The sequence below is a fragment of the Puma concolor genome, chromosome B2 (assembly GCF_028749965.1).
Source record: "Puma concolor isolate L17-30 chromosome B2, mPumCon1.1.hap2, whole genome shotgun sequence".
Lineage (NCBI taxonomy): Eukaryota > Metazoa > Chordata > Mammalia > Carnivora > Felidae > Puma > Puma concolor.
Genome location: NC_141671.1, coordinates 94,428,638 through 94,500,726, shown reverse-complemented (window position 1 = coordinate 94,500,726; position 72,089 = coordinate 94,428,638). Strand labels below are relative to the sequence as shown.

General features: G+C 35.2%; 1 pseudogene; it reads right to left on the bottom strand.

Moving 5' to 3' along the window:
- Positions 1-25,313: 25,313 nt before the first annotated feature.
- On the bottom strand, positions 25,314-56,014 carry LOC112862695 (endophilin-A1 pseudogene; annotated as a pseudogene).
- Between the last annotated feature and the right edge of the window lie 16,075 nt (positions 56,015-72,089).

The window sequence follows — 72,089 nt, the reverse complement described above, 5'->3', positions numbered from 1 at the left end:
ACCATTTTACATTCTTCCCAACAGAGCCCAAGGGTTCCAATTTCTCTACATCCTCACCAACACTTGTTATTTTCTGATTTTTGTAATTTGAGTCTTCCTTTTTTGGTAGACTGTGTAGCTAAAAGGTTGCCAAACTTTTCAAAGAGCCAAATTTTGGTCTAATTATTTTTCTCTATTACTTATATATTTTCTATTTTGGTTATCTCTGCTCTCATGTTAATTATTTATTTTCTTCTATTGGCTTTAGCTTTAGTACTTTTCTTTTCCTTTTTCAAATTAGGTTGTTGTTTGAAACCTTTTATGTCTTTTTATTTTTTTTTATTTTTTTTTTTTAAATTTTTTTTTTTCAACGTTTATTTATTTTTGGGACAGAGAGAGACAGAGCATGAACGGGCGAGGGGCAGAGAGAGAGGGAGACACAGAATCGGAAACAGGCTCCAGGCTCCGAGCCATCAGCCCAGAGCCCGACGCGGGGCTCGAACTCACGGACCGCGAGATCGTGACCTGGCTGAGGTCGGACGCTTAACCGACTGCGCCACCCAGGCGCCCCTTTTATGTCTTTTTTAAATAAGTGTCTATGATTATTAATCCTCCCCTTAACTCTAGTTTTGCTGTTTTGCAGTTTTTGGAATGTTCTTATTTTTGTTTCCATTCATTTCTAAATATTTTCTAATTTCCCATGTGATGTCTTCTTTGATCCATTCGTTGTTAAAAAGTGTGCTATTTAATTTCCAGCAATTTGTGTATTTTCCAGTTTCACTTCTGTCATTGATTTCTAACTTCATTCTGTTGTGATCAGAAAATATTCTTTGTATGATATCTAACTTTTTAAATCCACTGACACTAATCTATACAGGAAAATACTCCACGTGCACTTGAGAAGAATGTATATGCTACTGTTTGGGGGTAAATTGTTCTATATATGTCTGCTAGGTAATTTATTGTCTGGTTGTTCTATCCATTTTTGACAGGGGTATTGAAGTCTCCAACTATTATTTTATTTTTAAGTTTATTTATTTATTTATTTATTTATTTATTTATTTATTTATTTTGAGAGGGAGAGAGAGAGACACCAGCAGGGGAGTGGCAGAGAGACAGAGAGAGAGAGAGAGAGAATTCCAAGCAGGCTTTGCACTGCCACAGAGCCTGAGGCAGGCAGGGCTTGATCTCACAAACCAGGAGAACATGTCCTATGCTGCAATCAAGAATCAGATGTTTAAGAGACTGAGCCTCCCAGGCACCCCTCCAAATATTTTCAAAAACTTTTAAGTTTATTTATTTATTTTGAGACAGAGAAAAAGAGAGAGCAGGGAAAGGGCAGAGAAAGAGGGAGGGAGAAAATCCCAAGCAGGCTCCGCACTGCTAGCACAGATGCTGATGTGGGGTTTGAACTCAAGAAACTATGAGATCATGACCTGAGCTGAAATCAAGAGTCTGACACTTAACTGACTGAGCCTCCCAGCTTCTCTCATTTAAAAAAAAAAAAATTAAACATTTATTTATTATTGAGAGACAGAGAGACACAAAGCATAAGCAGGGGAGGGGTAGAGAGAGGGGGAGACACAGAATCTGAAGTAAGCTCCAGGCTCCGAGCTGTCAGCACAGAGCCTGATGTGGGGCTCGAAGTCACAAACTGAGATAATGACCTGAGCCGAAATGGGTTACTTAACTGACTGAGCCACCCAGGTGCCCCATCATTTTTACTTCATACATTTTAATCATTTGCCACTAAGTACGTGGATGTTCATAATAGTTATATCTTCTTGGTGTGTTGACAGATTTTCTTGCCCCTCCCTGGTGGCTGCAGAGCTGGCCTTTCTTTTGTGGCAGAAACCCAAGCTCAAGAATATTCCAGGTCTCTCCAAAAGAGGCTGATGACTTGTTTCTACTCCTTTACCCAAAGTAGCAGTGTATCTTTGGATACTGAGGACAGCAGAGTTTCATACTCTACTTCTTGATTCCAATAGGATTTTTAAAAATTTTCCTACCTTGACCTTAATCTTTCTCTTAGAAGTATCTTGTGGAGACCCATTGGAAAAAGCTTGAAATTGAGTGCAAATTCCTTTTGTGTGGGTGGCTCCAGCTATTCAAAATTGACATGCTTATCCATACTCAGTCCTGAAGAATTCATTAAAAACTTAGCTTCTTTATTCTTACATGTTTTTTATGGTAGCCAGCACTTTCTCTCATGCCATGCCCAAAGTAAAAGTTTATATGTCCTGGCAGTCCTTGAAGGAGCTTGTCATTCTTGAGACATTAAGGTTGCCTCATAACCTGCATAACCTGAATTTGTGATGGGCTCAAGAGACATTTTGTTTTTTTTAGAGCATTAGGTTTTACCTGTTATTTCACTGGGAACAGAGTTCTTACATGGCTTTGTATACCTGAAGAAAAAGCAGAAATACTTGTGTGTTTTTTTTCTAATTAAATGAATAACAAAGGTGATTGACTAGTGTAAAAGACTTCCACTGCAAGACGAATAGTTATGAATAAGAAGGAGCTGGAAGTTACAATGTGTTATCCCACATTGGCTTCTTTAGGGTCCATGGACACTGAGTGCAAAATAGACATGACTTTCTTTATACTCTTCAGTTTACCTTTTAACAACACTAAAGACATACATAAGAAGCAAAGGCAAAAAGGACTTTCTCCTCCCACAGCTTCAGGGAGAATCAATTTCAATAAGGGATGGGAAAATGTAGCATTTGATTTGATTTAAAGCAGAGCCTAAGGGTCTAACTTCAAGCCTAGTTTGAAGCCTCAAGTGATAAAGATTTATAGGAAAGCCATGAAGGTTATGAATACGCATCCATGCTATGAGAAAGTGAGATTATTTTAAAATTTTTGGCCAGTGTCAGGATGATATTGGTCCAATGTTCTATAGAAGCACAGCAGGAGATTAGATAGTACATATGCATGAGACATATCTCAAATCTGAAAAGGATCAAGTTTTTATTAATTTGCTTTGGAAGATGATCCAAAACTTGCTTTAATTTAATGGGATTAATAAAATGAGCCAGTGCTTAGAGGTAGAGGCAGAGATATGTCAAATATTTCTGTCTAGCATTTCTGGTACTATGAGCCTTGTTATTACATATAATATATATATATATATATATATATATATATATATATATATATATATATATATGTGTGTGTGTGTGTGTGTGTGTGTGTGTCTATGTAAATATATGTGTGTATATATATGCATATATGTAAATATATGGGTGTGTGTGTGTATATATATATATATATATATATATGTATATATGTAACATAATGTTATTGATTTAGAAATACATTTGCTAGGGGCGCCTGGGTGGCGCAGTCGGTTGGGCGTCCGACTTCAGCCAGGTCACGATCTCGCGGTCTGGGAGTTCGAGCCCCGCGTCAGGCTCTGGGCTGATGGCTCGGAGCCTGGAGCCTGTTTCCGATTCTGTGTCTCCCTCTCTCTCTGCCCCTCCCCCGTTCATGCTCTGTCTCTCTCTGTCCCAAAAATAAATAAAAACGTTGAAAAAAAAAAAAAGAAATACATTTGCTAAGTTAGCAACTTTAGTAAAGAGAAGAGTTTCTATAGAAATATTTTTCTGGCTTCCCCTATACTCAATATGCATCCAGGACAGGAAACAATGACCACAAGGCTTCAGTACAGTAAATGCTTTACCCTACTTCATGTTATAAAGCGCTGATGGAACTTTCATGGTAAGAAGTTAGGCTTACCCAATATCCTCTGTGTGAGCCATGCGAAATGTTAGGATGGAAAGGAGGACAGCTAGAGTAGCTACTCTGCCAAGCCGGTGGTGGCAGTTCAGTGAAGAATAGCCAATAAGGTGACAATAAAGCACTGAACCCAGGACTAGTGGGAGGGCTTAGAATCAACCTATTACACCACTGATAGGGCTTTCAGGAGCCTGGATATTAGTGGGGGCCAGACCCTGACCCAGGCTTCATGGTATGTTCCACTATGGACTGGTGCCTGTGGCATGACAGAACCTCATCACATCCTGGTTCACCTCCATGCTCAGGAATTCTTTTGGTTGTACTACATAGCAATTTTAGTAGGGCATGGGGATGTCAAATCTTAGATTTTAAAAGATATCCTTTAGAACCCTCTGGAAATATAATTATACTTTGTCTTTAAAAAATTACTAAGGAAAGATGATTATGGAGATGGAAGGAGAAATCAGTAAGTGAAGGAGACAATAAAAATAATTAGGTTGTAAGAATTCTGGGAAAGTTGGATAGCAACTATGTCCTAAATGTAGTGACTTTTGTACATATTTAGAAACTTGTGTGCCATATACATGTTTCTGATGAGGTAAAAAAAAAATCTATCTTGTTTTTATTGTTGTGATTTCTAAAGCAGACTCAAAAAATGCATAAAAAGACTAAATCAGTAGCAGAAACAGTAATTTTTGGCATCACAATCAAAACCACCTTGTCACCACAAGAACATATATAAGTATTCAACAAGTAAGCTGTTGGTTAGTTAAGAATGTGTTCCAATTCCTGAGTAAACCCAGTGTGAGAGAATGGATGGTAATAGACGAGCAAACATGAGGCAGCAAAGGAAGTTGAGGAACTGATTGATATTAACATCCTGATTTTCAAAAATAAGAACATAAAGTGGGAATTAGATAGAATGCTTTAGATTTTTAAAAGTAATATATATGACAAGGCATCGAGATAGTAACAGGAAATTCTCTCTTAGAAGAAACAAGAAGGTGAATTTATTTATTTATTTTTTATTGTTCCACAATGACACACAATTAAAAAATAATTGTTGCTGGAATCAAATGAAGAAGGCAAAATCATGTTGACACAGAATAAGTGCATTTCTTGCAGTCCCTGTGGGACATCTATGATACTACTGCCTTGACTCTACCTACATACATGTTGAAGATATGTAATTTATTGGCAAAGATCACCCATATGCCAATGCCAATGCAAAACACCACAGCTGTGCTCTGGAAGAAGTACATAAGACACAGTATACCAAGCATTCACCAGTTATAGGATATGGCAAAGAAAGCATTCAGCAAGCCTTATTAAAACAACTAGAGTATCTAGTTGATGTTCCAAGAAAGAATCATCTTCAACAACATTTGAGACGTAGTTCATACTGACCCAACAAACATCATGTCTTTGCATCTGGTGTTTTCAATACTTAGATTCTTTACCAAGAGGTAAAACAAAAAGAACCTCAAATTTGGAGAGTCCTATCAATTCTTCAGAAAAGCCAAAGGTGCTGAGGCTGGGGAAAGCTAGTAAAAGTAATGTTCTATTGAACATGATGGCAGTGAAGAAGAAGCATAACCATTGCATTACATAGAAGCCAGAATGTACTGAATTTGGCATGGTTTGTGGAGCATTGCTTTTGGTGGTACTTTTGCATAGCCTGACTGTGAAAACTTGAATGTGTTCTAGCTGAAACAAGTAGTGTTGTTGTTCTTCAGTATTAAGCCTAGTTCAGAATGGATGAGTATGAAATAAATGTTAATGAGGATGTTTAGAAGTCATTAGCCATTGGAACCAGACACAAAAGCAGATCCAAGAGAGGTTTGGTTCTTAAGGTAAAAACTGTTAGGAGAAAAAAAGTGTGAATTCTCTGATTCTAATGTTGAAGGCATAGAGGTTATAAGAAGAAAAAAATGTAGTAGGAGAGAAAGAACCAGCCATCTTCAAAACTCCTCCAAAAGTAAATATCACTCTTGAGTTCAAGAGGAAGTAAGTTAGCCAAACAGCTCCTTCAAACAGACACTGTCGCACTTCTAACCTTATACATGGATTTTCCTTGTGTGCAATATCGTATTATCTCTACAATATAATATTAAAGGTATTGGATCTCCCTTGAACCACAAACCATGGTCAGAAGCCAGGGATTAGAATCATGCATAGTAGGCTAATCCTAGGTTAGACTGTACATATTACTTTAGCATCATATAGATATATTCAGGTGATATCATGTGAACATTAATGTACAATGTCCAAACGTAAAATGTACATTATTTTACTTCAGTTCTTTCAAGCTTTTTATTTTGAAATTGTTTTAGACTTTTAAAGCTAGTTTTTTTAAAGATTTTTTTAAAGTTTATTTATTTTGAGAAAGACAGAGAATAAGTGGGGGAGGGGCAGAGAGAGCGGGAGACAGGAACTGCAGCAGACTCTGTGCTGAAAGCAGAGAGCCTGATGAAGGGCTCAAACTCGTGAACCCTGAGATCATGACCTGAGCCAAAGTCAGATGCTTAACCGACTGAGCCACCTGGCACCCCTAAAGCTGGGTTTTAATAAGATTCTTAGAATTTTTTTAAACGATGAAGATATTGCAATTACCCAGAAATCTTACTATTATGTCATTTTAGATGTAAGAAACTTATTTTATAATAAACAAACTATTAAGATAATGTACCTTTTGTAAAAAGCATTTTCCAAGTCTACGTACAATGGATCTCATATGTATAATAAACCTGTCTCACCTTTAGAAATTAAAAACATGTTTTCTTCCTTGGATTTCGGTCTTTTCCTTACATACCCATTTTTTAAGAGCAAGAAAATATTAAACTAAGAACCTATGTATTTATATATGTATGTATATATTTATTTATATTAATGTGATTTCTTCAAATGACTCTACAATCTCAGATTTTTCTGTGCATTTAGTTACATAATTGGCCGAAAAAGGAGAACAGATCCTTGGATAGAGGTACCAAAGAAGATTTTGTTCTAATTAGTTTTATACGCTGTTGGGAAAAGATAAGCTCTTGCTACTATTATTTTTCTTAAGGCAGAGAGATTAGGACACTAAACTAAAGCATCTTGTATGGTGCTATGCATCCAGTCAAACTGGTTAAACGGTGATTGGATTACACTGAAAAAAAAAATGAACTTTTCACACCTGTTTTCTTTTTTTCTCCTACTTTTTCCTACATATTCATTTCTTCAAGAACTCAGAGAGCTTGCTCAAAACTTCAAGCAATTTTATTAAATTTTATATGTGACAACAATGTATAATATAACCTATCACTAGTTTTAGAGAACTGGGATCTGTTAGCAACACAACTGGAACAGTTGAGGTTTTTCAGATGTGATACAGTGATGATATGTCATGATTACATATTCTTAAATATGTATGAGATGACAAACTCGTACTAAATTTGTTTTCTGCACCATAGTTAAATATATTTTACACATCAGACACATTTTACATAGGATTTGGAGGTTAATTTATTTAAATAGGTTTACTCCTGAAACACAGTAGCATTTTAAAATGTCAAATGTGATATGAAAAACAGCTTAGCAGTTTTCAGTGCAACATTTGCAATTTTTCTCTGAAGGAGTTATAGGTCATTAAACAGGCTTTCAGGGCCAACTGTTATTATCATTGAAAAAAAGGCATAAAATACACAGGGTAGTACATCTCACGGTGTTAGAAATGAGGGTAATGCTACATTACTTGAGTAGACATATTTAAACAAACGTCAATCTCCATAAAACCTTATGTTCAAAGCCTCACTGGGAAAAGCATTAAGGAAGAAAACATAAGTCTTAGCATTTTACCTGTTCTGTAGTGTTAGTGATTTGATTAGTATTAAAAGTCATGCAAAAGATAAAATAATTGGATTTTTTTCTTTTTCAGAAGCACGTAAGACAGCGAGTATAGGTGTGGTCTGGGCATGAGAGGAACTCTAAAGTTTAGGATTCATTGGCAATAAATCTGCCATTAGCTGTATTTACCCCTCACCCAAATCCTCTTTATATCAGCCCAGGAAAGTGGACAGCTTTCATCCAGCTGACCAGCCATTGACTTTTACCAAGCCATTGGTAATATCTTTGGCCTCTGCTCTACCCTTCAAATTCCTTCAATACAGTTCACCTCTGTTCCCTAATTTAAATACTGTTTTAACTTCACTTTTGTGGCTTTACACTTTCAAGGTATTTTTATTTCGACCTCAGTGACTAATCTTTGTCAGACACTTTGGATGATTTCTTCTCTATCTGAACTACAAATATAAGGGTCTTGGGGATTTATCCAGTACCATTCTTCCTTCTCCATCTTTATTTTCTCCCTTACTGATCCAGGCCCTTCACATGGTGTAAATAAAATTTATATGTGGATGATTCTTGAACTTTCATCTTCAGTCTCTAAATTCCAGGTTGATACATCTGTGTTCTTACCTGGTATCCCTAAGATTCATCTCAAACTTACTTTGTCTCTGGGTGACTTCTTGATAGCCTCACTCAAACATTTTTTTTTTTTTTCCATTAGATTTGCTCTCTCATTAAATGGTTTGTTCACCTGTGAAATGAACAAACTAAATATCTAAGAGTAATCTGTCTTCTTCCTATAATCAGTTCATCAATAATTTCTGTTTTGCCCCTTCCAAAATATTTTCCGATACTGCCCACTTTTCTCCACCTTCACTGTCATCCTCCCTTCTCCCAAATTCATCTTTCTTCCTTCAGGACTATTGTAACAGTGTTCTAATTGAGAACACTGTTTCTTTCTTCTTCTTTTTTTAATGTTCATTTATTTATTTTTGAAAGAGAGAGAGAGAGAGAGAGAAAGAGAGAGAAAGAACTGGGTAAGGGCAGAGAGAGAGGGAGAACCCCAAGCAGGCTCTGTGTTGTTTGTGCAGAGCCTAGAGCAGGGCTTGATCTCACGAACTGTGAGATCATGATCTGAGTCAAAATCAAGAGACGAATGGATGTTTAATGGACTCAGCTACCCAGGTGCCCCTAATTGAGACCCCTGTTTCATTCTTGACTGTCCTTTCCAATCCAAAATATTCTCTAAATTGAATATATCTTCTTAAGATACTCTATCAAGTGAACAAATAAACTGCATAAAACTCTTGCTTGGAAAAACACAAAGATGTCAGATATCTCAGGAAAGACAGTGCAGTGTATCCATTAGGTGAGAAACTCTAAATGGCAAAGCTGGCTGAAGACCAAGGGAAAGTGGAATGGTTAGTGAAAGCTGCAGCATTAATCTCTACTATCGCTTTATGAATGGTTACAGAAACTAGGGCTATGATATCTACCTGTATGTCTAGATTGCTGGGTCACATTTAATTATATGTTTTAACTAGCTTTTTAAAATTTTTCTTGTTTCTTTAAATTCTAAAGAGTTCATTAATATTGGTAAAGTAACAATTTATTTGATAGGTTATCATAGAACGACATGTAATTTTGATAAAATATGAAGAGACAGTAAAATAAAAATCTTAAAGCCAGATACAATAACACACTTTGCTTTATGTTATTTTCCTTTGGTCAGAGGGAATCATCTTTTTTTTGAATAATATATAATTACTGTATTGATCTGTTAGGAGGAAACAGTATCCACACTCTGTTCCAGGAGTGCTTTAAAAAAGGGACTGTTTGTCAAAGAAATGACAAATTGTAGGGAACTCACAAGTAATAGTACTGTTAAGTATTTTGGGGCTACAACACCACCAGAGACAAAGGAAAGGGGGGAAAAAGGCAGCAATGACTGGAATACAGAAGGAAACAATTGAGTTAAATTAGAGTTTCAAATGCAGAGTCAACTTTCAAATGAGAGATGGATCCAGCCTGGGGCCACCCCACAGGGAGGAGCAAGGAGAAGAAACATCTACTACCTCAGGCTCCTTCCCTTTGGCCTCCTGCCAGGACTCCCTGTTCAAGCAAACCTGAAATCAGACCAGGGAGCTGTTGTGGTCCCTGTAGGTCAGTCACTTGGACCAGAAGGCAGGATGCAGAGAACTGGAGAGCAGAATGGAAGGTTTCTGGAATGTGACATCATGTGAGCCTGGGACATTTTGTGCTGTCAGAAAGTTAAATATTAAAGAACGTGTTGGGCGTGGGGGAGGACTATATGGGCCAGTGAACAGTTGGGATCAAATGCTTGTATTGTGTGTGGACACCAGAGTCACTTTAACATCGTTCCTATTTAGGAGGAAATTCTCCATACTGAATTCTGCCTGGCCAAGGGGAAAGCCACAAACTTGATTTCTCATCCTCACATACCACTGAGGCACAGTCATGTGAAATAAGCATTGCTAGACAGATCACCCCATGTTCAACGTGGACTGTAGCAAAAACTGAAAAAGGCAGTTCCTTGTGGAAGCAATTTCCTGTCAAACTCTTTTGGCAAAGACATCTGGCTTTTAGGGTTAGCAGAGTTAATAGAGTGTCTGATGTCAGCTGCTGGGTTTGTGCCCATGGTCACAGGAGTGGGGTCTTCCCAGAGAATTTACCATTTTTCATTGCTTCCGGCTGCATGGCCTCCTATGCTGACTTTTTCCCGCTGCTAGAGATTCTGGATCTCTTCTCTGATTACACTACTTACTGTGTTACCATACTTATTATTTGCAGTTAAAATTCAGACTGATATATCGTGATATCCTTTAAACACCTGCACATGAACAATACTAATTTAAAAACAAATTTCTGTTGATGGTCAATCAGGTAATTAAATGGTGCTACTACCATCTTTACCTATGAATTAAATTATTATGGAGTATTTATGAATTATGTATCTTTCAAGTAGAACAGATATAGTGTGGCAATAGATAATCAAGTTATAGAAAAATAACAAAAGGAAAATAACTAATACAATAATATTTGCATATATTTATGCATATGTATCAAAATAACTTTTTAATTAAAAGGTTAATAATATTTGTTATTGATTGGGAGAGTTCAATTTTTCTCTCCCTTGTTCTTTTTTATTTTATAATAAGTATCTATCATATTAAACCTGAGAATAGGACTGTCACAGTTGACCTTATATGCCAGTTTGATTGGGCCACAAGATGTCCGATACTTGGTCAAATATTATTCTTTGGTACATCTGTGAGGGTGTTTCTGGATGAGATTAGCATTTGAGTCTGTAGGCTGAGACGCAGATTGCTCTTTCTAATGTGGGTGAGATTTATTGAAGTAACTGAAGATTGAATTGAAAATAAATAAAAAATAAAAAGAGGGTGCTCCTATTATTGGAGCTGGAAGGTAACTCTTTTCTTGTCTTCAGGTTCCTACTGAAACATCAGCTCTTCTTGGATCTTGACCGTGTCCATCTTAGGACTAGAATTTCAACATTTTCTCTACTGGTTCTCAGGTATTCAAATCCAGAATGGAACTGTATCATAAGCTCTCTGACTGCAGCTTGTTGATGATAGATCTTGGGTAGATCTTGGGACTTATCAGCCTCCATAAATGCTTAAGCTATTCCATTATATAAATAAATAAATAAATAAATAAATAAATAAATAAATAAATAAAAGATGATAGATGAAAGACGATAGATAGATGGATAGATAGGTAGATGATAGATATAATGACAACTTAATAAGCTGAAAATAAAAGCATTTTTATTTATTAGAACCTCTGTCATAGTTTTGATTTTCCCTAATGATACTTTAAAATTCAGTTGCTATTTTATTAAAGATGTAAAATTTTACATACTACTATACTTTAAAATCTACTATTTTTCTTTTCTAACCTCCCCACGATTAGTCTTCTTTCTGCTGTCATGAATTTGTGGACCTTTCACGGCCTTTCCAGAGCCCTTCCAGGCCATATTTCTATCATGTTATTTTATGTACACCACTGTTTTACATGTATTTCAATCCATTATGTGACAGATTTTATGCACTATAAAACTTGCTTTTATACATATTTTAATATAGGCGCTTTTAAAAATTTTTTTAACATTTATTCATTTTTGAGACAGACAAAGACAGAGTGCAAGGAGGGGTAGGGCAGAGAGAGAGGGAGACACAGAATCTGAAGCAGCCTCCAGGCCCTGAGCTGTCAGCACAGAGCCAAACACGGGGCTTGACCTCACGAACTGTGAGATCATGACCTGAGCCTAAGTCAGACACCTAACTGACTGAGCTACCCAGGTAACCCAAAACTATGCTTTTTTTTTTTTAAGTTTATTTTTTTAGTTGAAAGAGAGAGAGAGAGAGAGAGAGAGAGAGAAAGAGAGAGAGAGAGGGAGGACTAGAGGGAGAGAATCAGAAGGAGGCAACCCAGAGCCTGATGCAGGGCTTGAACTCATGAAACATGAGATCATGATCTGGTCTGAAATCGAGACATGACTCTGATCTGAAATCAAGAGTCAGCGGCCAGACTGACTAAGCCACCCAGGTACCCCCACAAATATATCTATGATTTTAAATATAAGTCAAATTATTTCATTCTAGTTGCTACTTTTTATTTCTATAATGTGAATATGTAAATTTTTCTGAAGCTAGTAATTTGGATTAGATTTCAGGTATACACAAAGGATAATTGCTTGATCAGAAGCTATACGATTTAGCTTCCATTTCAATTCTTACATAAGTGCTTATATCTACTTACATTTCTTCCATCTGCGCATGAGAGTTACTATTTCTACACAATTCTTATTAACTGATAGTTTCAAACCTTATTTTTAGCTAATATTTAAAGAAGTGAATTGTTAATTCTTTTTATTTAAAAATTTTATTTTACTTATTATAGAAATACTTAGCATTATTTTAATATTCTCATGAGTTATTTGAAATTGCACTTCTGAAAATTGTTCATTCGTATTTATAGAAGATGCCTCTTGTATAGGTCACATCCCCTTGACTCCTCTCTGATTTTGGCACTGACAGGTGCAGTAGGAAGTTGTGTGCAAACTCACACAACCAGCAGCCAGTGTCCAACTGCAGTAATAGACTTTATGTCTTCTACCTCAGGCTTCCTAAAGGCCAGATGGAGTTTGCTCAAACTGTTTTCAAGCACTGTTCTGAAATGCTGGAGTTAATCCTCAGGGCCACTCTTCCTACAGTAGAAGTTAAGAACCAGTGCTGGAACTAGGATCCTCCAGCTTCCTGTCTTTTTGATAGGAAAAAAAAAAAAAAAAAAAAGGTAGACATTTTGTTTGCTTCTCAGCGGTTCCAGCAGTGTAGGCTTTGTCTATAGCATCAAACTTCATAACAGACTTCTACATTGGCTTCTCTTCCTTTCCTGTATTACTTTCCATGTTCCCTCACTCCTGTTTAGTGAGATTATCTCCCAAATAGAGTGCCTGACAGCAAAGTTCTTGGACCTTTGCTTTCAGGATAAACCAAACTAAGAAATTATCTTCATGTAATCTAGTATTTTTTTTTACAGCTTTATTGAGGTATTATTGATACACAAAAAAACTGTACGTATATAATGCATACAATTTTATGATGTTGGATGTATGCATATAACTGTGATAGGTTCACCATAATTAAGTTAACAAACACCTCCAAAAGTGTCATTGTGTCTTTTACTTTTTGTTGTCTTTTTCTTTTTTAATGTTTATTTATTTTTGAGAGAGAGAGACACAGACAGAGTGTGAGTGGGGGAAAGGCAAAGAGAGAGGGAGACACAGAATCCCAAGCAGCTCCAGGCTCTGAGCTGTCACCACAGAGCGCCACGTGGGGCTCAAACTCACAAACCACAAGATTATGACCTGAACCGAAGTCGGACACTTAACCAACTGAGCCACCCAGGCGCCCAGTCTTTTTTCTTAATTATTGTTATAAGTTTTGAAAATATATTATACTTACTAACACTTTGTCATATATGTGGCAAATATTTTTTAGTCAGTGGATAAAATTGTTACTAGGATAATTCTATTCTTACAAAGTTATGTATGTGTATGTTACAGTATATATGTATCAGATACACACATATATATGAATATAAATATAAAAGTAAATATATTATAGTCAAATGTGATCAGTTCTTAGCTTTATGTGTAGTATTTATGTCCTTTGGTCCCCAGCTTTATTGAGGTAGAATTGACATAAAATTACATATATTTAAATTATACAACATGATTTGATATCGTATACATGGCAAAATGGTTCCCACAATCACATTAATTAATATATCCATGACCTTGTGTTACATTTTTGTGTGTGTATGCAATGAAATGATCTACTATCTTCTCTAATTTCAAGGATACTGTACAGTATTATTAAATAGAGTCACCATGTTTTACATTAGATAAAAAGTTATTTAAGTCAGTGTATATATTTGATCAATATATTCCCATTTCCTCCACTCTGCCTCATTCTCTAGCAACCACTATTCTGCTATCAGTTATTCTTTCTTTCTTTCTTTCTTTCTTTCTTTCTTTCTTTCTTTCTTTTGTTTTTAGATTCCAGAAATAAGTGAGATCATACAAAATTTATCTTTCTTTATCTGGCTTATTTCACTTACAAAATGTCCTCCAGGTTTATTTGTATTGTCACAGATGGCAAGATTTTCTTCTTTTTTATGGCTGAGTAATTTTCTATTTTCTATATTGATATAGATATAAGTCCTGATTCTTGCCAATCACAGGAAATTATTTCCTTTCTTTCTTGATTCATTTAAATCACATTCTCTTGGGATTTATGTCTTAACTGATGTATTTCCCAAGATTTTGACTCTAGGCTACTATGTTTCAACCCTATTCTCAGGCACATTATGCTCCTTCGCAGCAATTGAACTTCTGACTATATCTGCTCTTACTACCACGGTGAGCAGCAGTACAGGAAGGTTCAACATTAAAGAACAAACAACCTAGAGGATCTAGGATCCAGAAATTTTCCCAGCCAACTGGAGACAAATTATGCCCGTAAATCTGGTCACAGATTTTTTTCACAAAAAAAACTGAGGGGAAAAATGTCACCTTGAGTAGCATAGAAAATCAAGTAGGATACTCTGTCCAGAATACTGAAGCTATCTCCTATTTCATTCTGCCTGCTTTTATTGCACCCTTTAATCCTTCTTTCATAATGCGACCAGTACTCCCATATCATGTCATCTTTCTCAAGCCTTCATGCCAATGTGCAGATAATCAACTATCTATTAAACCATACGTCTTGAAGACTCAGCCAAAGCTTACTGCCTAATCAATGTCTTCCTTGAGTACATTAAACAGTTTATACCATGCATTCTTTATCCTCTTTCGTAGCATTTATCAAATGGTCTACTGTCCATCATAAATTCCCTTGTTCTCACTTTTCTGTAAGACATTGAGTTCTGACACTCTAATAGCAGGGGCTGTTTATTAAATTCTATATCATATCTATTAAATACTTAATGAATAAATAAATATCATAGATAAACAAAATCTAAAATTTGGGAGGTGATAGTGTTGAAAAATGGGTACTGATAGGTAAAACTGAAGTAGAATCTGAAACTAAGACAGAAGTTTCTTGTTTCTTTTTTTTATTTTTATTAGGTTTTTCATTTGAATTGCAGTATAGTTAACCTACACTGTTATATTAGTTTCAGGGGTACAACACAGTGATTCAAACAATTCTACACATTATTACTCAGTGCTCACCATGATAAGTTTACACTTAATCCCCTTCACCTGTTTAATTCATCCCTCCCCCCACCCACCTCCAGAAGTTGTATGATTTACATAAAAATATCTCTGGCAATTCTGAATTATTTAAATAATCTACATGTACTAAATAGTAAAGTTTCCAAATGATAATTTTACATTTTAATTAGAGTGAATTATAATAAAATGTAACAAAAATGTATGTAGGTTTTATCTTTAAATCTATGTAGTAATGGGGGCACCTGGGTGGCTCAGTCGGTTAAGCAGCCGACTTCAGCTCGGGTCATGATCTCGCAGTCCGTGAGTTTGAGCCGCGCGTCGGGCTCTGTGCTGACAGCTCAGAGCCTGGAGCCTGTTTCAGATTCTGTGTCTCCCTCTCTCTCTGACCCTCCCCTGTTCATGCTCTGTCTCTCTCTGTCTCAAAAATAAATAAATGTTTAAAAAACATCTATGTAGTAATGTTTATTATATAAATATTAGAGAAGTCAGTGACTCATTAAAAAGGAACAACACCAGAATCATAGGGGTCCCAGAAGAAGAAGAGAGAAAAATAGGGGTGTAAGGGTTATGTAAGCAAATCATAGTGGAAAACTTTCGTAACCTGGAGAAAGACACAGACATCAAAATTTAGGAAGCACAGAGGACTCCCAGTAGATTCAAAAAAAACTGACCATCAACAAGGCATATCATAGTCAAATTCACAAAATACTCAGGCAAGGAGAGTTTCATGAAAGCAATAAGGGGAAAAAAGCCCTTAACCTACAAGGGAAGACAGATCAGGTTTGCAGCAGACCTATCCACAGAAATTTGGCGGGCCAGAAAGGAGTGGCAGGATATACTCAATGTGCTGAATCAGAAAAATATGCAGCCAAGAATTCTTTATCCAGCAAGGCCGTTATTCAAAATAGAAGGAGAGATAAAAAGTTTCCCTAACAAAAATTAAAGGAGTTTGTGAGCACTAAACCAGCCTTGCAAGAAATTTTAAGAGCGATTTCCTGAAGGGAGAAAAGATGAAAAAAAAAAAAACAAAAAACAACAAATAAATAAAGATCGAAAGCAACAAAGACTAGAAAAGACCAGAAAATACCACCAGACACTCCAATTCTACAAGCAACATAATGTCAATAAATTCATATCTTTCAGTATTCACTCTAAATGTCAATGGACTCAATGCTCCCATCAAAAGACAAAGGGTAACAATGGATAAGAAAATAAGATCCATCTATATGCTGTTTACAAGAGACCCACTTTAGACTGAAAGAACCCTTCATATTGAAAGTAAGGAGATGGAGAACCATCTCTCATTCTAATGGTCAACAGAAGAAAGCTGGAGTAGCCATACTTACATCAGACAATCTAGACTTTAAAATAAAGACTATATCCAAAGATGCAGAAGGGCATTATATCATAATCAAGGGGTCTATCCACCAAGAAGACCTAACAGTTGTGAACATTTATGCACCAAGTGTGAAAGCACCCAAATATATAAATCGATTAATCACAAACATAATGAAACTCATTGATAGTAATACCATAATAGTAGGAGACTTCAACACCCCACTTACAGCAATGGACAGATCATCTAATCAAAAAATCAACAAAGAAACAACGGCTTTGGATGACACACTGGACCAGATGGACTTAACAGTCATATTCAGAACATTTCATCCTGAGGCAGCAGTATATACATTCTTCTCCAGTGCACATGGAATGTTCTCCAGAATAGACCACATACCAGGACACAAATCAGCCCTCAACAAGCACAAAAAGATCGAGATCATACCATGCATATTTTCAGACCATAACACCATGAAACTCAAAATCAACCATAAGAAAAAATTTGGAAAGGTAACAAATATTGGAGACTGAAGAACATCTTACTAAAGAATGAATGGGCTAACCAATAATTTGAGAGGAAATTAAAAAGTTCATGAAAGCCAATGAAATGATAACACCACAACCCAAAACCTCTGGGATGCAGCAAAGGCAGTCATAAAAGGAAAGTATATAGCAATCCAGGCCGTCCTAAAGAAGGAAGAAAGATCTCAGATACACAACCTAACCTTATGCCTTAACAAACTGGAAAAAGGACAGCAAATAAAACCCAAAGCCAGCAGAAGACAGGAAATAAGTTTAGAGCAGAAATTAATGCTGTTGAAACAAACAAACAAAAACAGTAGAACAGATCAATGAAACCAGAATCTGGTTCTTTGAAAGAATTAACAAAATTGATAAACCACTAGCCAGTTTGATCAAAAAGAAAAAAGGTAAGGGCCTAAATACATAAAATCGAGAATGAAAGAGGAGGGATCACAACCAACACAACAGAAATAAAAACAATAATAAGAGACTATTATGAGCAGTTATATGCCAATAAAATGGGTAATCTGTAAGAAATGATAAATTCCTAGAAACATATACACTACCAAAACTGAAACAGGAAGAAATAGAGAATTTGAATACACCCATAACCAGTAAGAAAATTGAATTAGTAATCAAAAATATGCCAAAAAACAACCATCCAGGGCCAGATGGCTTTCCAGAGGAATTCTACCAAACATTGAAGGAAGAGTTAACACCTATTTTCTTGAAGCTGTTCCAAAAATTAGAAATGGAAAGAAAACTTCCAAACTCTTTCTATGAATCCAGCATTACCTTGATTCCCAAAGCAGACAGTTACCCCACTAAAAAGGAGAACTATACCCCAACTTCCCTGCTGAACATGGATGCAAAAATCCTCAACAAGATATTAGCCAACCCAACCCAACAATACATTAAAAAAATTGTTTGCCACTACCAAGTGGGATTTATACCTGGGATGCAGGGCTGGTTCAATATAATCAATGTGACTCACCACATCAATAAAAGAAAGGACAAGAACCATATGATCCTCCCAATAGATGCAGAGAAAGCATTTGACAAAATACAGCATCCTTTCTTGATAAAATCCCTCAAGAAAGTAGGGATAGAAGGAGCATACCTTGAGATCATAAAAGCCATATACGAAAGACCCAACACTAATATCATCCTCAATGGGGAAAAACTGAGCTTTCCCCCTAAGGTCAGGAACAAGACAGGGATGACCATTCTCACCACTGTTATTCAACATAGTATTGGAAGTCTTAGCCTCTGGCATCAGACAACACAAAGAAATAAAAGGCATCCAAATTGGCCAAGTGGAGGTCAAACTTTCACTCTTCGCAGATGACATGATACTCTATATGGAAAACCCAAAAGATTACACCAAATAACTACTAGAACTGATTCATGAATTCAGCAAAGTTGCAGGATATAAAATCAACATACAGAAATCTGTTGCATTCCTATACACCAACAATGAAGCAGCAAAGAGAGAAATCAAGGAATTGATCCCATTTACAGTTGCACCAAAACCATAAAATACCTAGCAATAAATCTAACCAAAGAGGTGAAAAATCTATACACTGAAAACTATAGAAAGCTTATGAAAGAAATTGAAGACACAAAAAAAAAATGGAAAAAATATTCCATGCTCCTGGATAGGAAGAACAAATATTGTTAATATTCTTGGCGCCTGGGTGACTCAGTAAGTTGAATGTCCGACTTCGGTTTGGGTCATGATCTCACAGTTCGTGAGTTCGAGCCCCACGTCAGGCTCTGTGCTGACATCTTAGAGCCTGGAGCCTGCTTCAGATTCTGTGTCTCCCTCTCTCTCTGCTCCTTCCCTGCTCACATGCTGTCTCTCAAAAGTAAATAAAGATTTAAAAAATTAAAAATAAAATAAAATAAAATAAAATGTCGATACCACCCAAAGCAGTCCACATATTCAATGCAATCCCTATCAAAATAACACCAGCATTCTTCACAGAGCTAGAAAAAATAATCCTAAAATATGTATGGAACCAGAAAAGACACCAAATAGCCAAAGCAATCTTGAAAAAGAAAACCAAAGCAGGAGGCATCACAATCCCAGACTTCAATCTATACTACAAAGCTGTAATCATCAAGACAGTATGGTACTGGCACAAAAACAGACAACTCAAATCAATGTAACAGAATAGAGAACCCAGAAATGGACCCACAAACATATGGCCAAGGAATCTTTGACAAAGCAGGAGAGAATATTCAACGGAATAAAGACAGTCTCTTCAGCAAATGGTGCTGGGAAAAACTGGACAGCGACATGCAGAAGAATGACCCTGGACCACTTTCTTACACCATACACAAAAGTAAACTCAAAATGGATGAAAGGCCTCAATGTAAGACAGGAAGCCATCAAAATCCTTGAGGAGAAAGCACACAAAAACCTCTCTGATCTTGCCCGCTGCGACTTCTTCCTCAACACGTCTCCAAAGACAAGGGAAACAAAAGCAAAAATGAACTACTGGGACCTCATCAAAATAAAAAGCTTGTGCACAGCAAAGGAAACTATCAGCAAACTAAAAGGCAACCGACAGAATGGGAGAAGATATTTGGAAACAACATATCAGATAAAGGGTTAGTATCCAAAATGTATAAAGAACTTATCAAACTCAACACCCAAAAAACAAATAATCCAGTGAAGAAATGGGCAAAAGATATGAAAAGATACTTCTCCAAAGAAGACATCCAGATGGCCAACTGACACATGAAAAAATGTTCAACATCACTCATCATCAGGGAAATACAAATCAAAACCACAATGAGTTACCACTCTGTTTTAATGCTTTAATTGTGCAGGAAAACAAGCGTGAAAAATGCTCAAGAAATGAAACATTTTTACTGGTCCACAAAAGACCTTAGCCTCAATTCTGTCTTCCCTCCCCTCTTACTAAATCTTAATGTAGTCTTGGCAAATTTGTGATCCCAGTCTTACTGTTTATGCATCCTTACCACAATTAACACAATCTTACTTTTCCCACACCTGCAATAAATTGAACACTGAAAAACTCTCAGAACAAGACTTTGACTTTCTCCAATATATCCCATTAGTACTTTAGGCAATTGGTTTCCTATAGAACACTCATCTTGACCTTTTCCATATTACAGCATTTATTTTTAATTTTTTAATTTTAATTTTTTAATTTTTAAATGTTTATTGTCTAATATTTAATGTTTATTTATTCTTGAGGCAGAGCATGAGTGGGAGAGGGGTAGAGAGAGAGAGGGAGACACAGAATCTGAATCAGGCTCCAGGCTCTGAGCTGTCAGCACAAAGCCTGATGCAAGGCACGACAAGGAGCTGTGAGATTATGACCTGAGCTGAAGTTAGACGCTTAACCGACTGAGCCACCAAGGTGTCCTCCATATTATAGCATTTTAAATAAAGCTTGAATTAATAGTTTTGGTTGACTTTTCTCCTGCTACACAAGAGAAGCCTTTATAGGACCCCAATAGCCCTTTTCTTTTAATTTTAATTTTTTTTTCAATTTTTTACACCACAGACCCACCATAAGAGCAGAAAACATTTTCTCCTCTTACTACCTACCATAATCTCAATCTTAAGAGTGTCCAATCAAGATGTGTGAACTCCACCAAGCTAAAAGAGATAAATAATGGTTAAAGACATCCAATGAATTTTGAAATGTAGACCAGTGAAACAAAATTGTTGGATGAAAAAGATAAATACATATATATATATATATATATATATATCATTTATGAAGATTTATATGCAGGAAAAAATATGTCCTGAAAGTCAAGAACATATGTTCAAGCCAAAGACAAATAAAAATCAATAATTTAACCAAAAAAGAAATATATACACTGTTGTAACTGGAATTAATTATATGAAATAGAAAATTTTAAAATGATCTCAAAAAGCAGAGGAAGGGGGAATTATGAGAAAAGGGATACAAACGCAGCCAATAAACCCAAGGGCTCTCATTTGTGAAAACTAAATTTTCAAAAAGAAAAAAAAGGCAGATAAAAAGTGAGGAAGAAAATTAGGAAATACTGGGAAGAAATATTCCTGAGTAGAGGGCAGACCTATGATTGAGGAATTAAGGAGATTATATAGTCATAAGCTGTATTTTTAAGAATGAATATTTATTTAGGCACAGTCTGGTTAAAACTCTTATTCCTAAGGAAAAAAAAATCTTATAAGCCTTATAGAAGAAGAAAACTTTTTGTACAATAGGGAAAAAAATATATGATTGCATTTCTCATCTTGAATCTGAAAATTAGGTGAAAATAGAGGAGAATCTATACACTACTGAGAAAGAAATGACTGCAACCCTAGAATTCCATATCTAGCCTAGATATTCCTCTATCAGGGTGGATGGAATATAATGAGATCATCACAAAGACAGAGAATATCTGATCTAAGCGACTCCTCTGACAAAAATATTTGAGAAAAAGACTCTCATCAACAAATCACAGGAAATGCATTAAGGTAGAAGATGATGAAGACAAATGAGTAAAATTTCACTTAATCCCAAACGGAGAACAGACACTTCTTACTTCCCCACAACACAGCACACACTGGGTTAAAAGTATTTTCATGATTTGAAGGAATAAATGGAAAAGACAATGCAGTAAGTAATGCAGAATTACTATTTCTTCAGGGGCTCTTTAAAGACCAGCTCATTACCTCAATCATGACTTGACTCCATTTAACTAAGGAAATTTTAGTCCCCTAATTTGAAATTACCCAAAACTTTTCCATGAGATAGAGTTAGCTCAAACTGCCCCTGACACTAAATCTACCATTTTGTCCCTTATTTTTTTGCCTTAGTCCTGAGCACTTACTTTTGTAAATGGTTGAGTAGTGACACTTATTTTTTTTTTCAGAAGGAGAACTCACCATCTCTCATGAAGATCTAGCCATAATACCTCAACCAAATAATCACACAACAATGTAATATTTATGTTTACTCCAAAATTTGAGTTATTGGGGCTTAAATACCACATTAAGTCTAGTTTTGGATTCAACAAATTCAGTCAATTTTATTTTCAGTTTCTTCTCATCATATGTTGAGTTCTTGTCATCTAAAATCCATTTTTGTGCTTGATCACTTGTGTTCTTGAATGGAATAAGTGGTCGGTATCAATTATCCCATTGTTTGAGAAAATCCTTAGGGAAGCCCAACTTCTGCGAGTGGTGCTAAAATACATGACTTGCAATAATAGATGCCCTGAACCGAAAACATACTGTAGAACGTAGGACCCTATATATTTTGTGAGACAATGCTTCTGTAGACAAACATTAAAATAAGTCAGGAAATAAGGTGGTCAGCCTGTCATGTTTTGATTCAGGAAGAAACACAGAGTGAAGACTTAGAGGGGCCTTTCCTCCCTGAGCTATGGGTGGCCAGAAGCTGGGAAAAATAATACTGTTAGAATTAGTTAAATTCCTCATATAATTAGGTGATTCAGTTTTCCACAAAGAAAATACATTTAAATTCAGTCTGCTTCTTGCCTTAAGAGTTCATTTTTAAAATTTCTTTTTGATGCATAGTAACATTAATCTCCTATAGAGACAAAATGCTTGTAGCATAATTTGAATACTAAACTATTAGTATCAGTAGGAACATGTCTTTCTGTCTTCCATAGTCTTTTTTCCTTGGGCATCACAAATATAAACCATCTGGTATGCCAGATGCTTGCTTTTCTCTTTATACATGCAGAAAGTGTAGGTGGAAGGCCTCCAAAATCCCAAACACTATTATCCATTTTGCTTATCATCATCATCATCATCAACTTCCCAGCATTTTAATAAATGATGCTGTTTATCTTGTTTGAAGTCTGTAAGATTTGTAGAGATTATTTACTTTTTTTCCACCTACAAGATGTCAGTGAAATTTTAGTTGGCCAGAAGTCTGGAATATTGTTTATAATCGTGTTGTTTATAAGCTCCAACTTTATAGAGTGTGCTCCATTTTAAACTAAGTGTTGACTTAAATTTTACTGTAGTATTTATCAACCTGTCTCTGAACCAGGGTTTACTTTTATAAACCAAAAACAATTTGAACTCAATTATATATACTGTCAAATACTTGCCAAGTTATATCCAAAGTAGACTGGGTTTTTCCTAATGCAGTTCATTATATCCAAATCTTTTGATCAAAAAAACAAGAGGTTTAGGGGCGCCTGGGTGGCGCAGTCGGTTAAGCGTCCGACCTCAGCCAGGTCACGATCTCGCGGTCCGTGAGTTCGAGCCCCGCGTCAGGCTCTGGGCTGATGGCTCAGAGCCTGGAGCCTGTTTCCGATTCTGTGTCTCCCTCTCTCTCTGCCCCTCCCCCGTTCATGCTCTGTCTCTCTCTGTCCCAAAAATAAATAAATGTTGAAAAAAAAAAAAAAAATTAAAAAAAAAAAAAAAAAAAAAAAAACAAGAGGTTTGTATGCGTGTGTGTGTTTGCCTGCATGCACGCATGTCCTTTCATGTGTACTAATGTGTGTGTGTACATGCAAGAGAAGAACATTTCCACAGTGGTGGGCGTATCATAATTAAAAAAACCCTAGCAAAGCAATAATAGAAGGAGACACTAGGAACTTATAATACTTAGTGTGTCAGTATAACGCTGGTATTAAGAATTAAAATAACCCCAGGCTAGACAATGCATTTGCAGTAGAATAATTTAGCAAAAAAAAAAAAAAAAAAGAACTATTTAGCAAAATATTTAGAGAGAGGCATTCTAGTAATACAGTACCTATTTGCATGTAAATGGCTAACTTAAGAAATCCCCTTTTTAATCATAAAGCCACATAAATATAGAACAGCACAGTAGTGAGTACTCACAGATTTTCAGATGGAGTTAATATTTTAGGGAAGTAGGTTCACATCTAATATAAGAATTATGATTATCAACTCCTTTGTCATAGAGTATTATTAAGGCTAAATGAAATATTATATGTAAAACGACTGCCCTCCCCAGAAAACAGGTCAACAAGTACTTGTTGAGTTTGAAATAAATCTCTTGAAGTTGTTCTTTCAAAGATTTGTGAAATACTTAAGCTTACAAATCAAAAAATTAAAATTGCTATTTCATTAGAAATATGATTGCTGAAGTTTGTAACAAGACATAACATCTGTGCTTTAAGGACTAACCTCTGAAGGGTTATAGGTGTAAATAGAGAAGAATCAAAACATTATTAATAAGATTAAGGATGATCAAAATAAAATGGATCCAGAAAGAAACAGTAAAAATACAAGAACTAAGAAAAAGAGAATTTTAATCTGAATGAGGGAAATCTCTGGCTTCACTTGTCTGTAATGACTGCATAAGGGGTTGCTTCTAGGTGGTGGAGAAAGAGTAGCAGAGAGTATCATGCCTTGCATTCTGAAGTTACTACACATAAACACATAAAGTTATGCAAATGTGTTTGTGCGTTCTAAAATCACAGTGTTAGGAAAAATCAATTAATGTACCTTCCTTCCAAGTAGATTGCTATCCCTGCATGCAGAGTGTGGAGTTGCCAGAGTTTGTCTGGCAAAAGGTACTACCAGCACATTAGCTGGAAGAAAGGCTTCTTAACCCAGTCACACATGCTACTTAAAAACACATACCTACTGGGGAGGAGCCAAGATGGTGGAACAGTATGAAAGTTTTTTTGCATCTTGTGTCCATGAAATACAGCCAGATCAACACTTAACCATCTTGCACACCTAGAAAACTGATTTGAGGATTAACACAACAATCTGCACAATCTGCACCACAAAACTCAGCAGGTGCTTGATACGGAGAGGTGAACTGGGGGAGAGAGAAGCTGTGGAGGGCAGGGAGCTGGTTTTGCTTGTGGAGAGAGGATGGAGATGAAGGGGAGTACATGCAATGCACCCCTTCCCCCACAAAAGCAGCTGGAGAGAAAGTAGAAATAGCACATGCCATCCTTACACGCTAAGAAGATACCGCTCATCACCATCACTCTTGTGGGATTGTACAAGTCAACCAAAGAAAGTCAGTGGAACTTGATGACTTGGACCACTTCAACCTGCACTTGGAATGTATTGTGAGCAACATTACCAAAGTAGTAGTTAAACTTAAATATCTGGATCAAGAGGAGGTGAACCTGTTCACTTAAAATCTTAATGGGGCAAGGCAACCAGAGTCTCCACGTAGTTGATGGGGAAGAAGCCTGAATGGCCATGAAGCATTCCCCTATACCAGTGCTCATCAATTTGGCTAGTGAGTTTGATGATAGCATACTCTTTAAAACCCATTTCCCCTTCATTTTCAGGTTCAAAGTTGTACACAAATCAGCTGCAGGGCTGATCCACTGTGGCACTTATGAGTGTGTATGAGGGAGAAGCTTCCATTGGGCTGACTGTTGTCTCCAGCTGGAAGCTCCTGGCTCATTTGTAGTTTAGGCTGATATTCTCTTGTAGGCTAAGATGAAGCTTGTGTTATTTTTTCTTCCAGTCTGAGGGTGACTTCCAGCAGGATCCGGACTGTCTGGTTATGGTACTCCAGATGGGTTTGCACAAGTGCAGAAAGCTGGCTCACCTGTTGAACATGTTTACCTCATCAACATCTTGAGACTAATCAAATTTCTCCAGACTCTTGTGGAGCTCTTGATTTGGAATCTTGCCTTGTCATTTCTTCTTACACTCAAAGGCCAAGCTTTGACCCTCCAACCTCTGTACATGATGCTTAATTTTCCTTAGATCACTGTCATGAAGGTTCCGAAGGAGGTCAAGTTCCACCTGACTTCCATGCACAAAAAGTCTTAAACCTCCAAAAGTTCTTGAATGACCTCCTGCCTCATCAATCGCTAGGCCAATGTTGCAATCATCTCTAAGCCCTCTTCCAGAGTTGATCATGGCCTCTGCCAGCAGCACATCTGCCTGGGAATATCCTGGCTTTCCCCTGGATGCAGAATTTTGACATGGTGTTGATCACAATAAGTTTATCTCTGGAAGCTGGGATGGCTTGAAGGTATTCAATCATTTCCATCATTATTTCCATCACAGCCCTGATCCACTTTCCTCTCTATCTCTTTGAAATCATCATCTAGCTTGGTTCCTTCTGCTCCTCCAAATTTCTCACTTTTTCAGTGGCTCTGTGAATTGCTTCTTGCACCCAGCCACTGCCTACCAACAAGTTGCCAGAGGACACATGGGCATAGGTGTGGGGGCAGGTGCTGGAAAGATTCTATGGAGCTGGACAGGAGGGCTGCACAGGGCCCTTCCACAGCTCATGCCCCCACCATAGTTGTGGGTGTGGGGCACAGAGTGACATGGGACTTTGAGTAATTTTAAATTTTAAACAAGCTAATATTTTTGTATTTATTTAATGAAATAAACTTATACAGAAATTACCCAAATTTATGTATGCACAGAAGTTCAATATTTGTTGAGGTTCTACCACAGTATAGGAACTGAGTAGCTGTAAATTAATTTACACATAAGATCTCATTTAATCTTCAGAATAATATATGATTGGTTGAAAGAAATGGGATTTACAGATGTGCTAATTGGGGCTCCAAAAATTAAGTAACTTCTCCATGTCACAGGTAGAAAGTGAAGAAACTAAGAGACAAACCCAGGACTGTGTGGTTGTAAATCTTGTTTTATTTTATTTGTTTGTCTATACAAATCAATAACTTTCCTTTAAAAATTGCTGGAGGAGATATCTCATATCAAATACTCATATTTGATTACTGTGTAGAAAGTCACAAATGACCATAACTCTGGCAGCAATAAGAAAGTACAAGATACATGGAAAATAATGCATTTGTTTAAAGTCATTGAAGGGGCGCCTGAGTCACTCAGTAAAGTGTCTGACTTATTCTGCGGTTACAATCTCACAGTTCATGAGTTCAAGCCCCACATTGGGCTCTACACTGTCAGCACAGAGTCAGCTTCAGATCCTCTGTCTCCCTCCCTCCTGCCCTTACCCTGCTCCCTCTCAATCTCTAAAAAATAAATAAAGATTAAAAAAAATAATAAAGTTATGAAGAGTAGTAGATGCTATAGTTGGCTGCCATTTTTTTTAAAAGAAAAAGGTAAGCAATTCAGCCAGAAAATCAGGTTTATTAGGGAATAGCAGAAGAATTGCAATTCAGGACAAGCAAACTATGATGGACCATAGGCAAGTCCAGAGAACAAAGGAGAGCATCCTTTTATAGAGGAAAAGAGGAAGTTGGGGAGGAGGAGGGTTGTTTCAAAGAAAAGTTTATTGGAGGAAAATGAGAGTGAGAAATGGTGGTGGTCTCTCATTGGCTGCAGGCCAGGATAGCTGGCTATTGCAGGGTATCTACAGCTTGCTGTTGCCCTAAGAGTAAATCTTCCTTCTTCCTGCTGGACTATACAAGCTACGTAGAGTAGTATATGCTTGACAGCCTGACTGCAATTTTGAGTTAGGTTTCCTTAACACATTTTCATATGATTAGTAAATTAAGTTCCAGAGATGGATGAGCCATTTGTTAGGTGATCAAAGCTTGCAGTCACTTTTAAGTTTGGGAATAATTGCCTGGTCTGGGTAAAAGGGGAAGGAGGAGTGGGTTTGACACAGGCAGGCATATGTTATTGAGATGAGAAAATAATTGAAGTGTTAATGCTAGCATAGTTTGTATGATGAATTAAAATCTGGAATAAACCCAAATGCAAAAATAATTTTATCAAGAAAAATGAAAAAGAAAAAAATGTAGGCCTAAATCCAGTTATGTCAACTTTTACATAAAATAGAGAATTAAAAGACAAAATTGTCATATTGAATAAAAAAAGCAAGATCCACATTAAGTACAGACACATATTAAATATAGAGACCTAGAAACATTGACAGTCAAAGGAGGAAACAAATATACTGTACCAAGAAATGAAATAAAAAACTTGAGGTGCCTATGTCAGTATCAGACAAAATAGGCTTTCAATAATGAAATATTACCGTAGATAGAAAGAGAAATTTCATAATAATAAAAAGTCAATTTGTTGGGTACATAATAATCACAATATGTGTGTATGTGGTTAATAATAGAGTTTCATAATAAATACAAATATTTGTATAAATAAAGTAGAATGAGAATAGAAAAATACACAGTCATAGTTTGAGATTCTAACATGTTTCTCTCATTGTTTGATTGAAAAAAGTGTACAGGGGCACCTGGGTGGCTCAGTCTGCTAAGCATCCAATTCTTGGTTTCAGTTCAGGTCATGATCTCATGGTTAGTGAGCACATGTGGGGGCTCTGCACTGACAGCATGGATCCTGCTTGGGATTCTCTCTCTCTCTCTCTCTCTGCTCCTCCCCTGCTCACTCTCTGTTTCTAGTTCACATGGACTTTTCCTAAAGATGTACTACCTGCTGGCCAATAAAGCAATTCATGATAATTTTCAACAACAGAATTAAAATAAAATTAATTCTTAGTAAAATATCCAGAAAAGCCACAAATGTTATAGCTAAACAACACATTTATAACTAATCCATTGTTCAAAAAAGAACCCATTCATTGTTCAAAGAATTGCAGGAATAATTGCAAACTCTTTCTACTAAATGATAAAGATAATATATAAACATATAAATGTATAAAGCAAGTACATGAAAACAAATTTACACTAACATTGGAAATCAAGAAATGAAGGCAGACAAATGGTAGATATTTTTTAAGAGGTTGATTCTATAAACAAGTCATGAAAAATTATACAACTCTAGCAAGTTAATATAAAAAAGAGAAAAGAAACAAAAATTCCTTATAAGAAGAATGAAATAGTAATATAGATCCTTCATATTTTAAGTATAGGCAAAGAAAAATTTATAAATAACTTAAAATCAATAAATTTGACAACTTAAACTATATTGACACAGTCACTGAAAGAAATTTACAAATATTAACACACACTCCCAAATCAGAATAGCCTTATGTTGAAAAAAAAAAAAATGAATGTGATTTAAAAGCAGCTACAAGAAAATGGTCTCTCAAGGAAAACTCCAGGGATAGATAGTTTTAATTATAAATTCTAACACACATCAAAAAAAAAAAAAAAGAAAGAAAAAGTTTACACACTATTCTTAGAAAGTATTAGCAGAGAGCAAAGTTTTCTACTTGTTTACTTGTCTATTTGTTTACTTGTCTACTTGTTTACTTGTTTCTACTTGTTCTACTTGTTTATTGAAGCCAAAGCAACTATGATAACACAATTCAATAAAGATTTTATAAGAAAAAAATTACATAGCAAAATCCCCCATAATATAATGCAGAAATCTTTTACTAAAACATTATCAAATCACATTCATCAAGAAATTGGGGCTCCTGTGTTGCTCAGTCAGTTAAGCATCCAACTTCAGCTCAGGTCATGATCTCACAGCCTGTGAGTTCAAGCCCCACATTGGGCTTTGTGCTAACAGCTCAAAGCCTTGAGCCTGCTTTGGATTCTATGTCTCCCTCTCTCTCTCTGTCCCTCCCTCATTCCTGATCTCTCTCTCTCTCTTTCAAAAATGCATAAAACATTTAAAACATTAAAAAAATAAAGAAAGAAAAATAATAATACACCAAGACTAACTGGGGGTTCATCCTGTGAATACAGATAAAATCCTGAACAAATTTTAGCAAAAAATTTTTGACAATATATAAAAAGGATAATATAGTATAATCAAGCAGAGTTTATCCTGTGAGTATAAAATTGTTTTAACATAAACCAAACATTGATTTATGTTAATATTAACATAAAAATATTTGAAATTAAAACTATGGAAGTTAATATCTATGCCAAAGAGAAAAAACAAAATCTCAATAGATGTGGGAAAAAGCATTTGACAACTTTTTAATACCCATGCTTTGATAAAAACTAACAGCAAGCTAGAAATGTAAAAAAAAATTCCTAAATCCAATAAAGGGCACACACAAACACCTACATTTAACACCAAACATAAACCATGAAGTATTAGACCCTCTCCCTCTAAGGTCAAAAGCCAAATAAGGCTGTCCACTCTTCCCACTTCTATTCAGCATTGTACCTGCAGGTCCTGTTCATGCCATAAGGCATGAAGAAGGAACAAAAGACATAGATTGAGAAGAAAGAAAGAAAACAGGTTTTATTCACAAAAGGGAAGATGGCTCATATAGAAAATCCTAAAGAATATACAATTAGACTACTAAAACTAATAAGTGAATTTATCAAGGTCACAGAGAAAAGATCAGTAAACAAAACTACATGCATTTCAATATATTAACAGCAGTTGTATTTATGCATACCAAAAGCAATTTATTTACATTAGTGACAAAAAGAAAATGGACATTAATTTAACAAAATATGTGAAATATCTCTGCATTGGAAATTATAAAACATTGCTGAGATATACAATGTCCATGGATTAGTCGATGGAGTATTGTTAAAAACTCAATTCTCTGTAAATTGATGTACAGGTTTAATTTTAGCAATTCCAAACTAAATCTCTGAGGGCATGTTTAACGGAAATGTTTGGGTGCTTTTAAAGTATATGTGAAAATGTGAAAAATCAAGAGTCATGAAAGAGTCTTGAAATAGAAAAACCATGGTTAGAAGACCAACTCAATACATAATAAGAGGCAACAATTAACAAAACAGTATGGTATTTAAATATAAAAAATATTTAAATGGAACAATGGAACAAAATGGAGTGTATAAAATTAGACCCACACTTTTATAATTAATTGATTTCCCATATATGCATCAAATTATTCAATAGAGGAAGAAAAGTTTTTCAATGATGGCTGTTAGAACTAGATAACCATGTTTAAATAAATGAATCTCAACCCCTATTTCACATGATAATAAAATTAATTTTAAAATACATCAAACATAACAACTAAAAATAAAAGTATCCTAGAAGAAACATATGGGGATTATCTTCTCAACCATATGCATAGGGAAAATTTCTCAAGACACAGAAAGAAATAATAATTAAAGTAAATACAATGATAAATAAAATTTTAAAATAGTAAAAACATCATCAAAACAACATGAAGTACATTAAAAATGTTTTTGTTTTCTACTATGAAAATCATTTGAAGTAGTTCTAATAATTTGTGCAATTGGTTAATATAAAGAGCTATAAGCATTGATTCTTCTCTGTAAAAGAGCTTCAGAATACTAACAAGAAAATATTTAACTATATTAACTCTTAAGTTCAAATGGTTACATCTATTCTAAAAAACTATGTATATTCCATTAGAAACCTAGCAGAATCTAGACAAAAAATATTAATAAGATTATTGATAGTGTCAATGATTTTATCTCTATTTCCTAAAATCTTCAATCAGATTTGAGTATATAATTGTTAGAATACTCATCTTGATGTTGATCTATACATACAGATCCTCTGTAGTTTATAAGTGTTTAACTTTCATATTTGGTACTCAGAGTAGAATGTGGTTTTACTTCTCCTGTGAGTTTCCCCTGTCAGAAATACATTATCCTCTCCAAAACTGTCAGGCAGAGTGCTATGATAATGAAAGGTATCTATTTTTCAGTTATATTATATGCAACAAACTCTATTGGAGAAAAAAAAAACAGTAAATAAGCAGTTCATGATACACAGGCTACATTTATCTAGAGGGGCTTTCTATTTTCCAGAATTATTAATTTAGAAGTGTCCATTTATTACAAAATATCAAATTAATTTGTTAATTGAATGTTACCTTCAAATTTAAAACAATTACAAGGAAGGAAGGGGAGAGATCATACAATGGTTATGTCCAGCTGGTTTGTTTTTCATAGGAATCAATGTAAAAACCTTTAGTGTGGTGGTGACTAATAGCTTAGACACTGAAGTAGACTGCTACAGGCCAATCTAGACTAGTTATGTCAACTTAGACCAGTCATTTAGCCTCCCTGTCTCCGTTTCAAATCTATAAAATGTGAAAATAATGATGCCTATCTCATACATTTCTTGAGAAGATTAAATGGGTTAATGTAAGTCAAGGTCTTAGAATAGTTCCTGAAGCAGAGAAAATGGCAAATGATTTTTCTTTTACTTTTAGTAACAAAAAAGCATGAACATATTTTTTTTCAATACGTGTGAGAAATATCTACATTTAGAAAGCCTAAAATTTATCCTAAACACCTTGGCTATTTAGATCAAATTACATAAAGATTAAAGGTATTTCTTGAATTAATAACTTGCATAATTTAGTAATTTTTACATAAAAAAGTAAAGTAATAATGTTAAAATAGAGAAAGCAATGTTTAAATAAAAAAATAACCAAATGACAATGGCCTCAACTGATAAAGAATATGCAAAATTCAAACCATCTCATAAACTCAATAGCATGAATATACTGGACATCATTTTAATTTTAATTTGGGACTTAATTTTGTCATGCAACTAAATAATTTGGTGGTAACTTTTCTCAAGTTTGCTCAGACACACCAAGAATTTATTTAGTGAAACGAAGTCCAAACAATATGTTTTACAGAGTATTTCCATATAGATGTATGCAACTGAGGCCAAAAATATATATATTTTTCATATTTATATTTATATGAAGAAAATACACTAATCAATCACTATAGTCATGGCTATAGAGGGAATATTGTAAGATTATTTTCACTATGCGAGACGTTATGTGATTTTCCCCCTGAAATTCATTAGAACATGCTTTAAAAAAGTTGAAATATGGCAAGTGTCAATGAACAGCATTTAAAGGGAAGTGGATTTCAGTTCAAGACTAGGCAGAACAATATTACATGTGACAACAATTACTTCATTTACCTAACTAATGTTTGCAGTTGTTTTATTTGAGATGGTGAGATCACTTGTCAGAAAGTTTTGGAGGGTTTCACACACTTAGATGAGGGTGGGATTTAGCTAGATACCACTAATATTCTTTTTTTTTTTTTTTAATTTTTTTTTTCAATGTTTATTTATTTTTGGGACAGAGAGAGAGACAGAGCATGAACGGGGGAGGGGCAGAGAGAGAGGGAGACACAGAATCCGAAACAGGCTCCAGGCTCTGAGCCATCAGCCCAGAGCCCGACGCGGGGCTCGAACTCACGGACCCGAGATCGTGACCTGGCTGAAGTCGGACGCTTAACCGACTGCGCCACCCAGGCGCCCCGCCACTAATATTCTTTAAAGCAGTCTGTTCTGTAAATTTGGATGAACAATTAACACAATTACATTGTTAACATAGACACAATTAGTATAACTTATTTAAGGGAATATGACTTAGCATGTTTAATAACAAAAATAATAATGTCTTATTTCTGTTCCTATTACAAATTAGATAAAATGAACTGCATAGATATGTATTGAGGCTGCTACTGTTAAATCAAACAATAATAAAATTTTACTTGTATATTTATTTGTGTAAATACACCACAAGGGCCATTCAAGTACAGTGTGTGTGTTTGTATATATGTAAAATTATATATATATGTTAAACATATATAAAAACATATATATAAACATATATATATTTATATATATATTATTATATATAATATATATATTATATATATATATATATAAAATCCCTACACGCTACGAAGTATACATATATATATAATCACTCCCTATATTTCCTATAATAAGTTTACTACAGTACATTAGTATCCTGGTCTTTCCATAACCAAAAATGCATACAAGTATTTCTCTTAGGCACTCTTTGGACTTTTTGGCTGGCTGATTTGCTCCCTAGGTTTTCTCTATCCCATATTTGAGGCCATTTTTAATTGTTATTGAACAATCAAAGTCCTTACCAAGAAAAGAGTAAAGGAACATAGTAAATGAACATTTTTTAACCAACAAATTAAGCTTTTACACCACACAAATTGGTCTTGCCACATGATTGTCACAGATACACCCTTTATAACATTATCCTGGGAGTGGAAATAGCAAGGAGACAACTATAACCACATAAAAGTTCTAAGTCAACAAATTGTACAAAGATTATGCCATTGGAGTGTTCCCAAATTTTCTCTTGAGGCATAAAACTCCAAAAATATGTTATTTTCTGCTAAAAGATGGTAAATACTGAGAAAAAAAAAAACAAAACTATTAACATTTTCTCCTATCATCTATGTTATTCTTAGCATGAAATTAGAGTGGGATTGTTGTTGGAAAGTTATAATTTATTAAGAATATAAACAACAATGTGAAATCATCCAAGGTTCTACTATTCTGACATGGTTGTTTTTAGCCATTTTTCTAATTTCCTTTCATAAATACTTATACTGTATATTATGTATTGCATGATCTCTTAACTATCCTTAAGTTATCAGTTCTTTTTTTATGTAAATAACTGTCCAGTAGAATTATTTTGACAGCAAAATGAAGATAATGCCATTTAAGATTAGCTGTAATTACACTGCATATTCATAACCAATTTTAGTGCTTTAATAAGTTTTATAAATGTCCTCCTTTATTCATTACATAAGTGTTGAGCACTGAGTGTGCACCAAGAAGGTACTAAGTTCAGGGAATTTCATGGCAATTAAGATAATTGCTAAGAGGGTAGCATAACTTTTATGTTAAAAGTTCTTATACACACAAAAATAATGATTATTTATTATAATAAATAAAGTGGAATGAAACTTTTGGAGGTGAAAGATATTTATGGCATAGATTGTGGTGATGGTTTCAAGGTATTCGCTTATCTCCAACTCACCAAATTGTATACATTAAATATGTACAGCTTTTGTATGACAATCATACCACAATAAAGTGTTTTTTTAAAAAACACAAACATGACTTTACTCTCATTGAGTTTATTGAATAATGAAAGATAAGACAAGTTATTTAGAAATTGCAATACAAAGTGACAAGGACTATGGAAAGATGAGCAGTATGTTGACCAAATAGAATGAATACTTTTATCTCTGCCCCCACATCCAAAACCCCTTTGAAATGATAAAAAGATTAAGAAAAACTCATTAGAGTACTGGGATGGGGCCATTAGTGATTGTGAGAAGCTAAAGTATTTGTAGAAAATACTAAGATGTTAGGGGAGAAGGGAAAGAGGAACCAAAAAAGAAACCAAAAGTCCAATCTAAAATTTGAAAAGATTTCTAAGAAATTGAACATCGTTCTCAACAGAGCCCAGAAAAAATTCCAAGTGTAAAGACAACAACAGCAACAACAACAACAACAACTGTAACAACCAAAACAAGGTGCAGAATTAACCCAAAGGGATAAATATTAGGCTAATTAAGCTACTACCTGAAAAGATATCTGGCAAATTATGCTTTCTTTATCAGGAACATTTAAAGCAGCAAGTTGGAAATTTATCCTGTAATAAGTCAACGGATCAATCAATAAAAAGTAATGCATTAGAAAAATTCAAATATCAGAGTGCCTGGCTGGCTCAGTCGGTTAAATATCTGACTTTGAATTTTTTTTTTTTTTTTAACGTTTATTTATTTTTGGGACAGAGAGAGACAGAGCATGAATGGGGGAGGGGCAGAGAGAGAGGGAGACACAGAATTGGAAACAGGCTCCAGGCTCTGAGCCATCAGCCCAGAGCCTGACACGGGGCTCGAACTCACGGACCGCAAGATCGTGACCTGAGCTAAAGTCAGACGCTTAACCGACTGAGCCACCCAGGCGCCCCTAAATATCTGACTTTGGCTCAGGTCATGATCTCAAGGTTCATGGGTTCAAGCCTCACGTCAGGCTCTCTGCTGACAACTCAGAGCCTGGAGCCTGATTCAGATTCTGTGTTTCCCTCTCTCTCTGCCACTCTTTTGCTCATTCTCTGTCTCTCTCTGTCTCTCAAAAATAAATAAACATTTAAAAATTTAAAAATTCAAATATTTATCAGGTTGGAGACTGAATTGACAAATGATGGTATATCAATAAAAGGGGGTATTTTTCAGCAGTAAATAAAGACAAAATACTAAATGTAACAACATGACTGATCTCAAAAACAGGGGAGGGTGGGTGATGGGTATTGAGGAGGGTACCTTTTGGGATGAGCACTGGGTGTTGTATGGAAACCAATTTGACAATAAATTTCATATATGGAAAAAAAAAATCTCAAAAACATGTCCAATGGAAAAAAATAACAGAGTACATATGAATTTAGAGACTAATTAAATTAATCTGAGGTGAAGATCACCAGTAGAGTGGCCACTTTGTTATGAAAGGAGATTGGGGAGGAATGGGCTTGAGGGATATTTCTGAGGAGATAGAAATGTACATAAGTCTGTCAGTCACATAGGTATATGCATTTGTAAAACTCATTGAACAGTACACTTGGTTTATGTGTTTTACTGTATTTCAATTACACCAACAAATGAATAATAAACTCATCTTTCAATATGAAAAAACTTGGAAACTAATCAATTTAATCATGATATCTGGAAAAATATTGACAATCCTATCTAGCAACATAAAAATGAACTAAAGAAAGAGAATGGCGGGGCGCCTGGGTGGCGCAGTCGGTTAAGCGTCCGACTTCAGCCAGGTCACGATCTCACAGTCCGTGAGTTCGAGCCCCGCGTCGGGCTCTGGGCTGATGGCTCAGAGCCTGGAGCCTGTTTCCGATTCTGTGTCTCCCTCTCTCTCTGCCCCTCCCCCGTTCATGCTCTGTCTCTCTCTGTCCCAAAAATAAATAAAAAACGTTGAAAAAAAAAAAAGAAAAAAAAAAGAGAATGGCAACCAGTTTAAGAAGCAACGGGAAGGGGCGCCTGGGTGGCGCAGTCGGTTAAGCGTCCGACTTCAGCCAGGTCACGATCTCGCGGTCCGTGAGTTCGAGCCCCGCGTCGGGCTCTGGGCTGATGGCTCAGAGCCTGGAGCCTGTTTCCGATTCTGTGTTTCCCTCTCTCTCTGCCCCTCCCCCGTTCATGCTCTGTCTCTCTCTGTCCCAAAAAAAATAAATAAAAAACGTTGAAAAAAAAAATTAAAAAAAAAAAAAAAAAAAAAGAAGCAATGGGAAGAAAATAAATTCTAATTAAGACTAAATAAATGTATAGTTCTTAAGGTGCAATTTTATGATAATGTTGTGACATATTAGGAAGAAGATACTGTAGTCATTAAAATTTTGTATACTGAACAGTTATGGTCATCAAATTACAAAGAATAATTATGCAATGAGTTTTTTCCAACAAAATCAATAGGAAGAATTAATAAACAAGACTATATAATATTCAAAAATTCACTTAAAGTATTTTCCAAAACCTGTCACATAGTTACATAATTGGACCTTGTATTAAGTCAAAATTTTAATAATTTACAAAACAAAACAAATACTATATAGCATAGTCATGGAGTACAAAACTCTTTCCCAGGCAAAATGCAAAATCACTTCAAAAGCCTTGAAGGAACATTAAAACTTCTGCCTGAGAAAAGACATTATAAATGAAGTTAAATGACAAGCAGAAGAGGGAGAATACATGTATTTTCTATGTACAATAAACAAAATGTCTTATCAATAATATATGAGGAACTCCTTTAGATCAGTAAAAAATATGATAAATAACAGAAATAGAAATAAATGATGAAACGTATAAAAGAGGCTATCCTGAAGAAAAAAGTAAATATATTTCATAGAGATATATTAAAATATTATTAATTTCATGACAAAAAATGGATCTTGTTCAAAATTTTCTGGGCTATTCTTAGCCCCTTAATCTGCAATATTAATTTTAGAATTAATGTGTTAAGTTCCACAAATTATATAATTATGTTTTGGGTTGAATTTGATTTATGGGTAACAGTATAATGTGGAAATAATTGACATCTGTACAATGTTAAGGCTTTATTCAGACTTTCTGACAGTGAACAAAAGTTTTCATTTTTATTTATATGTTTTTCTGACTTTTTTTTATTATTTGTATTGACTTTTTAACTTACCACTTTTTAGATCTTTTAAATTATTTAAGATTAGTGGTTAGTTGGCTCTGTTGGGATTTATTACTATGTGATCATATTTCATATAATATGTAAATAACAACTGTTTTATTCCTAGCTTATTAACCTTATTTATTCATCTTGCTGTTTTGCATTAGCGATAAATGAATAGTAGAACAATAATGAATAGTAACACTAGTAAGGGCAAATGTTGCCTTGATGCTGACTCTAACAGGAATGTACCAAATACTTTGTAGTATAGAGATTTAAGCTAACCCTCTACTTTTGAATTCATAAATATCTTCAAGAAGATATAAATACCATATTTTAATATCAGAATTTTTTTTTTTTTAATTTTTTTTTTCAACGTTTATTTATTTTTGGGACAGAGAGAGACAGAGCACGAACGGGGGAGGGGCAGAGAGAGAGGGAGACACAGAATCGGAAACAGGCTCCAGGCTCTGAGCCATCAGCCCAGAGCCCGACGCGGGGCTCGAACTCACGGACCGCGAGATCGTGACCTGGCTGAAGTCGGACGCTTAACCGACTGCGCCACCCAGGCGCCCCTAATATCAGAATATTTTTAAAAATTATATCTTGTATAATATTTTGAACTTTGAGAAAAAATTACTATATTTGACACATCAGAACAGATATATGGCTTATTTTGTTTTAATTTTTCTTGTACTAAAAACACTGTAATCATTTATATATCTAAGCAGATATTTGAGGTAGTGACAGCAACATGGTTTTGATTTATAACATATCATTCATTCTGTGCATATCAAAGAGTTTTAGAATATTTTCATATAACAAGTAAGACTCAAATATAAGTGAGAGGTAAAATGTGTTCAAAAATAAAATAACTAATAAAGGGTTTTGATCATACAAAGAAAATTATAACACTATTTTTAAGTTTCTATATATAATACTATACTAAAACCATATTGGTAGATATGAATCTTCCTGGGGTACCCAAAGCAATTATAGAATAATGCACAGATAAAACAAAGCACTATGATAAGTTATTGTGGGAAGTTATTGTGGATATAAGACTTGTGTTTCCAAATGGGTCAAAGATATTATGATGGCAATTTCTTATGTCTATATAACATATATTTATTAAATTATCAGTTCTTAATATTAAAATAAATATGTATCATTAAAGAACAATATGATTAAAGAGGCAGATATATTTATTTATTTATTTATTTATTTATTTATTTATTTGAGAAGCAGTGATTCTCTGCTGTAAAAGAACTAAAATGGATACTTTTCTGTTGATCAGAACGTGAAACTGAAGGGAGAGAAATAAAATGAGAAATAACAACGGTTACTGCTCTGAGGGCTCCTAATTCTCCTGAAAAATGAGAAAAGAAATGGTAGAGTTATCTTTAAAGATGGGGTTATACTTCACTTATAAATGTTCATTATAAAAATATCTCTTTAAAAGTCAACAGAAAAGTAAAAAAATGGGAGAAATAATAAGCAATGAAAATACAGGTATCTCCCACGGATATAAGGTCACATTATACCACTCTGCCTTCACAAAAGACCTTCTTCAGTACAAGTTTTCCCTGCTATCTGAAATAAATCAAAAGGATAAAAGGCAAAAAGCAAAAATAGCTTTCAGAGTTTAGTTTGCAGTGAGCCATTACAGAGGTAGCCCGGACCCCAAGTAGTGAGAGTGGCGTCACCAAGTGCCTTCCCTGGGAACTACACTCAGCATCTCAGCATCAAGCTGCCAGAGTTTCAATGGTGTCCGTGAGCCTCTGTGCTTTATCTTGATTTATTTTATGCATCTGTTAGCAAGATGTGGCCTAACGGATCAGAAAAACCTAAGAGAGGTTAATTTTTTGCACTTGGAATGCTCAAAACTTTTTCCATATAAATTAATGGTAATTGCTTCTTAATTTTACACCATTTCAGCTTAGAAAATTTTCATAAGAATGCTCCACGTTGAGATAGTGGGAAAAACTTGTAGTACATAAAGGTTTAGTATTCAGCACAACTGTAACAAATCAACGTGTAAAATAACATAAATAACCAAATAGGAAATCAGGCAAAAGAAACGTATTTCACATATTATGAATAGGATTGCCAATAATACTATAAGGGTGGATTCATTGATATGAAATTTGTTTTAGTTTACTTCATATTTATATGTAGGTTTCATGTGTATTAGTAATGCATGATCAGAATTAAAAATATATATTTGCTAGTATATCCATAATGAATGGTATTATAAATATAAATAGCACGACTTACACCATTTATTTTTCAGTTTCTTAAGAAGATTATTTGAAGTATTTTCTTGGAATAAGATTCAAAAAAGAAAGCCAGGCTGGGGCTCCTGGGTGGCTCAGTCAGTTAAGCATCTGACTTTGGCTCAGGTTATGATCTCATGGTTCTTGGGTTTGAGCCCCACGTCAAGCTCTGTGCTGACAGCTCAGAGCCTGGAGCCTGCTTCTGATTCTGTATCTCCCTCTCTCTCTGTCCCTCCCCCATTTGTGCACCCTCTCTCTCTCTCAAAAATAAATAAACATTAAAAAATTAAAAAAAAAAAGAAAGTCAGGCTGACCGAAGGTGAGCTCTACTAAATAAGGAAAAATTATGGTATTTATTCACAACCAGACTGATGAAAGTTTCTTTCATCTTAACCAAAATGAGATCATTGAAAAAATAAGTGAAATCGTTCTTTAAATTCAGAGAAGAATACTAGAAAAGGCAGAATATTAAGTCGATCAAATATTGTGTATAATTCTTTTCTAAATCAATTATTTTAAATAATTGTACAATATCCTATCAGGGATAACATCAGGGCAGATTTTTTCAAGATCCTAGATGATGCTCCTGCTTCTATTTTAGGCACTTCAGGTTTGATACGTACCCTGCAATAAGCAGGAGGCATAGGAGAATGGCCCTTGGGAGAGAAATTCCAGATTTCAGTTGTGAACATGATGAATTTGAGGTTCCTTCCTAACATCCAGAGAGTTGTGTCTAATGCATTATTCAATATTCCATTCCCAAATCTAGGAGAAGCTATAATGCAAAGGCAGATTTGGGAGGAGTTAAAAAAATGGATGAAAATTGAAGCCATGGAAATCAATGAGACAGCCCAGGAAATATTTGTGGTATTAAGATGAGGACTTAGCAGAGACATTTAGGAAATACAAATCAATGTTTGGGGGAAAAAAAAGAGGTTTTAAAAAATGTTTCTGCAAGGGGAGGAGCCAAGATAACAGAACAGCATGGAAGTTTTTGTGTGTTGCACATCCATGAAATACAGTCAGACCAACACTAACCCATCCTACACACCTAGAAAACTGATTGGAGGATTAATACAACAATCTGCACAACCTGAACCACAGAATTCCTCAGGTATGCGGGGCGGAGAGGTGAATTTGGGGAGCGAGAAGCCACGAAAGGTAGCAGAGAGGGGACAGAGACTGGGGAGGTGGGGAGAATATGGGAAAAGCACCCCTCCCCAAAAGCAGCTGGAGAGAAAGTGGAAAATTGGAAACAGCCACAGGGTTAAACTAAAAAGGGAGAAAGGAGAAAGGAGAGGGTTTTAAATTCCGTTAAGACTGCAAACAAGGGGAGTGCAAAGGCTGCATCTCTGCAACTCGATACCTTGTGGTACTCTGGTGGGAAGGGTGAATCCCCAGGAACAGAGTGGGGTCCAGGAGGTTCTCAGGCCACACAGGGGAAAGCGGTTCCACTGCTGGAAGGACATTTTGTAGAGACTGTTGAAAGCACCTGGTCCCATCAGACCCCAGAAAATGGCCACATTCGCTGGTGCTGGCACAAGGTCCTTAAGGGTGAAGCCTGGTGCTAGATGTGTGTTGTGATTTTCCGTAATCCCTGAAACACTGATGCTACACTGTCTCATGATTTTTTCTGGGGTGGGCTGGAACCTGGCCGCAGTCTCGGGGCACTGGCAGCAGCAGGGTCCAGCAAGCATTCCTGGGTGCAGCCGACATTTGGCCATTGCTCATTCAGCCATTGCTCAGTGAGACCCTCCCACAGAGGGGTGGAATGGGTCAAAACCACAGTCCTTCAGAAGAACCCAGGGAAAACAGCCACATCTGAGACAAAACTCGGGAGAGAGGTACTGCCGGGGGGCTGGTCAAGGAGAGTGAAAAAGCAGGGAGTGAACTAGAGCTGAAGACAGAGGACAGGTGCGCGATTGTTGATCCGGGAGAACAGACTGGGTAGCTGGGTGGCGCCATTTTTTACCGCTTCCATACATGCGCATAGGCACCTACAAGCACCACAACAATCCACCCCAGTAGGCTGGCAGCGCCATCTAGTGGACAGCAGGGCTGTTACACTGAGCACTGCCCACCTGGGCCAACTTCGCTCTTCAAGAACCCAAGTCTCACTACTGGCTTAATTAATGGACTATAAAGAGCTACATAGCCTGACTTCTAGGGGAAAATGAAGTAATTTCAGTCCTACTTCAATCTGTTAGCAGGTTCATCTATTCAATTTTCTTTCTTCTCTTTTTTTTTCTTTTTCTCTTTCATAATTCTTTTCTTTTTCTTGATTTAGTCTACTTCAGTGTATCACCATTTCAAATTTGCAAACAATTTCCTTTTTTCCTTTCTTTTTCTTTTTTCTCTTTTTCATTTCCTTTCTTTTTCTTGAATGCAGAAAGAGAAAAACTTCATTTTTACTTTCAATTTCTATTACAAATGTTTTTATTTAATTTTTATTACTATATTTTTTGCTTTTATGTAAATTTTTTCAAATTCTATTTTACTTCCATCATTTTATTTTAATGTACTATAGTGTATTCACTTTTTCAAATTTTCAAATGATTTCTTTCTTTTCTTTATTCTTTTTTATCTTTTTTCTCTTTTTCATTTTTTTCTTTTTTCCTAAATACAGAAAAAGAAAAAAAATCATATTTTTTAAATTTTTATAAAATATATGTTTCTTTAATTTTTTTCTACTATGTTCTTTATTTTGTATATATTTTTTCAAATTTTATTTTACCTCCATCATCTCATTTTAGTCTACTTCAGTGTATTCATTTTTTCAAATTCTCAAATGATTACTTTTTTTTTCTCCCCCCCCTTTTTTTTCTAATCTGTCAAACAACTTTCAACACCCAGACCAAAACACACCTAGGATCTAGCAGCATCTATTCGATTTGTGTGTGTGTGTGTGTGTGTGTGTGTGTGTGTTTAAGTTTAATTTTAATATTTTTTAATTTTAATTTTTTTATTTTCAATTTTTCTACCACATTAATTCCTTTTTTCCTTTCCAAAGGACAACATGAGGGAATTCACCCGAAAAGAAAGAGCATGAAGAAATGACAGCCAAGGATTTAACCAACACAGATACAAGCAAGAAGTCTGAACCAGAATTTAGAATCATGATAATAAGAATACTAGTTGGAGTCGAAAATAGATTAGAATCCCTTTCTGCAGAGATAAAAGAAGTAAAAAATACCCAGAGAAATTAAAAATGGTATAACTGAGCTCCAATCACGGATAGATGCAGAAACGGCAAGGATGGACAAGGCAGAACAGAGAATCAGCGATATAGAGGATAAACTTATAGAGAATAACAAAGCAGAAAAAAAGAGGGAGATTAAGGCAAAAGAGCACAATTTAAGAATTAGAGAAATCAGTGACTCATTAAAAAGGAACAACACCAGAATCATAGGGGTCCCAGAAGAGGAAGCGAGAGAAATAGGGGTAGAAGGGTTATGTAAGCAAATCATAGCAGAAAACTTTCCTCACCTGGGGAAAGACACAGATCAAAATCCAAGAAGCACAGAGAACCCCCATTAGATTCAACAAGAAGCGACCATCAACAAGACATATCATAGTCAAATTCATAAAATACACAGGCAAAGAGAGAATCATGAAAGCAGCAAGGGAAAAAAAAACCCTAACCTACAAGGGAAGATAGATCTGGTTTGCAGCAGACCTATCCACAGAAACTTGGCAGGCCAGAAAGGGGTGGCAGGATATACTCAATGTGCTGAATCAGAAAAATATGCAGCCAAGAATTCTTTATACAGCAAGGCTGTCATTCAAAATACAAAGAGATATAAAAACTTTCCCAGACATACAAAAATTAAAAGTTTGTGACCACTAAACCAGCCCTGCAAGAAATTTTAAGGGGGACTTCCTGAGGGGAGAAAAGATGAAAAAAAAAAAAAAAAAAAAAAAAAATATATATATATATATATATATATATATATATACACCAAAAGCAACAAAGATTAGAAAGGACCAGAGAACACTACCAGAAACTCCAACTCTACAAGCATCATAATGGCAATAAATTCATGTCTTTCAGTACTCACTCTAAATGTCAGTGGACTCAATGCTCAAGGGTAACAGAATGGATAAGACAAAGGGTAACAGAATGGATAAGAAAACAAGATCCATCTATATGCTGTTTACAAGAGACCCACTTTAGACCTAAAGACACCTTCACATTGAAAGTAAGGGGATGGAGAACCATCTATCATGCTAATGGTCAACAAAAGAAAGCCGGAGTACCATACTTATATCAGACAATCTAGACTTTAAAATAAAGACTGTATCAAGAGATGCAGGAGGGCACTATATCATAATCAAGGGGACTATCCACCAAGAAGACCTAACAGTTGTAAACATTTATGCACCAAGTGTGAAAGCACCCAAATATATAAATCAATTAATCACAAATATAAAGAAACTCATCAATAGTAATACCATAATAGTAGGATACTTCAACACCCCACTCACAGAAATGGACAGATCATCTTATCAAAAAATCAACAAGGAAACAATGGCTTTGGATGACACACTGGACCAGATGGACTTAACAGATATATTCGGAACATTTCATCCTAAAGCAGCAGAATATACATTCTTCTCCAGTGCACATGGAATGTTCTCCAGAATAGACTACATGCTGGGACACAAATCAGCCCTAAGTAAATACAAAAAGATTGAGATCATACTGTGCATATTTTCAGATCACAACACTATGAAACTAGAAATCAACCACAAGAAAAAATGTGGAAAGGTAACAAATACTTGGAGACTGAAGAACATCCAACTAAAGAATGAATGGGCTAACCAAGCTGTTAAAGAGGAAATTAAAAAGTATATGGAAGTCAATGAAAATGATAACACCACAACACAAAACCTCTGGGATGCAGCAAAGGCAGTCATAAGAGGAAAGTATATAGCAATCCAGGCCTTCCTAAAGAAGGAAGAAGGATCTCAGATACACAACCTAACTTTATGCCTTAACGAACTGGAAAAAGAACAGCAAATAAAACCCAAAGCCAGCAGAAGAAAGGGAATAATAAAGATTATTTATTATTAATGCTATTGAAATCAATGCTATCTGAACCAAAAAACAGTAGAACAGATCAATGAAACCAGAAGCGGGTTCTTTGAAAGAATTAACAAAATTGATAAACCCCTAGCCAATTTGATAAAAAAGAAAAAGGTAAGGGCCCAAATAAATAAAATCAAGAATGAAAGAGGAGAGATCACAACCAACACAACAGAAATGAAAACAATAATAAGAGAATATTATGAGCAATTATATGCCAATAAAATGGGTAATCTGGAAGAAATGGAAAAATTCCTAGAACATATACACTACCAAAACTGAAACAGGGAGAAATAGAAAATTTGAATACACCTGTAACCAGTAAGGAAATCAAATTAGTAATCAAAAATCTGCCAAAAACAAGAGTCCATGGCCAGATGGCTTTCCAGGGGAATTCTACCAAACATTGAAGGAAGAGTTAACACCTACTCTCTTGAAGCTGTTCCAAAAAATATAAATGGAAGGAAAACTTCCAAACTCTTTCTATGAATCCAGCATTACCTTGATTCCAAACCAGACAGTTACCCCACTAAAAAGGAGAACTATACACCAATTTCCCTGATGAACATGGATGCAAAAATCCTCAACAAGATATTAGCCAACTGGATCCAACAATACATTAAAAATATTATTCACCACGACCAAGTGGGATTTATACCTGGGATGCAGGGCTGGTACAATATCCACAAAACAATTAACATGATTCATCACATCAATAAAAGAAAGGACAAGAACCATATGATCCTCTCAATAGATGCAGAGAAAGCATTTGACAAAATACAGCATCCTTTCTTGATAAAATCCCTCAAGAAAGTAGTGACACAAGGAGCATACCTCGAGATCATAAAAGTCATATATGAACGACCCAATGCTAATATCATCCTCAATGGGGAAAATCTGAGAGCTTTCCCCCTAAGATCAGGAGCAAGACAGGGATGTTCACTCTCACCACTGTTATTCAACATAGTATTGGAAGTATTGGACGTCTTAGCCTCTGCAGTCAGACGACACAAAGAAATAAAATTGGCATCCAAATTGGCCAGAGGGAGGTCAGACTTCCACTCTTCACAGATGACATGATACTCTATATGGAGAACCCAAAAGATTCGACTAAAAAACTGCTAGAACTGATTCATGAATTCAGCAAATTTGCAGCATATAAAATCAATGCACAGAAATCGGTTGCATTCCTATACACCAACAATGAAACGACAGAAGGAGAAATCAAGGAACTGATCCCATTTACAGTTGCACAAAAAACCATAAAATACCTAGGAATAAATCTCACCAAAGAGGTGACAAATCTATATACTGAAAACTATAGAAAGCTTATGAAAGAAACTGAAGAAGACACAAAAAAATGGAAAAAGATTCCATGCTCCTGGATAGGAAGAACATATTGTTAAAATGTCGATACTACCCAAAGCAATCTACATATTCAATGCAATCCCTATCAAAGTAACACCAGCATTCTTCACGGAGCTAGAAAAAAATAATCCTAAAATTTGTATGGAACCTAAAAAGGCCCCAAATAGCCAAAGCAATCTTGAAAAAGAAAACCAAAGCAGGAGGCATCACAATCCCATACTTCAAGCTATACTACAAAGCTGTAATCATCAAGACAGTATGGTACTGGCACAAGAACAGATACTCAGATCAATGTAACAGAATAGAGAACCCAGAAATGGACACACAAACATATGGCCATCTAATTTTTGACAAAGCAGGAAAGAATATCCAATGGAATAAAGACAGTCTCCTCAGCAAGTGGTGCTGGGAAAACTGGACAGCGACATGCAGAAGAATGACCCTGGACCACTTTCTTACACCATACACAAAAATAAACTCAAAATGGATGAAAGACCTCAATGTAAGACAGGAAGCCAACAGAATCCTCGAGGAGAAAGCACGAAAAACTTCTTTGATCTTGCCCGCAGCAACTTCTTACTCAACATGTCTCTGGAGACAAGGGAAACAAAAGCAAAAATGAACTACTGGGACCTCATCAAAATAAAAGGCTTCTGCACAGCGAAGGGAACAACCAACAGAATGGGAGAAGATATTTGCAAATGACATATCGGATAAAGGGTTAGTTTCCAAAATGTATAAAGAACTTATCAAACTCAACACCCAAAAAACAAATAATCCAGTGAAGAAATGGGCAAAAGACATGAATAGACACTTCTCCAAAGAAGACATCCAAGTGGCCAACTGACACATGAAAAAATGCTCAACATCACTCATAATCAGGGAAATACAAATCAAAGCCACAATGAGATACCACCTTACACCTGTCAGAATAGCTAACATTAACAACTCAGGAAACAATAGATACTGGTGAGGATGCAGAGAAAGGGGATCTCTTTTGCATTGTTGGTGGGAATGTAAGCTGGTGCAGACACTCTGGAAAACAGTATGGAGGTTCCTAAAAAAACTAAAAATAGAACTACCCTATGACCCAGCAATTGCACTACTAGGTATTTATCCACGGGATACAGGGGTGCTGTTTCGAAGGGACATATGCACCTCCATGTTTATAGCAGCACTATCAACAATAGCCAAAGTATGGAAAGAGCCCAATGTCCATCAATGGATGAATGGATAAAGAAGATATGATGTATATATGTATACAATGGAGTATTTCTCGGCAATCAAAAAGAATGGAATTTTGCCATTTGCAACTACGTGGATGGAACTAGAGAGTATTATGCTAAGTGAAACGAGTCAGTCAGAGAAAGACAAAAATCATATGACTTCACTCATATGAGGACTTTAAGAGAAAAACAGTTGAAAATAAGGGAAGGGAAACAAAAATAATATAAAAATGGGGTGGGAGACAAAAAGGAAGAGACTCTTAAATATAAAGAACAAACTGAGGGTTACTGGAGGGGTCGTGGGAGGGGGGGATGGGCTTAATGGGTAACGAGCATTAAGCAATCTACTCCTGAAATCATTATTTCACTATATATATGCTAACCAAGTTGGATGTAAATTATAAAAAATAAAAAATAATATAAAAAAAAATGTTTCTGCAAGAGTGGCCAGAAATGTAAAGAGAAAGCAGGTTGTGTGTGTGTGTGTGTGTGTGTGTGTGTGTGTGTGTGTGTGCGTGTGTGCATGTTCTCACTTGAAGCAAATGAAAAGTAGTGTACATGGCTAGTGTGCTAAACTATACCATGCAGCAAAGTGGCTATAAAATGAAGGAGGGGGTTTGACAGCTTTCCAGATGGGCCTGCACAATAGGTAGTTATCTAGGGAGAGGCAGTATTTACTTTTTCTATTGATGAAACAATCAGAATATTCTCAAATACTTACCAAAAAAAAATCAAGAAGAGAAGAAGGGAATAAAGGTAAAAGTGTGCTGGTAAAGTAATCCCTGGGAAGACAGAAAAGCATTGAATCAGGACAGAGATGAGGAAATTAGATTTTAGTTGCAGGAGAAACTCATCCATTTGTGTATTTTTCCCTTTTCTTTCTTCTGTTGTTTGTTGTTGTTTGTTTTACTTTTTCTTTTTTTTTTAAATGTTGTCTTTATTTATTTATTTATTTATTTTGTCTTTTTGAGGAAGTTGATCCAGTTCCTATCTAATGCATTTTATTTCCTCTCTGACATGAGAACAAAGATCATCTGAGAGTGAGGGGATTAAATGGAATTTAACAGGATTGGGAAAGGAGTGAAAGAGCTATCAGGGCAATAGAAAATAAACCACAATAGGGGACTTAGGATTTCCAGGTGGTGGGGAAGTGTGGTTTGATACCATTGTCTCCAGAATGTAATGAAGAAATGAAGACCCCAATTCCATTGCCTGCACATATGTGAGCAGTGAGTACTGAGAACTAAATTACAGGAGAGATCAGTTCTTTATTTAGTTGCAATATGGTCCTACATTAAACTTTATGTTACTTTTTTATTATCCACTAAGTATTCACAATATCCAATGACAATATAATCTGAAAGTGGAAAAAAAATTAAACAATAAAAGCTATTTTTATCAGCAAGTAGATACATAAATGTCATAAAGTTCCTTTTCACTTTCTAAAAATTCAATTCTCCCCTAACAGCTTGTGCCGTTCCTAAATCCTTTTAGAATAGTTGCTATATTTTTTTACTTAGTATTCACTTACAATTATGTGTATATAGAGATATTCACAGACATATCATATATAAAAAGACATCTCGGAAAAGACCAATTTTATCTTCTTATATGTTTAGACACTTTGATATGCATACACTTTCCAGTTTTTCAACAGTCTTTGTTGTAGAATCTATTTGTATACTCCATGTTTTTTCCAAATATTTTACTATGAGAAAGTTTTGTAATCTTAACATCTGTTCAATTAAAAAAAAAAACTCATGTGTTACAATATGCTGTACCTGTACATCAAAACTACAGTATATAAAAAAGAATTTGCATACTTAGAAACAAATTAGCTCTTCTATTAAACTACTGGAATGTGAAATTTCAACAGGTGATACAAAGAATGTCTTGCTATACAAACATTTCTAGAAAACAAAGTATTTACTTCCTCTAAGGTATTTAGAATGAAGAATAAGAAACAAAGCTTCTAACTGAATTTTCCATTTATAGTCTACACATTTAAATTTAAATTTTCTGGTAGATAGAATTAGATAAAACTTACAGTAAATAAAAGCAAGGTGTGTTTTTGAGTCTAAAGTTAAGATGAAGAAGCACTTTAACCATTGCAAAGTAACATTGGAAATGCACAAAAACAGAAATAAATGTGTATACAGTAATAGATGATATATAGCAACAAGCATGATCTTCAGAATTAAACTCTTAAAAAAATATTTTTAATATTTATTTATTTTTGAGAGAGAGACAGAGTGAGTGGGGGCGGGGTAGTGAGAGAGGGAGACATAGAATCCAAAACAGGCTCCAGGCTCTGAGCCATCAGCACAGAGCTTGAGGCCAGGCTCAAACTTATGAGCCATGAGATCTTGACCTGAGCTGAAGTCAGACACTCAACCTACTGAGCCACCCACGCACTCCCAGAATTAAACTCTTGAGATATAGTTTCACTAGAAAGTAAAATAAGTGCTGTTACATTTGGGTTCCCCAAAACAATTTCATACAACACTTATTTATATGAATAATTTAAGGAACTGTAGAAGACAAATGATATATGTGGCATAAGAATTATGCTTAAAATATTCAAAAAAATTTCCTAAGAGTTCAATATTCAATAATTTGATTCACTAAAAGAATCAGTGTCTGTAGGTTTTCACAATTGATAACAACAAGAATAAAAAAGATCTGAAAGGCAATGTTATATTAAAAACATTCCAGATCTATTTTGAAAAATCAGGTCTATCTTTTAATCCAGATAATTAAAGTCAACTTCTAGATCATAGTGTCCCTCCAAAATATTTTGTTTATTTATTTAATCTGTCATTATCAACTTCTATAATATGGACCACTATATTCTATGTACCATATGAAAAGATGGAAATACTGAGAATAGTTCTTACCCATATATTGCACTCTAATTCTCTCAGAAACATACACTCTGTAATAAGAAAACAAGTTTCATGGTAGGGATTTGTACATAGGTATTTGTATGGATGTGGGGAGAGGTATTCATAGTAGACTTACACTACAATACCATTTACAGTAAGTCTAAGAGAATTTTCCAGAATAGATCATATTGGCCTGTACTTTTAGAGTTAGCGCCCCTGTGGAGATGGAAATTGAAGGATATAGAACATACAATGCTATAGAGATAGAAAAGTTCTTGATAAGGTATCCTCGGTTAGTTATAAATGCATATATCTGGAACATTAGAAATGCAGGCTAATGTGAGGAAACTCCATTGACTAGTGATGAACCAATATGAGGTATTAAATTCTGGTTAATTAAATTTTTTAAAGTTTATTTATTTATTTTGAGAGAGAGAGCAAGCATGAGTAGGGGAGAGGCAGAAAGAGGGGTAGAGAGAGAATCCCAAGCAGACTCTGAGCTTTGGAGTGAAGCCCAACACAGGCCTTGATCCCACAAAGTGTGAGATCATGACCTGAGTAGAAGTCTAGAGTCAGATACTTAACTGATTGAGCCATTCATGCCCCTCTGGTTTATTAAATAATTGTTTAAAAATTTAGAACACGAGGGGCGCCTGTGTGGCTCAGTGGTTAAGCATCAGGCTCTTGGTTTCCACTTGGCTCATGATCTCACGGTTTGTGAGTTTGAGCCCCACATCAGGCTCCAGTCTGACAGTGCAGAGCCTGCTTGGAATTCTCTCTCTCCCTCTCTCCCTGCCCCTCCTCCACTCATTCTCATTCTCCCTTTTTCTCAAAAACAAAACAAAACAAAACAAAAAAACGTTAAAAAATCTAAAAAAACCTAGAGGGTATTTTTTATGTTGAAATAATCATAAATACGCAGGAATCTGCAAACATAGTACAGAGAATCCTGTTGACCTATCTCCATTCTTTCTCTAATAGTGCCATCTCACATAACTATTTCACAAAAGGAAAATAAGGAAATTGACATTGGTAGAATACTGTTAGACTACAGATTATATTCATATATCAACAGCTTTTACATGCACTTATTTGAGTTTATGTGTGTGTAATTCTATGAAACTTTCCCATATATCGATTTGGTTTACCACCACCACAACCAAGAAACAGCACTTCATCATCTCAAAGAAACTCCTTTATACTACCTCTTTGTAGTAACACCAACCCTACTCTTCTGAAACTATTTACATTAACAGCTAATCTGTTTTCCATCCCTATGTTGGCTTAAAAACTTGATATAAATGAAATGTATAGTATGCAGCCTTTTGAGACTGGCATTTCTACTCATCCTGGGTCCTTTAAGATCCATGGAGGTGATTGTATGTTTCAACAGTTCATTCCTTTTTACTCCTGTGTAATATTTATGGTATAGATACACCATGGTTTGTTAAACCATTTTAGTTGAAGAACAACAGGGTTATTTACAATTTTGGGTTACAAATAAACCTTCCATGAACATCCATGTACAATTTGTGTGTGTGAACATAAGGCTTCATTTCTCTGAGATAAATCCCAGGAATAGGACTGCTAGGTCATAAAGTAAGTGCATTTTAGTTTTACAAGAGATTGCCCAAATACTGTCTGTTATACCATTATACAGTCTTATCAGCAATTTATGAGAAATTCAATATATCCTTTACCTGGCCAACATTCAGTATTATCATTATCTCATTAACTTAATCTTTCGAATATGCCATGATTTTAATTTTCATTTCCTTAATGCTTAATGATATTGAACATATTCATATGCTTACTTGCTATCAGTATGTCATCTTTGGTGAAATATCTGCTCACAGTATTTGTCCACTTTTAATTGCATTTCTTGTTTTTTTTTCTAAGTTTCAAGTTTTTAAATATTAAAGATGTTTATTTTCTGTCCTGTAGGTGGTTTGCAAATATTTACTCCCAGTTGTAGCTTGTTTTTCCATCTTCTCAACAGGGTCTTTCATGGAGCATACATTTTAAATTTTGATGAAGTGTAACTTATCAATATTTTCTTTTACAGATCATGAGATGCCATGCTTAATATTTGTTGAAATGTCACCCATACTTCACTTAATTGTCTTTGTAAATTTGCCAAAATCCAATTGTGCATACTTGTGTGGGTCTATTTCTAGATTTTTGATCTCTGTGTCTATCCATTTTCAATACCACACTGTCTTGATTGCTGCAGATACCTAGTATTACTAAAATTAGGTAGTTTCCTCTCACACTTTTTTTTTAAACAATTGTTCTAGGTATTCTAGTATATTTGAATTTCCATGTGAAGTTTAGAATATGTTTATATATTGAAAAAAAAAACAACTTTGCTGGGATTCTAATAGTCATTGTGCCCATCTGAAATATCAGTCTGGGGGACAATTGACATATTAACTATATCAAGTCTCCCAAATCATGAGCACAATATGTGTCTTCCTTTATTAACTTTTTTGGTGATTTTTCTGCATACAGATTCTGTACATGTTTTGTTAGATTTACATCTGAGTATTCCATGTCCTTTGAAACAATTTTAAATGGTAAAGTATTTTAAATATTGGTTTCCAACTGTTCATTTTTAGTACATGGAAACACAACTGATTCTTGCATGTTTTTATTATGTCCTGTGACTTTGTTGAATTAGATTATTACTTCTAGATTGTAAGTCCCTCATGATTTTCTATATCAATTGATGTGATCAGTTGCTTATCAGTTTGGTTGATAATATTGATTGATTTTGAATATTTAAAGAATCTTGCATTTCTGGAGTAAATCACACCTGGTCTGGGAGTATAATTATTATATATAATGTATTTATTTTCTTTTATATGTTCTAAAGAAAAAAATGTTTTTGAAAAAAACATCCTTCAATACAAAAGTTTTCTTAATATTATTTATTACTTAGGAATCCTTAATGTATTTGTTTTAATCAATGAAGTCTTGCTTTCAATATTATTTGTATGAATAGAATTTACTAAGCTTCTCAAAAAGTAGCTAGATATCCTATGTGTTGACATATGTTTTAAAAGTTTGAATACCTTTTATCTATAGTATTTAAAAATGCACTGTGATCCATCCATACGTCTTCTTGTGTTCAATTTAAATAAAAATATGTGATTCCATATTTAAACTCTTCCTTCTTTAAAGGATTATTAAAATAATTTCCATTTTCTGAGTGTGAGAATGTTTGCTTGCATTTATCATTTAATGATGATGATGATATTTAAATAGTATTCCAATGATTTTTTTTTTTTTTTGGTAATACATTTAGTAGGAGATGCCTAGCTTATGTGTTAGTTAACAGAATCTCCATGTAGGTCAATGGCTAAAGCATTGGAAAAGATTTAGATTATTTTGTTTTAATTATTTTGCTTTTAATATACAGGCCTATTTGCCAGCAACAAAGGGGTAGTTACTATTGGTAACATAAAATTGGTAGTTCCAATTTATAACATGAGGAAAGCAATGCCCCAAAAAGCTAATTAATTTTCTATTTTATGATGAAATTTGTAACGAAACCCATGTTTGCCAAACTCACTTTCTACTTCCTTTATTAAAAGAAAAGTATTATAATTCAACTTGTTATAGCACAATTATAACATTTCCTTAGTGTCTCAGAATGATGTAATCATTTTAGGCTGTTGTATTAGTAATTTATTGCCATAATATTTCTCCGTGAAAAGGCACCACAAAACTGGGTAGTTTAAGCAATAATTCACTGTTCTTGGTATGTTAAAAATTAGCCTGTGGGAAGGGGTTCTTACTGTAGCTGATGGTCTCCCTTAAGCACTGCTAATGAAGCTAGGTGGCTTTGCCTCTGGGAGTCCTATGGTTCTTGGCTGGGTTACCTCAGCTCTCTTCCATGTGGTATTTATCCTACAGCTACACAGTACTGGCTTACTTTCATGAATAAGACAAAGGTCTAGGAGAAAGTGTATAAAATCCTGTTGAGGCTTAGTTTCAGAAATATCATCTGGCTATTTCAGATTCAAGGAGTGAAGGAGTGAAGGAGTGAAGATATAGACTCTGCTCTTTGATAAGGGAATCTGAAAAGATATACTTAAAATGAATGAATATAGAAATGTGTAGAGAATTTGGGCAATATTCAATCATAGCTGACATAATTATGAGGCAGGGAAACTGAAGGAACCCCATGAGTGAAAAAAAGCTTTTTGTTTGTTTGTTTTTGTTTTGTTGCTTCCTATCCAGTTTCTATTCTTCCTAGGGCTTGCACTCCAACCCCACTCTACACATGCTTTGAAATACAAATAACATGTTTTCCTTGTAAGGAACCAAGAGATAATGGTATCTTTGGAGGCTTCCAGCACTATACAGAACATCTAAGGTGTGACCAGGCAGGGTCTTCATAAAAGTTCTCTAAAACCACTGACTCCAACCACCTTGACACCAAATCCCCTGGTTTCAGGGAATTAGTGACTTATGAAGGACACCTGGACCCTCTCCTTATTCTGCCCAATTCCTGGATGCCTAAGAGGACATGTGCACCAGACCACAATTGCCAGTAAAAACCCCAGACCTCAAGCAAGACAGACTCATTCTATTTTCCTTTCCAAGTCTCTTGGATGCTCTCTCCTTATCCATCTCTCTCTCTCCCTCTGTCTCTCCATATATAAAGATATATATATATATATATATATATATATATACACACACACACACACATATACATACATATGTATGTATATATATATATGTATGTATATGTGTGTGTATATATATGCATATATGTATATGTATGTAAATCTCTGTGAGATTTACAAACTGCTGGTTCACGTTTGATTTCTATCTTGCTTGAAGCCAAGGACTTCTGGCTAGTTCTTCAGGACCCCCTCTGGGTCCTCAGACCGGCCTGCCTGCATCAATTATACCATATCTCAAGTTATTTATTTCCAAATTTCATTTCACACTTAAAATTTAGAGTCATATGCACTCTTGTTAAATAATTAGTCACACTTTTTATCAAAAGCTAAAATTAAGAAAACAGTAAATGTTTTATGACTTTATTTTTATGAATCAGAGAATTGTATAACTTTGTATTTTACTGGAGAAATTGGAATATTTCCATCTATGATTTTTGTGGACTCTTTACCACCACCACCACCACCACCACCATCATCATTTTTCTACCCATAATGTACAGGGAAGTCATTTGTTATTTCCCCTAAGAAAATGAACTTTTATCAAGTATCATCAAACATATTTTACCATTATTAATTCTCCTGATCTTTAAGCTGTACCAAAGAGAAATAAGACAAAAGAGCCTAGGCATCAGGGACTTCCAAATCTATGTTTGAATCTCAACTTCTTATAGTGTTTTTGTTTTTGTTTTTATGTTTATTTATTTATTTATGTAGAGTGTATGGGAAGGGCAGAGAGAGAGGATGAGAGAGAATCACAAGCAGGCTCTGCTCTGTCAGCACAGAGACCCATGCAGGGCTTGATTCCATGAACCTTGAGATGATGACAGGTCCTGATGTCCAACCAACTGAGCCACCCAGGTACCCCTCTTATACTGGTTTTGATATTGGTAAAGCATTTTTCTGTTTGAGGGTTTTTTTTTTTTTTTTTTAATGTAGGCTCCATGCCCAGCGCAAAGCTCAACAAGAGACTTGAACTTAAGACCCTGAGATCAAGACCTGAACTGAGATCAAGAGTCCAACCCTTAACCAACAGAGCCACCCAGGTGCCCCTCTCTGTGAGATTTACAAACTGAAGCAATTCTCAATTTTCTGTTATAATTTTTAAGGGTTGAAATTTAAATATAGGTTCTCCTAATACACAATCTTTGAATACATGCTCTCTGCAGTATTTGAGTTGCATTTATTACTTGTGATTTTTTTTGCTTGTTTTCCAATCTGCACTGCACTGCTGGGAAAACTTTGATTCTTTCTGAATCTACTGAGAATTATGGCAGTTCAAATACTGAGAATGACCTGAAAAGAATTCTCATCTCCAATTGTATTAACAGCTTGCCACTTTTACTGATTAACTGTACATTGCCCAGTATGTGCCAGCTACTTAAGAATTTATATAAATGATCATTTTTTTTCCTGTTTTTGTGATGCAAAAGGATGACTTAAACTTGGATTGCTGACATCCATTTCAAAGACAATTATGTTGAAAAGCACATTACCAGCCACCGGGCTAGATAGAGTCAGACCACTCCCCTCTGCCTGAGTTTCTTTTGTTTTAGAAAATATGGTTGATTTCAATTACTCATCTTTGGGAGCACTTGTCTTTTCTGTTTCCTTCACTTTAAATCACCACTTTTATGTTTTAAATCTTATGATGTTCTTATGTTTTAAATACACCAATAAAGAATGAGCCTGTGAAATTGGAGGCCCCTACCCTTGACCCCAATAAAAACAGAAACCCTGTGCATGAGCTTTCTTGCTTTCTTTCTCTCTTTCTACCCGCCCCCCACCAGAGAGCCTCAGGTGTATTGTGTAATTTCCAGGTCTTGTAGCTAATAAACATTTATTTTTTCAAAGTTTCCTGATGGCTGTTGCTGAAGGGCATCTTGCAAGCAAGCACAGTAGGAACCCCAAGAGTCAGTCCAGTGGTTCTAACACTGGTTCGGAAAGAGATGTCTGTAGGAAGCTCAACGTAAGCCAGGTGAATGCTTTCAGGCATTTCTAGCTGGTAGCATTACCGTCAATAGGCCAAAACCAGCACAAAACAGTTGTGTGCATTGGGAATTATATTTGTCTCCTAGAATAAATTATTTCAATAACATCAACAGATAAAGGTTGGTATTTTTCTCCCGTAAAGGAATTACAAAGTGGGGAGACTATCATAGCTGTTATGGAAGGTCTGTGGTATCAACATTCCAGTTTCCTGTTGCACACGCATCATTTTAAGTGTGTTATTCTACTGTCAAGCTCATCTTATGTTCATGTGTTTTCCTGTGAAGCTTCAGTCATCATCTCTATGCTTCAAACAAAAACAGAAATGAGACAGCTTTTGAAAATGGTCATGAAGAAAAAAAGTCATCTTTATTTAAAGGACTTTCTTGGAAAACCAACCCGGTAATTTTCCTTATATCCAATTGAGCTTACCAATCTTCAAATAAAACTAAGAAATGAGGCAAACATCTGGCAATAAGTCATTCAGAGTTCTGATTCTGGAGAAGTTAGGGGAAAAAATGGGTGTTGGATAAGTACTTTGTGCTCCAAATACCAATTAACCATACTGTGTTCAGTATGATCCTATTGAACCCATGTGAGAGATTCTAGTGAGAGTAAATATGTTTGTATGTCAAAATGACACACAACACAACTTTCAGGATTGTGACTGGGAAGTGGGCATTAAATTAGACTAGTGTGTAAGTGGTATTAATTGAGTAGTAGGGTAGTACAAAAACTACATAACCACAGGAGGCATTTCCAAATCCATCTGATTCAATTCAATGAAAATTAAAGTCTAAATCATTTTCATTCTACCCCTAGAGAAGTTTGTCATGAGTGAAACAAAGATGGGAGGTGAACATTTGAGCAGAACAGAGGTTATAAGCAGTGTAATAAAAGGAAAGAAAAAGGAAGTTCAACTGGTTCTCTAGATAATATAACTGAAATGTGGCTAGGCACTGAGAATTAGCAGATATTTGGGGAAATAACAAAAGGAACAAGAACTAATCTTCAAATATTTGCCCTTAGGAAATTTCTGACATGTTCATATACATATATATGAAGCTTACTTCTTCTGAATAAGAAATAATTTCACACACACACACACACACACACACACACACACACAGTCACACAAATCTCATATCATTTTAACACATCTATGATAAAATGTAGTTGTTGAGTAGATCAGCTTTGTCTTGGATTGTTAGTAAAAGTTGAAGATTCTCGATTGCTGACATTTTCAAAGTGAAAACTAGTAAATACGTCTTGTACCAGACAGAGGCTCTCTCCAGCTTGGTATTATGATCTGCTAACCCATAGTGAGCATACACACTGAGCAGTGAAACCAAGAACTGAATTTTCTCTTAATTACCTGTCTGTTTTATTTATTCTTCTAAGAGAGATCGAGTCTGGAAGCTCCCTATAGGTCTTTTCTTTAATCATTAAGCATTTCAAGGAGCAGTTGGTTTATATTAAAAGTTCAATAGGGCATAACTATTTCTCCTCATCTTCTGAAGTGAAATAATTCACTCTTGTTCAGGTGTTATATGAGACACCATTTCATTTGAAGAGGCAGAGGAAATTAATGAGTTTGAAGGCAATTGAGCTACATTTTCAAATAGTAAAAGCAATGAAGTAGACATATATTGTTTATTTTCTACTCTAAAGGCCATATAATTGTACTAGACATTGGTCTATAAGGAAATAAAACCATGTTGCAGCAACTTTCAGGTCAACAAACATTCAGACCACCAAAATATTGAAGGCGGAACTTGGCTGCACCCAGAATTCAAAGATAGGAAGTAGGAAAAACTAACACCTTGGATTTCAAAATAGCTTAATGAAAATGATAAAGCTAAAGTGTAAATAATTTATTTTTAATTTAAAAAAAAGTAGAAGAGGGGCACCTGGGTGGCTCAGTCAGCAGAGCATCCAACTTCAGATCAGGTCATGATCTCACGGTTTGTGAGTTTGAGCCCTGCATCAGGCTCACTGCCATCAGCACAGAGTCTACTTCAGATCCTTTGTCTCCCTCTCTCTCTGCCCCTCCCCTGCTCATGCTCTGTCTCTGTCTCTAAAAAATAAACATTAAAAAAAGTAGAAGAGGGGCGCCTGGGTGGCGCAGTCGGTTAAGCGTCCGACTTCAGCCAGGTCACGATCTCGCGGTCCGTGAGTTCGAGCCCCGCGTCGGGCTCTGGGCTGATGGCTCAGAGCCTGGAGCCTGTTTCCGATTCTGTATCTCCCTCTCTCTCTGCCCCTCCCCCGTTCATGCTCTGTCTCTCTCTGTCCCAAAAATAAATAAACATTGAAAAAAAAAATTTTTTTAAAAAAAAAGTAGAAGAGAACAAAAAAAATTTCAGAAATCACTTTGAAAGGCATTATCTATGTAGCATATATCCAGCGAGAATCTTAACCTAGAGGTAGGCAATATTTGGTTTTCCCAGAGCAAGAATAATGAACTCTTCATTCAATTAAACTTAACTAAAAGTAGTCATTCTCTAAATATGTGTTGTTTATTAAAATATTTTTTAATTGAGGAAAAAAGAACACAACAAAATGTCTCAAAGATCTAACTAAAGGTCTTTGAAGGTGAGTTTTAAGTTTCTAACATTGACTAATCATGATTAATTACACTAATGAATAGATATTTTTCCAAAAAAGAAATACAGATGGCCAACAGACACATGAAAAGATGTTCAATGTCACTAATCACCAGGGAAATGCAAATCAAAACTGCAATGAGTTTTCATCTGTCAGAATGGCTAAAAAATAATAATAATAAAAAGACAAAAAATAACAAGTGTTGGGGAGGATGTGGAGAAGAAGGAATCATTATGCAATGTTGGTGAAAATGTAGACTGATACAGCCACTGTGGAAACAGTATGGAGGTTCCTCAAAAAATTATAAACAAAAATATCATATGAACTCCACTACTAGGTATTCATTGAAAGAATACAAAAACACTAATTTAGAAAGCTATATGCATCCTTATATTTATTGCAGCATTGTTTTACAATAACCAAGCAACCTAAGTAACCTAAGGGTCCATGAAGGAATAACGGAGATGTGATACACACACACACACACACACACACACACACTGGAATATTACAGGGGCGCCTGGCTGGCTCAGTCAGTTAAGTGTCGGACTTTGGCTCAGGGCATGATCACTCACAGTTTGTGAGTTTGAGCCCCACTTTGAGCTCTGTGCTGACAGCTTGGAGCCTGGAGCCTGCTTCAGATTCTGTGTCTCCCTTTCTCTCTGCCGTCCCCTGCTCATGCTGTGTCTCCCTCCGCCCCCGCCCCCAAACATAAATAAACATTAAAAAAATTCAAAATTCAAAATAGAGTATTATGCAGCCATAAAAATGATGAGGTCTTGCCATTTGTAACAATATGGATGGACATAGAAGGTATTATGCTAAGTAAAATAGGTAAGACTGAGAAAAACAAATACAATAATTCACTCATATATGTACTCTAAAAAAATGTAAAAACAAACAAAAAGCAGAATCACCTCTAAAAATATAGAAAACAAATATGATATTTGCCAGAGGGAGGTAGGGAGATGGGCAAAATGGGTGCAAGGGAATAGGAGATATATACTTCCAGTTATGGAATAAATAAGTCATGGGAATAAAAGGTACAGCATAGAGAATATAGTCAATAATATTGTAATAGTGTCATATGGCGACAGGTGGCAGTTACACTTGCAGTGAACACAGCATAACACATAGAGATGTTGAATCATTGTGTTGCACAGCTGAAACTATTGTAACAGTGTGTGTCAACTGTACTCAAATAAAACATTTTTATTTTTTTTTATTTTTATTTATTTTTTTTTTTAATTTTTTTTGTCAACGTTTATTTATTTTTGGGACAGAGAGACAGAGCATGAACGGGGGAGGGGCAGAGAGAGAGGGAGACACAGAATCGGAAACAGGCTCCAGGCTCTGAGCCATCAGCCCAGAGCCCGACGCGGGGCTCGAACTCCCGGACCGCGAGATCGTGACCTAGCTGAAGTCGGACGCCTAACCAACTGCGCCACCCAGGCGCCCCTCAAATAAAAGATTTTTAAATACACAATTATTATACTGATTTGCAGAATGTATTTAATAATTTCTACTATAGGGGCGCCTGGGTGGTGCAGTCGGTTAAGCGTCCGACTTCAGCCAGGTCACGATCTCGCGGTCCGTGAGTTCGAGCCCCGCGTCAGGCTCTGGGCTGATGGCTCAGAGCCTGGAGCCTGTTTCGGATTCTGTGTCTCCCTCTCTCTCTGCCCCTCCCCCGCTCACACTCTGTCTCTCAAAAATAAATAAACATTAAAAAAAAAAAAAATTTTAAAAAATAAAAAAAAAAAATAATTTCTACTATATAAAGTTTAAAAAGTTCCCCAAATACATAATTCTTTAATGTTGTCATACTGAGTTTGTGTGTATATTTGTATTGTGTGTGTGTGTGTGTGTGTGTGTGTGTGTGTGTGTTTCCAATTCCTTCTAAAATTCTTTAGTAACTATAGTTTTCAAGAAGTTCTGGGAACAATTTTTTTGTGATCTCAGAAGGTTTTTATAGTATTTCTTTGTTTAAATTTTCATGATACAAAAGAAGTTTTGTACCTAATTTATGATTAAATTATTTTTCTTAAAACTCTTAAAATGGGTTTTATATTAGTAACTTTTTTTGGTTTGTTTCTTTAATTAATAAACTATCTCTAAAGTACTTTACATTTACAGAACAACTGAGTGGAAAGTATAGGGAGTTCATATATACCCCCCATATCACCCCATTCTCCAGTTTCCCCTATTATTAACATCTTGCTTTTGTGTGGAACATTTGTTACAATAGAAGGGCCAATATTGATATATGATTATTTACTACTGTCCATAGTTTTCATTAGAGTTCACTCTGTGTTGTGCATTCTAACGGTTTGAACAAATACACAGGATCATATGTCCACTAATTTGAGTATCATACAGAATAATTTCTGTCCAAAAAAAATCCTTTTGCTTTTTCCTTTCTCTGAACTATTAGAAACCACTGATCTTTTCACAGTCTCCATTGTTTTGCCTTTTACCAGAATATCAAATAGTTCAAATCTTTAGTAAATTTTGAGGAAAAAAAAAACAACTAAAGTTGAAAAGTGGTAAAGAGACTTAATCTTTGTGTCAGTAAATCTTTGTGTCTTTAGTAAATTTTGAGGAAAAAAAAAAACACCTAAAGTTGAAAAGTGGCAAAGAGACTTAATCTCTGTGCCAATATTATTCTGTTAATGATTGGTTAAGATAACTTTTGTCTCTGATTCAATCACAGAATATTAACAGCCTTGTTTGAGTATTGCTGTATTTGAGTGTTGTGTTGTGAGTATAACTGTTTGTGTGTGTGTTTGCATGTGTGTGTGTATATATACACAGACATATATAATGTGACTTTATATTTATGTTGATTATATATAATCATACATATTTAAATTATATATAAACAAATATATATATAAATAACATATATAAATAAATAAACATATATATAATTATATATTTATATATTTTAAATGTATTTTAAGACATTATATAAGTATATACAACATTCTATATTCTTTATATATTAAAAAATGTGATGATATCTTTCATTAAAACCTGGAATTTATTGCTTCAATTATGTAAATAGCATATCCATTGCAATGCACATGAATAACAGTGTTAAACATATAGAGATCTGTTGCTATTATATTATAGTTAAATCTCTACTCTTTGATTATTTACTTATCTGTAAAATGGCATCAGTGGACTAGAGGATTCCTGACTCTTCATCCATATTTCAAATTTCAGGATTTTATTTCTTTCCCATTTATCCTCTTTTTTTTTCTCATGCAATATGTGATAAAAAGAGTGAAACTAATATTTTTTTTTGTATTGCTATGTCTAAAGGTAGCTTTGTCTATAATTTAAATTGTTTTGTTTATTTATTTATTTTGAGAGAAAGAGTGCACACAAAAGGGGGGAGGGGTAGAGAGAGAGGGAGAGAGAGAGAATCCCAAGCAGGGTCCATGTTGTCAGCAGAGAGTCTAATGTGGAGCTTGATCCCATGAACCATGGGATCATGACCTGAGGAAAAACCAAGAGTTGGACACTTAATAGACTGGGCTACCCAGGTGCCCTCTATGATTTTTAAGTCTTAGATCAAAGTTACTTCAGAGTATTTAGTAGAGAGAGCCCATTCTTGCATGTCTGAAAGAATACAAGTTATAAAATTCATGAAAAATTTTAGTTACCTTTGGAAATTGTCTTAGTTTATCTATGAGTAAATATCAACCTTTATATTGCACTTGTATCTTAGTGTGCACTTTTTTAAAGTATTATTTTTCCAAAATAAGACATTTATCCATTTTAACCGATAATGAAATTTTATTTTTTTTTAATTTTTTTTTCAACATTTATTTATTTTTGCGACAGAGAGAGACAGAGCATGAACGGGGGAGGGGCAGAGGGAGAGGGAGACACAGAATCGGAAACAGGCTCCAGGCTCTGAGCCATCAGCCCAGAGCCTGACGCGGGGCTCGAACTCACGGACCGCGAGATCGTGACCTGGCTGAAGTCGGATGCTTAACCGACTGCGCCACCCAGGCGCCCCGATAATGAAATTTTAAAATAACCAACAGCAGAAACAAATCAGAATAACAAAAGGCAGAAATCTGAAAATGAATATTTCTACATTTTTTTTCTGTATTATATGACAATTTTCATTTATATTTACCCTTAGGAGCTTTTCTTTTTTTGAATGTTTATAGCTAATTTTTTCTATACTCTACCATCTGTTTAATAAAGGATACAGGCACGAAGAGGTTTATTCTCAGTAAGGTGGATGAGGTGTGTCCTATTGAATTATTATTTACTTAGTAAATAAGTGTATAACACACATTATCAGCTTATTAAAGAAAATAGAAATGCTGGTTTATGATGCGTTTTTGGCTTTCATATACTTAAAATTTCAGTCAATGAATCTGTGGATTCTACAACACCCCTAACCACCATCACCCCCCCAAAAAATCTCATCCTATAGCTCTGGGGTCGAACTCAGGCAGTCAGTACGGTTGACAAAGGAATTTTGAAAGATACACTTAAGGCAGGAATCAGAAAATCTGGAGCTTTAGTCACATTTTTCTTAGGCTAGATGTGTGCTATCTCATCAAATCTCTCAACGTCTCTAAGTCTATTTTATGTATAAGATGAAAAGGATTTGCTAATCAGTCCTAAAGTCCATTAAGCATTTTTTTAATGAATCTCTAATGTTAGCATCTCAAGGATATTAGGGAAATGGAAGAAAAGAACATAGATTTGGGGGAGAAAATATTGCTGAGTAAAAGCTTATAAAATGTCAGCTATTGTTTTAAATGTTTTACATTAGTTAATCCATTTTATTGTTACAAAAATCTAAAATGAAAGAAAAGGTTATTTTTTCCACATTGTACAAATAAAACAACTAAAGAAGAAATAAATTAATTAATGTAACCAAAGAGATACAACTATTGAAGGAGACAGCCAAGATGTTAACCCAGCTGTCTGAATCAAGAACTGTACCTTACACTCTAAAATACCGCACACATCAAATGTTCAGTGCAGATTTCTTATCTTTATTGTTAATGCTTATAGCATTAACTTCTGCCAGTTCAGCGATCAACTTAGTACTTTGAGATGTATGGAATCTGAAGTCTGACAACTTTATCCTAGATTTGCTCAAGAAATTTTAACAAAGTCTGCTCTAATCAGACCTATATACCATATAAAAGTATTCTCAAAACATAATCTACAGCCTGCATTAGTATAAATTTGAGTGTGTTAAAATGCAGATTTTTGGAACACAACCTACACACACTGAATAATAATTGAGAAGCAAAGTCAAGAAATGAATAATTTAACCATCACGATTATCACTGCTGTAGGCGAAGTGAAGAATTCCTTAGTTTTCATTGTTTATTTCAGGCAATCATAATAATTTCAAATACCAAGATCCCAAGATATAAATAAAAAAATGCAGTCATCCAGCCGAGCAGGCAATCAGAGAGCCATCCAACCATCCATTCATTCAAAAAAAGCTACATTGACTTTTTACTACGTGACAGATGTTACACTAGTAGCTGGAGAGAGGGGTTTAGCCTCTGTGGAGATTACTCTAATATGATAAACAAACAAACAAACAAACAAACAAAGAAGGAACCAAGCCAAACCTTTCTGAAAGTATTTTGGTGGAAAGATGTAGTGGAAAAGAGAACAGTCCTTCATTATTAAACATCTATTCTTCTAATATTTCAGTGCCTGATGTGCCAAGGTCTGAATGGAGTACAAAATTATTTTTACCAATTACTTTAAATGAGGTGAATTGTTTGACTCTCGTTGTTGCAGAAAGCAAAACAATCACAAGATTTCAATCCTGAATTTGCCATATATTAACGTAAGATCTGAGACCAGTTTTATCTGTAATACAGATGTAGTTGAACATTTTCTATCTACATCAAAGACTTGTTATACTATGCAATCGAAGAACTACTTATGAATAGATATAGAAAATAGGATAGCCTAAAGACATTTTGTTAGCATTATCGATAATGGTTATTAATAAAATACATTTCTCACGTTACAAAGAACTTAGGTAAAACATGTTTCTTATGCTCAGATTTCTAAGGCCCAGAATATAAGAAAATAAGGGGAATCTACTTTGAAGCAGTGCTTTCCAAAATATTGTATATATTTCTACTGCTATTATCTTGCTACAAAGGTCTACATTTGTATAGTTAATGCAGTTCAATGTATTAATAAAATTAAAAATAGTTAATGTGTTTCATGATGCATATCTTTCCTTGACTTGATATAGTTGTGGTAACAATTTTCTCTTACCATGTTAAATCTAAAGTCAATATTAATCTAAACTGAGGCGAGGGGCGCCTGGGTGGCTCAGTCGGTTAAGCGGCCGACTTCGGCTCAGGTCATGATCTCACGGTCCGTGAGTTCGAGCCCCGCGTTGGGCTCTGTGCTGACAGCTCTGAGCCTGGAGCCTGGAGCCTGTTTCGGATTCTGTTCTCCCTCTCTCTGACCCTCCCCCGTTCATGCTCTGTCTCCCTCTGTCTCAAAAATAAATAAACGTTAAAAAAAAATAAAAAAAAATCTAAACTGAGGTGAGAGTCTTATAACAATAAAGGTGGCTAATGTCAAGGGTAGTACTTACAGCATCCATTTTGAATGTGGCAATTTTAGTTATACTAGCTAAATCTCTGCTTGGTGTAAGTGGTTAAAAACAAAGGGAAATGGACAGTCAGCGTGGTATTATATGAACAAATTTAAAATGAAAAGAAACTGTAAACAAGTGTTTAAAATGAATACTTAGAAAAATAAACATTCTGATCTATTTTAACAGTCACACCTCACTGTAGCCATGGCAATAAACTCCTCTATGTTATTGAGCAGCTTGAAATTCAGAATTAAACAGAGAATAGAACAAGTGCAAAATAATGCTCTGTAAATCTATCAGGAGTCAAACCTTGGCACTGCTTGTATGGGCAATCATCAAAGAACAGTGTCTTCAAATATAAATTGGGGCAACATTGTACTGCTGCTTTTATTTATAGATAAAACTCTTCTCAACTGTGTTCCCTGAGCTCTTTGCCTTATCCTGAACTTGTTTCACGTTCTTTTCCCTGGTGAAGTTCTGTATGATTTGGCTTTGTGAGAGTTTTCCTCTTTCCTTGCGTTGAACCCGCCGAATGTAATGTAGCACAGAGTTGTAGACTGATGAGGCCTCACACCAGGGAGGGTAGTTATCTATGGGTATCCCTTAGAGCAAACCATAAGAAAAAATAATAGGTCATACTTTCCATCCTGATATGTAAAGATTGTCAATTGTCAATCTTAATTTCATATTACTTTCCATTCTTCCAGAAATCTGTTTTTAGTTTTGTGTTTTTATTTTCCATTCATCATAATCACTATGAAAATATCTTATTATGTAGTATCCTAATACATAGTGGGTTTTGTCATTTTATGTTGGTAACATTTTATGTTAAGATGAGTTGACCTTTGGAAGATTTTTTTCCCCTATCATTTCTTAAATAATGGTAAATAACTTAGAAGCAAAATGTAGTGCTCATTAGGCAGTATCTATTAGCAGACTGGTTAAAATTGACAAATTCCAGGATTATTTGCCATCTCCAATTAATCAATCCCCAAGAGTAACTTCACTCTTTTCTCATGGACTGTGAGCTTTGGGCAGTTTATCAAGTGGAGCTCTCATGGTCCCAATTCTATTTCTCACTGTTTTTTTCTCAGCTTATCAGTCAGGCGTGATAGTTCCTCCAGGTGCTCTTGTAAGTCTAACAGATCACCATCATCACTGTCATTTATTGACTGCCAGATAAATACTTTGCAGAGCATGGTGTAAACTGCTTCTCTGGGAAATCTACCTCCACATATAAATACATCTTTCTTTTCTAAAGTGACACTCCACTATGTGCTACTAAGCAACAGCTCTCTCTCTCTGACAGATCTAGTGTTCTTTTACTTTTTTCATGGGTCATGTAACCAAGACTTGGGACAAACTTTTATGCTTTTTGATTGAAAGATGCTTTTAAGGACACAGAATTTGAGACTCCACAAACTGAAAAAAATCACCTAGTCAACAAAAATAATACATTACCTAAATTTTTAGTAGAAAAGTGTGGGTAACAGTGAGACCATGCAAATCTCAGTTATTATGGAGTGAACTTACTAAACCTATTTTCCATATTGTGACCTTGCATGTGCTCAATGTCAATATCATCTGTTCCCTCCAGGGAGTGCGCAAATAGCACTGTTGTTTTGCTGCTTGGCAAGATTTATTCCCTCCTGTGCTAGTTAGCAACGTACAACCAGACTCTGCTATATTGGTTCTGGTGTTTCTGAAGTTGACTTGGAAAAATTAGTTTTATTTATATTTGATTGTTACGATGATTATCATAGAATCAATACATATCTAGCTATGTGAACACTATTTCTTCTCTCAACTGGAGTCCCTAACTAAAATAATAAAATAAAATAAAAATAAAACAGAACAAAAGTTTCAGAAATATTTTGCAGAAAAAAACAAGGAGTTAGCCAATCACTGGACTTAATTAAGAAATATTACCTGAGCAGATTTGAATATTTGAAAAGGGATGTCAGAGAAAACTTATGGATTTGTGCACCACGACAAAGTAATAGATAGGCCAGGTCAGTTTGCACTGAATACCAGCTTAAGTAAGTATCTAAAAACTTCAAATAAAAATAGACCTGACTTTCTATGGAGGAAAATAAAATTACCTTAAAAAGTTAAAAACCATAGCTAAGAGTAGGACAATCTATACTGTCTTCTATTGACCATGCTTTTGTGTAATTTCAAGTTCTCTGAAGACAAAAATTATCATTTGGTCTATGTTTCACATTTCCATGTGGGTATGGAATATTTGAACTTTTGATAATTTCCCAGAGAATATAATGTATATTTTATGCACTAATTGATAAGTTATTTGATTTTATTAATTTTTATAAATCTCTCATCCCAATCACCCTTCAATTCTATAATGCCATATTGTTCTAGTTTTTACCTATGATCTTAATATTTCTTCTTTATCTCTTTCATTTTTTCCTTTGCCAGTTTAGGTTCCCATCCCTACATTAAACACTTATGCAAATTTGGTCGTGTGGTGGATATGGTTGGGACTCCACATCCCCTCAACATTCAGGGTATCTATCCATGCCTGCAGCTTTATTCTGCAGCACCTGCAACACTGGCCCTGAGGATGATCTGTGGCCACAGGGTTGTTCTCCAGCAGCAGCATGAGGCATGTCAGAAGAGCCAGACAATCAACATTCTTAGAAACAGTCCTCAACAAATGACAGGTAGGTATGGTGGACATATAACCCAGCTTCCTTGTCCTTTGGGAGGATAGGGGCAGGGTGTACCGATTCCGAGGCATATTATAGCCTACCCTGGTAATATGTTCATTAGCCCAGACTATATTGACTTCTTTTCCTTTCCTCCTCTGTATTACCTCCTTACCAGTGCTTCATGAGATCACCTTCCAAAAATAACTATTTGCACTCAAATATATTTACTCAACCTCTGCTTCTTGGGTTACTCAAACCAAAGCTATATTATTTGAATTCCTTCATGTTCAATTTACTTACCACAGAAAATATTGAACTGCAGGATTTTTGTGAGCATACTGAAATAAATTATGTGAAGCATTTTACATAATAACTATTTTGAGCACAAAAATACTATTTCCTTTCTTTTCTTTCACCACAAATAATATCAGCTTACTGCAAATCATCTAGGTATCAATTCAAACACAAATTCAAATAAAATCAAAATCAAATTCAAATACAAATGATGGCATTTTCATGATTTATCTCATGCTGGAACGTTCTCAAAAAGCATAGGCTGGTAGACTATCGACCAAATGTGACCTACAGACATGGTCAGTTTAGTTGTCACAGTAAAGGTTAGCCCAGCATTATAAGCTATAATTTTGTACCAACATTTAAGATGAGGAAATTTTATGTTTAAAAGGCCAGAATCCTGGCTTACCTTGAAAAACAAACAAACAAACAAACAAACAAACAAACAAACGAATGACAGAAGATAGAGAAACTTAAGGCTGGATTTGTATATTGCCAGAGTCAGTGAGTATTAATAGATAATCACTTCCTTTGGATAGAGCATATGCTGTGCTATTATCTTTTTAGCAATAATAGTGTATATCAATTATTACTCATAGTAACATTTACATTATTTTCCTTAAGAAAAGTTAGGAATAAAGTAAAATGTTTCCTGCTTTGTGTCTGTATCCAAGAAGAGAAAGCAAAGAAAAACAGACTGATAATGTTATTTTTTGAACAAATGTGTCAAGTTTGTTAATTTATGGAAGTGAAAGTGAATTATATGTTTCTAATTTGCTAACTACACCCTACCTTCTTCAGTTATGCTTGCAAGTTTATGAACCAAAGTCTGAAGAGAGAAATTCCAGACTCCTCAGCCTTATAGTAACAGACTCCACATATAGGAATCTGTACATCTTAATCCACTGCTCTTAAGTAACTTTTCTACAATTAGAAAAGTATACTTGTTCATCCTTCTTTTGTAAATATACTTCTCAGAAGTGATGATATACCTATCTGTATGCATTTCCCTCCATCACATTCTTTTTTTCAAGCTTATAATCAACTAATCCAATCAAAGCAACAAAGTTTTATGGTGCTTCCTCCCTTTTATACTTGTGTTCGCTATATTATTTAAGATTAGTTAACATTAGTTAAGAGTTTGAAGCATTGTAAACATGAGATCCCTAAAACACAGTGGCTTAAAGATGCTAAAATCTAGTTCTCACATGTACCAGCCTCAAAGTAAGTAGTCTGAATAGGCTGGACATCTTTACAAAGTCACTCAATGATGCAGTTCCTTCAGTGTTGTTCCTGTATCATTTACTAAGATTTTTGTTTTCATCTTCATGGTCACATCACAGTTTCCAACATCTAAGTTACTGGAAGAGAAAAGACTATAGAGGAACCCATACCCATGGTGGGTTAATGCTGAGAGTGACTTATTTAACTTCTGTTTATATTTCATTGACAAGAAGTTAGTAATGTGACTGCACCTTCCTGAAAGAAGGACCTAAAGTGTACTTTCAGTATGGGTGTCTGTATGGTCAGCTACAGTTCTGTCCTATAGAGAAGGAGTAGAAAGATTTTGATGTCAACCTAGTTCTCTCTACCATTGTCACATTATTTCTCATACCAGGTGTGTTCCTCCTGTTCCTTTCTTTCTGTAATTCCGACCTATTTTTCATGATCCAATTTGAATAATACCTGCCCCTTAAGTCTCCCTAGTTGGATTTGCTTGCATTTACTAGACCTTAGATTGTGATTATTGGCCCCATCATCTGATAAATAAATATGTTGAGAACTTACAATGTGCCCAAATATGTCAATTCCTGAGAATAAAAGATAAAGCAGAGATCCAAGGTTTAATATCAAAGGATTACAATTCAATCTACACATTTGAAATTGTTATAATTTTTCATTAACTTCTTATGGGTTCATGACTTATTTCAACAAATTAAGTACTTTGCTTTTAAAGAAAGTAAAACACCACCTGCTGCATTATTTTACCCTTTTCTGGCACAAAGTCTTACAGTAGAGCTAAATATTTTTATTTAAATGTAGGTTTGGGGAATTCCCTCCTCACATTCTACTGTATATCTTTAACTGTCTTTTTACAGTGGTATTTTAGGTAAAATATGTGAAAGTACATTTGGAATTTAAGGGTTTCAACATGAGTTTTAACTTGTATATTAAAGACATTGTATGGTGGTAGCTTAGCCTGGGAATCAGATTATGAGATATTTCACAAGACTATTCCTAGACTGATGATTTTGAAAATTTTCATATGTGAACTTAATATTGTTGTTTTTGTATTTTTTTATTTTTTTAATGTTTGTTTATTTTTGAGAGAGACACAGAACCTGAGTTGGGGGGGACAGAGACAGTTGGAGACACAGAACCTGAAGCTAGTTC